At 38.4% G+C, this 62,332-nt stretch overlaps 2 protein-coding genes across 3 annotated transcripts; one reads left to right on the top strand and one right to left on the bottom strand.

Moving 5' to 3' along the window:
• Positions 1 to 48,260: 48,260 nt before the first annotated feature.
• On the bottom strand, positions 48,261 to 52,431 carry LOC135635112 (hydroxyproline O-galactosyltransferase GALT6-like). The gene is made up of 7 exons (XM_065145978.1): positions 51,374 to 52,431; positions 50,911 to 51,140; positions 50,538 to 50,825; positions 50,334 to 50,462; positions 50,054 to 50,227; positions 49,309 to 49,416; positions 48,261 to 48,711 (listed from the first exon to the last, which is right to left on the bottom strand). Exons 1-7 carry the CDS (start codon positions 52,245 to 52,247, stop codon positions 48,505 to 48,507), a joined length of 2,010 nt encoding a protein of 669 aa, XP_065002050.1. The 5' UTR covers positions 52,248 to 52,431; the 3' UTR covers positions 48,261 to 48,504.
• A 1,306-nt stretch (positions 52,432 to 53,737) lies between these two features.
• Positions 53,738 to 57,620, top strand: LOC135635955 (uncharacterized). 2 transcript variants are annotated; one of them, XM_065147438.1, is made up of 5 exons: positions 53,738 to 53,882; positions 53,955 to 54,093; positions 54,190 to 54,306; positions 54,374 to 54,458; positions 57,224 to 57,620. In XM_065147438.1, the coding sequence occupies exons 1-5, from the start codon at positions 53,797 to 53,799 to the stop codon at positions 57,391 to 57,393; spliced, it is 597 nt and encodes a 198-aa protein (XP_065003510.1). In that variant the 5' UTR covers positions 53,738 to 53,796; the 3' UTR covers positions 57,394 to 57,620. The 2 variants fall into 2 exon arrangements, with proteins under 2 accessions (XP_065003510.1, XP_065003511.1); XM_065147439.1 differs by lacking the exon at positions 57,224 to 57,620 and adding an exon at positions 56,454 to 57,216.
• The last annotated feature ends 4,712 nt before the right edge of the window (positions 57,621 to 62,332 follow it).

The raw sequence follows: 62,332 nt of genomic DNA, 5'->3' as shown, positions 1-62,332 counted from the left end.
GGCATGAAGCAAAATGAAGTCCCAAAGTCAAGAACATGATTTCGTTGGGAGTTCGAGAGTTTGTCGGAAGTCCAAACGTTCGTCGGAAGTTTTGCCGAAACCAACCAAGAAGTCCAAGAGTTTGCCAAAGAATCTTATTGGAACTCACCAAGAAGATAATTGTGAAGTCCAGGAGCTTGCCGAAAGTCCGCTAGAATATTGCCGAGAGATTGTCGGAAGTTTGCCAGAAGATCGTCGAAAGCTCACTGGAAGAAACTAGACTTACAAACTTGTTTAGCTTAGTAAATGTCTTAGATTTCGTAGTTAGCACATAATTGGGATTAGATTTAGGTCAACCCAATTATGGGCCAGTTAGGCCCATGTAAGGACTGTGTTGGGCCCAATGAAATGCTCAAATAGTGACCTAAGAAGTGGCATCATCATGGCATAGTCTTCGAGACTATGTCCGGTGGTGGTATCGCCTAGTGGCCCAGTGCCAAGCGGTGGTACCACCTAGTGCAGTGTCAGTGTCAGACTAACATTGGCGGTGGTACCGCCCGAACCCAGAAAACCCGAGATGAGATGTTTTTAGGCTCTAAGTTTGAATCAACTTGAGGCCTATAAATACTCCTCTCATCCTTGGTTAAGATACACAAGACTTGAGAGTAAAAATAGAAAGAAACACTGCTGTAATCTTGTGTGAACTCCTTTCAAAAGTTCTAAGTGTTAGAATAGTTTGAGAGAGGAGTAAATGGGGGTGTAAGGGTTATCTCCTAAACTCGGTAAAAGGAGAATCAAGTTATAAAAAATGGTTAGTCTTCGCCTATTGAAGGAAGGACGATAGTGGATGCTGGTGGCTTCGACGGAAGAGGAATCAGTGGAATAGATGTAGGTTACATCGACCGAACAACTATAAAAATATGGTTTGCCTTTACTTTGAGCAATTTACTTTAAAACTATAAACTACCTTCTTATTACTTGCTACGCTCTTCCATACACTTTCAATCTAAGCATATTTCCGAAATCGGTTTTCAACGTACGAAATGAAATTTTCAGGATCAATATTTTTACCGCTGTACTAATTCACCCCCCTCTTAGTGCCGACTTGTTTCTAACAAAAATAATTCACTAACTCAAAAAAAGTTCTAAGTCAAAAGGAGTTCTGGTAGGTGCAACTAATAGCCAGCTCGGTATTAGGTGCTAGTCATAGGTGCTCTATAAGCCAATCACGTGAGTGATGACACGTGTGACATGATACTCACTCTATTTTACTTATTATTTATTTAATATATTTTTTACTTTATATTATCTTTTATATATATTGTGATGTCTATGGATCTATGTAATAAGAATCAGATCATGGTGAGATTATGATAATGAGACTGATTAGTCTTTAAACATAAACCCTAAATAATCTCGAGAGGGACATTGAGATAATTGGATAGATTGGTGTGCTGTATACCCATCCATATGATGGAGACGACTAGTCTCATAGTTGCTCGTTTAGAGATATTAGGGATATAGTGTTGGAAATCTTGGGGGTGACATTATATACGTAGCGGAAGAGCAGAAAACAAAATCCCCAATTTCCTAAAGATATGTTCATCATCGTGTGAAGATTGGTACGTAAAAATCTACGAAACTTAAAATTATGTATATAAAAGATTGTGTTACCTAGAGAGATTGTATATCCCTGAATCCCTATAGATCTCTAAGAGAGAGTGAAGGAGGTCAAGCATCCTCTTATCTAGTGGTGATCCACACAATAGGGTTGCGATGATGCTCCTCGAAACTTCAAGTCTGCTCTGAGAAGGAGAAGGGGAGGAGAATAGGAGAAGGCAACCAAAAAGGCTCTAGCCTATAAACCATTTATTCCCTCCTATTTATAGAGGTCCCCTATCAACTTAACCAAAATGGATCCTACCCTATTTGGGTATTGAATTTTCATCCAACTACCCAAGTCTCTTAGATTAGTGGATCTCTATCCAATAATCTCTCATGAGCTCTTATTGTCAGGATTAAGTCGGTACTATGGGGGGGCATGAATTAGTGCAGTGGATAAAACACGTCGGTTCAAAATTTCTTCATACGATAAAAGCCGATCTCAGAAAAATAACTTGAAATCTCTTTCGTATATGAGATAACCTTTTGTAGTAAAGGTAAATTGCTCAAATATAGATGCAAACCATTTTATAGTGGTTCGGTCGTTGTGACCTATATCAACTCCATTGATTCCTCTTCCATCGAGGCCACCGACATCCACTAATGATCTTCTTTCAATAAGCAAAGATCAACTACCCTTTTACACCCCTCTTCTCCTTTTCACAAGTTTATGAGACAACCTTTTACAAGCACTCACTCCTCCCTAAATAGAATTCTAAACTTAGAATTAGAGGAGTGGATCTCTCAAGTGATTGCAATAGCGTTTTCCCACTTTTAAGCACTTTGTGCTTGTGTGTGTTAATCAGGGATGAGAGGGGTATTTATAGGCCTCAAGTGGATTCAAACTTGGAGCCTAAAAAGATCTCATCCTGGGTTTCCCGGGTCCTAGTGTTACCACTACCTAACAGTCTCTTGGAGCTTGTGTTTGGGCGGTACCACTACCTAGACTGGCGAGACCACCGCCTAACATAATCTCGAAGACTGTGCCATGACAGTTTCACTTGTTGGGTCATTGTTTCAGCCTTTTCACTTGGCCCAACACAGCCCAAACTTGGGCCCAATTGGCCCATAATTGAGTTGGCCTAATTCTAACCCAATTATGTACTAATTATGAATTTTAAGGCATACACTAAGCTAAATAAGTATGGTAAGTCTAGGTTTCTTCCGGTGAACTTCCGATGATCTCTCGACAATATTCCAACAGACTCCCATCAAGCTCTTGGACTTCATGACGATCTTCTTAGTGAGATTCAATGAGCTTCTTTGGCAAGCTCTTGGACTTCTCGGCCAATTCCGATAGAATTTCCGACGAACTCTCAAACCCCAACGAAGTCTCGTTATTGACTCTAGGACTTCATTTTGCTTTATGCCTTGATCGCTATCATAGTTAATCCTGCACACTTAAAATCTACTTCGATCTAGACAATTATTATAAAGCAAATCAAATATTTTTTGGTATATCATTGGTTCATCGACGCTTCGTTCGAATCTTTAGCGCATCATTCTCTCTTGCGGCATAGTGCCCAATCGGCCAGTTGGCCTCCACAACTCTGATATCCTTGGCGTAATTCCTACTATTCTTGGCTTGATATGTCGACCGATCCTCCGGCTTGACATCTAATCTTCTAACATATTCTACTCTGACCCAACATGATTCTTCCTACTTTAATTATCTCTCCCTGATAGAAGCTTCCTACGTCACTCAAAACGTAAATCAAATCATAAACACTATCAATTGGTTTCATCATCAAAATTTGAGATTAGACACTTATTGGATCTCATCCATAGGATCCAATAAGTTAGGGGCTTATTGGATATCCAATAAGATAGGGGCTCCTGCGGATATCTCATATTCGAACCTCTACTCATCGTATTGCCTACCATATGTGTGTGACCCTCTAGGCCCAATATCGAGCTGGCCGTGAGTCATACCTATTAGAACTCCTTTTGGCTCAATAAATTATTATCTCCATAATAATTCACTCGACTCATCGACTACGGACGTACTAGGCCACTACGTCGTAGTCTCATATGATACAGGAGAATCCAATCCATTGGACCTATCTGTCCTCAGTTACCGTGTACCTATAGTCTCTCATCTATCCAATATCTTAGAGATCATATATCGGGCATAGTGTTGTCAGACATATACGTTATCTACTCGAGAATTTCATGCTTGTGGGGCTTGTTTAAGCTCATAAAAAGCTCTATTTAACTTGTAGACTTTGTCTTCTTATTCATGAATAATAAAACTAGGGGGTTATTGAATATATACCTCTTTTTCAAGAACTCCATTAAGAAATATTGATTTGACATCCATTTGTAAAATTTTTCATTTTATTTGAGCTGCTAGAGAGATAAGTAATCTTACTTTCTACAATCGAGCAACTAGTGCAAATACTTCTTCATAGTCAATCTCATATTATTGTTTGTATCCCTTTGTAACTAATCAGACCATGTATTTCTCCACCTCTCTTTTTGTATTTCTTTTTATTTAGAAGATCCATTTAACACCGATAGCTTGGTAGTCTTCTAGAAGTGTAGAAAGCTCCCATGTATTATTTTTGTTAATGGTATAAATCTCTTCATTCATAGCTTGTTGTCATTTTTCTTCTCTACAAACTTCTTTGAAGGTTAATGAATCTTATTCTGTAATAAGATAAAATAAAAAAAATTATTATTGTTAGTATCAATCCTTCAAGTCACATCAAATAGCTCTAGAATAAGTCTTGTCCTTCTTATAATCGGACTTCTTGAATAATGTGACCTAGCTGATCTTGGTGATAATTTTGGCAAAACCACTTTGGTGTTTACTTGTATTATATCATCATCTTGTGAAGCCATAGCTTTCTTATGCTGCTCATCACTTTTCTAGTTCCAAATCTATTGTTCATCAAACTCAACATCTCTTGACATCATAACTTTATTTGTGATAGAATTGTAGTGTTTGTAACCACTAGAATTATCTAGATAACCTTGCAAAATGCATTTCTGACTTTTATCCTCTAATTTTATTCTTTTTTCTTCTAGTATCTTGTCAGATGCAATACTTCCAAAATTCTCAAATAATCAACTATTGGTTTTTGTAAGCTTCATGCTTCTTCTAGTGTAACATTACCAATTTGCTTTATCGGAACCCTGTTAAGCAAATAAATTGCACAAGCAACAACATCTCCCAAAATTCTTTAGGAATTTTTTTTTCTTTTAACATATATCGAACCATATTAAAGATAGTCCTATTTTTTCTTTCTGAGTCATCATTTTGTTGAGGTGTGTATGTCATGATAAATTAATATAGAATTCTATTATTTCTTAAAAACTTTTAAATTTATTTGATATATATTTACCACCTCTGTTCTTAACTATTTAATCTTACAATAACTTTGTCTTTTAACTAAATCCTTAAATTTTTTGAATTTGTTTAAAACTTTTTTCTTTTCTTTTAATATGTAAACCCAAGTTTTGCCACTATGATCATCAGTGAAGGTAAGAAAATACTTGCTTCCTCTAAGTGATACTGGACTGATAAGGCCACAAACATCTATATGCATCAGATCAAGTCGATATCATGCTTTTTTTGTTCTTTTAACATTGAAATGCTTTCTTTTTTGCCTGCCCATGACACATACTTCACATAATTTTGATGGGCGATCAATTTTTGACATTCCTGTCACCATATTATACTTCACTAGAAGTTTCAAAGCCTCAAAATTTAAGTGAGCATATCTAAGATGTCATTGCGTAGAAATATCCGTAATATCAGTTTTAAAATAATTTAATTGATTAAAAATACTTAAATGCAGAGGAAACATTCTATTCTTTGTTATTTTCATATGTGATATCAATGTTTTATTTTTGTTACAAATTGAGAGAGTTATATCTTTCATCTCAATATCATAACATTTTTCAAGTAATTTCTCCAAGTTTAGAATATTATTTTTCAAATCATAAACATAATAAACATCTAAAATGCATAATTCTTTACCATTATTTTTACTTTTGCCTCTTATTGGTCTTTGAGATAAATCACCAAATGTAATGTTTCTGGAATAACTTATATCCATTTATGAAAATAGCTCTTTGATGTCACATATGTGATTTAAGGCTCTTGTATCTAGATATCATATCATAGACTGGTCCTCTTTCAAATTATCATAACTCATTAGCAAAACTTGATTTTGGTTATTTTCTTCCTCAACAAAATTTACCTTATCACCTTGATTCTTAGGATTATAATAATATTCATAGAAGTAATATCTATACCTTTTACAAACATAGCATTGTATTTCAAATCTTTTATAATTTCTATCCCATCCACGGCCTCGGCCACATCCTTGGCTAAAACCTCGGCCTCTCAGGCTAGAATTTTCTCCACCATCTTCATTGTTTAGAGATTCTTAATTGATCTGATTTCTGCCTCATCTTTCTCTTTGTCCACATCCTATTCCCTTTTTAGAATTTGATTCACCTTTCTTTTTAAGGGTAAGCTTAGTTTGATCACTTATTAGTTTGATTCACCTTTCTTTTCAGTATTTTTTCTATTATTCTTTAATCACTTATTTGTTCACCATTTCGTCTTATTTGATGAACAATAGAAATGATTTTTGAGAAGTAATCAGAAATAGTTTCAAAAGTACCTTATTGTAATTTTTTAAACTCGACTCATAAAACTTATAGACGAAGTTTCTTTATCTAATCAACACCACCGAATGCTTTTTGAAGCATTTCCCAAGCCTCCTTTAAAGTATTTGCTGGATTGATGATCTCAAACATTGTATCATCAAGCTCTTGATAGATCATGAACAAAGTCTTTTTCTCTTTCCTTCTATCTTTGACTTGCTTTTTTACTTTTCTATTCATTGCTCCTTTTACTGGATTTTGTTCAACATATTTATCTTCTACAAACTCTTATTCATCTTGGGAGCCTAGAAGAACCTTCATTTGGATGCACTATATATCATAATTTTCTTTTATCAATCTGGGGATCTGAATTTGGATGGTACTTGGGGAAGAGACTATAGCTTAACCGGGCTTTGAGAACAAATGTTAAACTTGATAGGAAGAAGGGATCGAGTTATCAAACAAAGGAAGAGTAGAATAAGCTTCAATCTTCTATATTTCTCTCGAATGACTCTTTACAATTTCAGAAACTCTATCTATTTCATATCCCAAAATATGGGGTTTATATAGTCCCTAAAGATATATTACATTAATTATATTCAAAATAATTTTTTTTTTTTCAAGAAATCCTTTCAAGAATCAATAACCAATTTGATTTGTCCATAGATATTTAATCTATTTTTTTCTTTTTGATGTAAAAAATCTCCACTTGAACTGATTTAATTCCAGTAAAAGCAAATGAGGCATACTAAAAGTCAAATACCCTCTAATACCTCGTTGACAAAGCCATTGTTTATGACTAATTACCTCGGCATATATTAAAATCAATTTCATGAAGTATGCAAATATGAAATCAATTAGTAAGAACAAAGATGAATGAACTCCAAGGATGAAAGGATGCATATATTGCTTCTCTTCATATTCATAAAATCTTATCAATATGGGATATATAATTTTCTTTAGTTTCCTAATATTTCAATGATATGAGATTAATTTGGATATTTTTTTTGCTAGTGAACTATGTAAAAAATATTATTTTCTTAGTTGAATTAAGAATATTTAAATTTTTATTTATAATTTTTAATAAAAATAATTTTAGATACTCCTAATTTCTCATCAACATCTGCATGTCTCCGTAACATATGAATATGACATCTTAAACGATTTCATCATTTCATGAGACTATGTACATAATAGTTTATAAATAAAAATATTTTTTTAACTTTCATATTTGCTTCATACATTCAGCTTAATATTTTCATTTCATTTTAGGTATAAATTTTTTATATATTTTTATTTTCTAGATATAAACTTATATATATATATATATATTTATATATATATATATATATATATATATATATATATATATATATATATATATATATATATATATTGTTCAACACTCAATTCGTAAAGTATGGCTGGTTTATGGTACAATAAGAAGAGAGAGTTATCAAATAGAGGAAAAGTGGGATAAGCTTCAATCTTCTATATTTCTCTCAAAGAATTCTTTACAATTTCAAAAACTCTATTTATTTCATAACTCAATATATGGGATTTATATAGTCCCCAAAGATACATTATATTAATTGTATTCAAAATGAATCATTCCCTTCTTGGAAACCCTTTCAAGAATCAATAATTAATTTGACTTGTCCTTCTATATATATTTAATTTATTTTTTCTTCTTGATGTAATGAATCTCCCTCTTGATACAATAAACCTTTCTTTTGATGAAATTAATCTCGTTATGACACTTAAACATACTTAATTCCAATATTCTCCCCTCTTAAATTTGTTCCATCTAATATGCAAGTTTTTTTCGAAGTTGTTAAAATATTTCAAATTTGAAAGGTTTTGTAAGTATATCGGTCACTTATTCATTTGTTTTGACATGATGTAGCTCCACTTCTTTATTTTTGATATGATCAATGAAATCTTGTGTCGATATGCTTTAATCTTTCATTGTAGACCGGATTCTTAGCTAAGGAAATAGTTGATTTATTATCAACATAAATCTTGGTTGACTTCTCTTGTGGCTATGTGGATCACCGCTAGAGAGGAGGACGCTTGACCTCCTTCACCTTCTCCTAAGGATCTGTAAGGAAACAGGGATATATGATCTCCCTAGGTAACACAATCTACTCTATATGTAGTTTTAAGTTTCGCAGATTTTGCGCACCAATCTTCGCACGACGACGAACATCTCTTTGGGAATCAGGTATTTTGTTTTCTTGTTCTTCCGCAGCGCATATGATATCACCCCTAAGATTTTCCAACAATGGTATCAGAGCCAGGTTGTTCGTGCGAATGATTGGTTTTGAACTACGTGTGTTATGTTTAGGAAAAACTTTTGACGTCAAAATCGTTGACGCAAAAACGAGAAAGGGCAGCAACAGTTGTTGCCCTTGATCTGCATGCGTGCAGCGCAGCCGCAGGCGGGCAGCATAGGGGCTGCGTATGCAGCAGCCGACCAGTGGCCTGCTTGCAGCAAGCTTGCGTCCGGCGGGGCTGGCAGCCCGCGGGCAGAGGCGCATGCGACCGCTTCTCCCGCAGGGTGAGGCGCCGCAGGGCAGCGGCACTTGCCGTCGTTGCTCCCGCGGGCGAAACCCCCCCTATAGGGGCGGTCGCCCGGCAGGACAGCACCGCCTGCGAGCGTTGCCCCGCGGGCAGAACTGCCCGCGGAGGCGGCGGCGCCCGCGAAGGCGCCCACCTGCAGCGGCAGTGCCGCCTACAGGCGAGGGCAGCGTCGTCGCCCCACCGCACAAGCTGCCGCCAGTAGGGTGGCTGCGGCGGCGCTTGTGTGGCGGCAGCAGTAAGAGGGAATTAGGGTTTTGGGCAAAAAGATAGTTTCGCCCCTATGAATTTGAGAAATTTAAATTTCTGTTTTTTTATCTAAATTACGAAAATACCCTTAGGAATTGAGAAATTCTCGACATGTCCTTGATTTTAGAAAATATTAATTAATTAAAAAGTTTAGTTGATTATTATTTTTATTATTAACTAGTAGTCTTACATGATGATGATTATTTATACATGTGATGTATGATGTGTGGACGGATGATCATGGATCGTGTGATGTGTGTACTTGTGATTATTATTATTGAGATCTGCGAGCCTCCTTTATATTTCTCGTTTATTATCGGGCCTACGTGCCTATGATTAAGTTGTAATCACATGAGGAGGCTCAGCAGGAGCGTGGATGCGATAGCGGGACCCACGAGACGGACGATCGTGATGCATGAAGATGCATCAAGATGTCGACAGAACCGACGAGGACGAGATGGACGATCACAAGGCATGGAGATGCACCGTTGCACACATAGATCTTGATATGAGTGATTAGGCCTACTAGCTCGGGCCTAATCATATTAGGTTGTGGTCCATGATCATCTGGTGTGATTGCTTATATACATACTAGATATGTATATATATTAAATATGTATATGTGTGACATTTCATATTAGGAGACCAAATCATAGAAACATCTCTCGATAATATTAAGTCGGTAAACGTGAGGCAATTAGATTGACCCACGTGGCCTTCCATCATTATAAGTAGGAATCGATTCCCGGTGTAGGTTGAGTTGGTCAAGTCCCTCGAGACTCACCTATATCGCGATGCGCTATCTTGCTTATGACATAGAGATGTCACCGGTGACCTGAGGGCATGGTATGCTTGGTTGAGTCCCTCGAGTGTATATCATCAAATCAGACTCATCTTGTAACGAAGGTGTTGACTTAACCGAGCATCATGGTTGGTCAAGTCCCTCGAGGCCATGGTGATTCGGAGGCCGAACAGGACGGGAATCACGAGTTGTGATCGGCAAGAGTTGCCTACCTTTTAGGCTTAGTGTGATTGGTCGAGTCCCTCGAGGTTACACTAAGACGCTGATTGGATCCTGATCCCCACTAGAAGTCTGCCGAAGATTTTCGTTTCACGTGCTGAGGGTGTCGCGTGACTCGTTAGTAAAATAGTGGGAGCATATTAAGATAGAAGTCCATATCTTGATAGTTTATTTCTTGCAAAATCTGCATGTTATTCATTTCTGCTGCATCTTTATTTTCATAAAATGTCGCTTTCAAATCCCTTATGTGGCATACTTGATGTCAACCGCCTCACTGGTCCAAATTATATGGATTGGCTCTGTAACTTGAGAATTGTTCTCACAGTGGAGAAAATCGTGTACATCCTTGATACAGTGATGCCTATGCCCGAAGAAGGGGCAAGCGAGGATGAGATCGCTCGCTACGTGAAGTATATTGATGACTCCACTCTTGCTCAATGCTATATGTTGGGTTCTATGACTCCTGAGTTATAAAGACAACATGAAAAGATGGATGCCAGATCCATTCTCCTACATGTTCGTAAATTGTTTGAGAAACAGGGAAGGACTCAGCGATATGAGATATCCAAGAGCCTCTTCCATGCTAGGATGACTGAGGGGACACTGGTTCAGAACCATGTCCTAAAGATGATAGAGTAGATAGAGAAACTCACAGGTCTAGGAATGGTCCTAGAGGATAACTTATGTGTGGACATTGTGCTTCAGTCCCTACCAAATTCCTTTTCATAGTTCATAATTAATTTTAATATGAACATGCTTGAGGTGACTCTCCCAGAGCTCCTCAATATGTTGAGGGAGGTAGAGAGTACTATTAAGAAAGAGAAGCCAGTTCTCTACACTAGTGAGACCGGAAAGAAAAGGAAAGCAGAAAGGTCCCTTAAGAAGGGAAAGGGCAAGGGCAAACCAGGTAAAGCAAAGGTTGCTAAGAAAGACCCAGCAAAGGACAAAGACCAGTACTTCCACTATGGTAAAGATAGGCACTGGAAGAGGAACTGCAAAGAGTACCTTGGAGAAAGGGCGAAATAGAAGCTTGGAGAAGCTTCAGGTACATTCATGATCAATCTCCAATTGTTAGATTTTTGTGATAGTGCATTGGTATTGAATACCAGTATTATTTATCACATCTACAATTTATTGTAAATTCTAGCAAAGCCGAGGGGAGATTGACGAGAGGAATATTGCATAAAGGTTTGTTTATGCTAGACACTACTCCATATATCATGAATGTAAGTGTCTAAGAGGAAACGAGATGAGGTGAACAGTGCATACCTATGACATTGTAGGCTAGGTCACATCCATGAAAAAAGGATTCAAAAGTTGCTAAATAATGGATATATAGATCCATTCGACTATGTGTCATATGCAACTTGTGAGCCTTACCTTCGTGGAAAACTGACCAACTCTCTATTTAGTGGAACTGGAGAGAGAGCCACTGAGCTGTTGGAACTCATACATAGTGATGTATGTGGACCCTTGTCAACTTATGCCATTGGTGGTTACTCCTACTTCATTGCGAGAAGACAACATGCTGATTCGGCAATACGTCGAAGGAGAGGACGATACGCCGAAGGATCAGATGAAGCACTGGAAGAACCAATGACGTACTAGACAATATAGGATTCGCTTATAATCGATTATGTCTAGATCGAGTTAGTTTCGAGTCTAATTGAGTCGGTTTAGAATGTAATTAGGTCAACTCAATTAGGGGCCAACTGAGCCCAAGTTTGGGCTGTGTTGGGCCAAGTGAAAGGCCCAAACAATAACCCAAACTAGTGGAACCGTTGGTGGCATAGACTGTGTTAAGCGGTGGTAGGTACATGGTAACTGAGGTTACATCATGTCAAGACAAGTGTACAAGTGATCGATATACTTACAAATCCTCTCAAATTTAAAATATTTCAATAATTTCGAAAGAAACTTAGTATGTTAAATGAAACAAGTTTAAGAGGGGAGAATGTTAGAATTAAACCTGTTCAAGTATCATAAAAAGATTAATTTCATCAAAAGAAATATTCATTCCATTAATAGGGAGATTCATTACAAAGAAAAAATAAATTAAATGTGAACAAGTCAAATTGATTATTGGTTCTTAAAAGGATTTTTTAAAAAGAATTATTCATTTCGAATATAATTAATGTATTGTATCTTTAAGGACTATATAAATCTTGTTGGGTCATGAAACACATAAGAGTTTTTGAAATTGTAAAGAGTTTTCTTGAGAGCAATATAGAAGATCGAAGATTGTCTTACTCTTCCTCTATTTGATAACTTTATCCCTTCTTCCTATCAAGATCAATACTAGTTACTAGCAAAGTAAGTATTTCCAAAGATGATAGAATTTTCATTCTCATTCAAACTAATACTGTTTCAACTTTCAAGCATGAGAAAGTTTGAAGGTATTGCTTGTTGAAAAGTTTCTAGCAACCCTCGGATAACGCAACCTGCAATTGGGTTGAGTAGATTATCAGACTTCATAAATTACCTAGTAATCATATTCATAACTACCAAAATTTTATTCTGTTATAAGCATAAGGAATTCTAGTTTACAGTGCTGAAAGAAACTATCTTAAAATTAAGCTTATATTCACCCACTGTGCTTGCACAATATACAAGCTTTTCCATATATCCTTAAAGCAGAAAAACTCTATCAAAAGATTTCATCAACGTTCAGATTTTGTTTCTGTATAGATATCATCTTCCTGATAATCATAAATTGTGTGCTGCAAAAAATGTTTGTCTCCAAAGATATTGCTCATTCTTGTTCTGGTAAGAGCAATTCCAAGCAACTGTAGGTCTATTGAGCTCACTATCAGCATCAGATTAAATGCTTTAACCTTAGGCATATATGGCTAGATTATTATTCTTTTATTTTTAATTCTTGGTTTGACTTAAGTTCCCTTACCTGTGTCTTCTCCTTTTTTTTTAATACTTTTTTGTGCTTTAATCTACCATTGTTACCCACTTTGTTAGTTGCTTAAACTGGAAGAACTTCTACCATTGTTACCCACTTTGTAAATAGTGTCCACTGCTGCTTGTATTTTGTGTTTATATTCGCTTTTAAGAACTACTGATACTCTTTAAATGCTTCTTTAATCATTTAAGATTGCAAAATCAATAAAATGATTTATTTTTGTCTAGTTACAAATTTTGTAATATAATCATACCTGTAGATGAAGGGCAAGTAGCAATTATATATTGCTAACCACACTAAATTAAACTGGGACTAATGAGTAACTAATGAGTGTAAGCAAACCAACTATATAAATAAGTTTCAGTATCAGATATGTAATTTTCTTTCTTAAAAGGTGTACTTCCAAAGACAATGCTCTCATCCTTGTTTTTGAAAGAGGAATTTCAACTGTTGGTCTATGGAAGTTTACCAAAGACATTAAATTAACAACTACAATCTTTAAGATACTCATGACGCAAACATATAACTCTTTTCTTCTTCGTAATCCATGGTTTGACTGATGTTCCCTTACCTGGGCCTATTTTCTTTTTTTTCTCTCATCTAGTAAGTAAACCAATTTTAATTTCTTAATTGTAATATATATAGACATGTGGAAGAGGGTTGTTTGGATTCTCATCATAATACTATAAGAAATATTTATTGCTTCTTACATTTTAGAATGATATGCATTTCAGAAATTAATATCATCAAATATTATAAGAGACTATACTTGATTTATGATCTACTATACTATGTTCATTAGTGACTTTATATTATGATGAGTCCGTAGTTCCTTTCACATATTACACTTCCAATATTGAACACTAGCATAGTTATATATACTAAATACTAATAATCACATCAATATTATAAACTTAAGAAATATTTATTGCTTCTTACATTTCAGAATGATATGCATTTTTTAGAAATCTTAAAATCCCTACTTCTTGTACTTGCCCTACAATGTCGTGATGCACAAGCATTTAAGATTACAAATTGTAAAAATATTTTTCTTATCTTATTGTGAATTTTGCTATATAACCATAAATATATGCTATGATGCACAATACTGCTATGTAAATATCCATGATAATTCACTTATATTCATCTATTCATTCACGCATGCATCTAAGAAATTAATATGATCAAATATTATAAAAAACTATACTTGATTTATGATCTACTATACTATATTAATTAGTAACTTTACGTTATAATGAGCCCATAGCTCCTTTCACATATTACACTTCAAATATTGAACACTAGCATAGTTATATATACTAAACACTAATAATCATATCAATATTATAAACTTAAGAAATATTTATTGCTTCTTACATTTCAGAATGATATGCATTCTATAGAACTCTTAAAATCTTTACTTCTTATACTTGCTATATAATGTGGTGATGCACAAGCATTTAAGATTGCAAATTACAAAAATATTTTTAATTTTGCTATATAACCATAAATGCATGTTATGATGCAATATTACTGCTATATAAACATCCATGTAATTCACTTATATTCATTTATTTATTCACACATGTATCTAAGAAATTAATATGATTAAATATTATAAGAGACTATATTTGATTTATGATATACTATATTATGTTCATTAGTGACTTTACATTATGATAAGCTCATAGCTCCTTTCACATATTACACTTTCAATATTGAACACTAGCATAGTTATATATACTAAATACTAATAATCACATCAATATTATAAACTTAAGAAATGTTTTTACATTTCAGAATGATATGCATTTTGTAGAAATCTTAAAATCTCTACTTCTTGTACTTGCCATACAATGTATGTGATACACAAGCATTTAAGATTACAAATTGCAAAAATGTTTTTCTTATCTTATTGTGAATTTTGCTATATAACTATAAATATATGCTTTGATGCACAATACTGCTATATAAACATTCATGATAATTCACTTATATTCATTTATTCATTCATGTATCTAAGAAATTAATATAATCAAATATTATAAGAGACTATACTTGATTTATGATTTCCTATATGTTCATTAGTGACTTTAGCCCGAAGCTCATTTCACATATTACACTTCCAATATTGAACACTAGCAAAGTTATATATACTACGTACTAATAATCATATGAATATCATAAACTTAGGAAAAGTAAAAAATCATAATCATAATCATTTTCAAATGACATTTCATAAATCCTTCGAGTTTATCAAATTAAATATAAATCTCTCAATAGTTTTAACCAAAACTCTATCATTATTTTATTTTGCTTTTACACACAAAGTAGAAATATAATGTTTATTTCCTATAGTTCACAAATAAAAATGGAATTAATACTATTTACTTCCTAAAAATTATATTACTCACTAGGAAGTAAATTAATTAATAACTTAATTAATAAAAAAATATAACTTATCCTTATGATTAAGAAAAAAATTAATTTTTTAATTTTTTTTAATCATACTATATAAATAAAAAAAAGTTAATAATCTAAATAAAGTAATATAATTATTTAATATTTAGGAAGTACTTATAACACCCTCAATTAGTCCCATATTGAAAGTGAGAAAGACTAAGATTAACTTATAATGATCTAATAATAAAATATTATCGATTTCAAGTTATTTGATAGATGTTGTTAGTTGCTCTCTCATCAGTCTTAGTTGGATAATGTCATTCCATACACAATTACGGAATGACATCATCTAATTAAAGATGATATTATAGCAATTAATAACATCTATTTGATAACTTAAATATATCAAAATGTTATAATTACTTTTTAGAAGTCACATCACTAATCATGAAATAAATTGATTAATGATTTATTTGATTCACTAAATTTCTAACTTATCCACATGATTAAGAAAATTAATTTTAATTATTTATATAACTATACTACTAGTCATAAGTACCCAATAAGCCAATCACGTGAGTGATGACACGTGTGACATGATACATAATCTTTTTGCTTATTATATTTTGGCGTATATCGCTTTATATATATATATATATATATATATATGTTGTGATGTCCTTGGATTTGTACAATGGGAATCGGATCGTGATGAGATCACGATAATAAGATCGATTCACCTTTAAACACATATCCTAAATAATCCCGGTCATATGTTACTCGAGAGGGACATCGTGATAACCGGACAGACTGATGCGCTGTATACCCGTCCATATGATGGATTTAGCTAGTCTCATAGTTGCTCGTGTAGAGACACTAGGGATACAGTACAGGTGCTCATTGGAGAATGAGTTCACTAATTGATCTGTTTACGGAATGTTGGATGGTTGATGATGCCTTATTGTCAGACAGCGATTCCGTAGTCCTAGTGGTGTATTTGGTCCTTAGACTTGAGACACCAAGGATGTCCTATATGAGTGCTCCACTCTTTGATACCAGACTTATAGGTTTGGTTGTCCCAGATCTAGTACAGTTGGTCATTGGGAGTGGTAGTAGACCTTACGAGGGCTATTGAGTGTCGATAGAGGATCATCCACTCTCGGCGTCATGAGAGGAATATCCCATGTGTTATTGCTCAGACAAATCCCTAGCTAGGGTCATTCGGGTTGAGAGAGAAAGAGTTTTCCGGTAGAATCCGATTAGAGCGAGACTCGAGTAGAAACCATATGGGTCTGACAGCACCATGCTCGATATATGGTCTCTGGGATATTAGAGGGATGAGGGACTATAGGTACATGATAACTGAGGATAGATAGGTTTAATGGATTGGATTCCCCTGTATCGTCTAGGGACTACGGCGTAGTGGCCTAGTACATCCGTAGTCGATGAGTCGAGTGAATTATTACAGAGATAATAATTCACTGAGTTAGAAGGAGTTCTGATAGGTATGACTCACAGCCAGCTCGATATTGGGCCTAGAGGGTCACACACATATGGTAGGCATTGCGATGAGTAGAGGTTCGGATATGAGATATCCGACGGAGCCATTGTCTTATTGGATGCAGATCCAATACCCACTAGAGGAGGACCCATTAGGGGTTGACAGGGGACCTCTATAAATAGGAGGGATTCAGAGCCTCATAGGTTAGAGCCTTTGCTTGCTTTTCTTGTTCTCCTCTCCCTCTCCACCTCAGAGCAGGCTTGGAGTTTTGGGGAGCGTCGTCGCAACCCTACTATGTGGATCACCGCTAGAGAGGAGGACGCTTGACCTCCTTCACCCTCTCCTAAGGATCTGCAAGGAAACAGGGATATACGATCTCCCTAGGTAACACAATCTACTCTATATGCAATTTTAAGTTTCACAGATTTTGCACACCAATCTTCGCACGATGATGAACATCTCTTTGGGAATTGGGGATTTTGTTTTCTTGTTCTTCCGCTGCGCATATGATGTCGCTCCCAAGATTTCCCAACCGTGGTATCAGAGCTAGGTTGTTCGTGCGAATGATTGGTTTTGAACTGCGTGTGTTATGTTTAGGAAAAACTTTTGACGTCAAAATCGTCGACGCAAAAGCGAGAAAGGGCAGCAACAGTTGCTGCCCTTGATCTACATGCGTGCAGCGCAGCCGCAGGCGGGCAACACAGGGGCTGCGTTTGCAGCAGCCGATCGACGGCTTGCTTATAGTAGGCTTGCGTCCGACGGGGCTGGCAGCCCGCGGGCAGAGGCGCTTGCGGCCGCTTCTCCCGCAGGGTGAGGCGCCGTAGGGCAGCAGCGCTTGCCTTTGTTGCTCCCGCGGGCGAAACCCCCCCCCATAGGGGCGGTCGCCCGGCGAGACAGCACCACCTGCGGGCGTTGCCCCGCCGGCAGAACTGCCCGCGGAGGCGGCAGCGCCCGCGGGGGCGCCCACCTACAGTGGCAGCACCGCTAGTGGGCGTGCCGCCTACAGGCGAGGGCAGCGCCCTCGCCCCACCGCACAAGCCGTCGCCAGTAGGGTGGCTGCGGTGGTAGCAGTAAGAGGGAATTAGGGTTTTGGGCAAAAAGATAGTTTTGCCCCTGTGAATTTGAGAAATTCTAATTTCTGTTTTTTATCTAAATTATGAAAATACCCTTAGGAATTGAGAAATTCTCGACATGTCCTTGATTTTAGAAAATATTAATTAATTAAAAAGTTTAGTTGATTATTATTTTTATTATTATCTAGTAGTCTTACATGATGATGATTATTTATACATGTGATGTATGATGTGTGGACAGATGATCATGGATCGTGTGATGTGTGTACTTGTGATTATTATTATTGAGGTCTGCGAGCCCCCATTATATTTTTCGTTTATTATCGGGCCTGCGTGCCTATGATTAAGTTGTAATCACATGAGGAGGCGCAGTGGGAGCGTGGATGCGATAGCGGGACCCACGAGACGGACGATCGTGATGCATGAAGATGCATCAAGATGTCGATAGAACCGACAAGGACGAGATGGACGATCACAGGGCATGGAGATGCACCATTGCACACATAGATCTTGATGTGAGTGATTAGGCCTATTGGCTCGGGCCTAATCATATTAGGTTGTGGTCCATGATCATCTGGTGTGATTGCTTATATACATACTAGATATGTATATATATTTGTATGCGATGTAGATATATATTAAATATGTATATGTGTGACATGTCATATTAGGAGACCAAATCATAGAAACATCTCTCGATAATATTAAGTCGGTAAACATGAGGCAATTAGATTGACCCACGTGGCCTTCCATCGTTATAAGTAGGAACCGATTCCCGGTGTAGGTTGAGTTGGTCGAGTCCCTCGAGACTCACCTATATTGTGATTCGCTATCTTGCTTACGACATAGAGATGTCCCTAGTGACCTGAGGGCATGGTATGCTTGGTCGAGTCCCTCGAGGGTACATCATCAAATCAGACTCATCTTGTAATGAAGGTGTTGACTTAACCGAGCATCATGGTTGGTCGAGTCCCTCGAGGCCATGGTGATTCGGAGGCCGAACAGGACGGGAATCACAAGGAGTTGTGATCGGTAAGAGTTGCCTACCTTTTAGGCTTAGTGTGATTGGTCGAGTCCCTCGAGGTTACACTAAGACGCTGATTGGATCCTGATCCCCACTAGAAGTCTGCTGGAGACTTTTGTTTCACGTGCTGAGGGTGTCGCGTGACTCGTTAGTAAAATAGTGGGAGCATATTAAGATAGAAGTTCATATCTTGATACTTTATTTCTTACAAAATCTGCATGTTATTCATTTCTACTGCATCTTTATTTTCAAAAAATGTCGCTTTCAAATCCCTTATATGGCATACTTGATGTCAACCGCCTCACTGGTCCAAATTATATGGATTGGCTCCGTAACTTGAGAATTGTTCTCACAGCGGAGAAAATCATGTACGTCCTTGATACAGTGATGCCTACGCCCGATGAGATCGCTCGCTACGTGAAGTACATTGATGACTCCACTCTTGCTCAATGCTATATGTTGGGCTCTATGACTCTTGAGTTACAGAGACAACATGAAAAGATGGATGCCAGATCCATTCTCCTACATGTTCGTAAATTGTTTGAGAAACAGGGAATGACTCATGGATATGAGATATCCAAGAGCCTCTTCTACACTAGGATGACTGAGGAGACACCGGTTCAGAACCATGTCCTAAAGATGATAGAGTGCATAGAGAAACTCACAGGTCTAGGAATGGTCCTAGAGGATAACTTGTGTGTGGACATTGTGCTTCAGTCCCTACCAGATTCCTTTTCATAGTTCATAATGAATTTTAATATGAATAAGCTTGAGGTGACTCTCCCAAAGCTCCTCAATATGTTGAGGGAGGCAGATAGTACTATTAAGAAAGAGAAGCCAGTTCTCTACACTGGTGAGACCAGAAAGAAAAGGAAAGCAGAAAGGTCCCTTATGAAGGGAAAGGGCAAGGGCAAACCAGGTAAAGCAAATGTTGCTAAGAAAGACCCAGCAAAGGACAAAGATCAGTGCTTCCACTGTGGTAAAGATGGGCACTGGAAGAGGAACTGCAAAGAGTACCTTGCAGAAAGGGTGAAATAGAAGCTTGGAGAAGCTTCAAGTACATTCATGATCAATCTCCAATTGTCATATTTTTGTTATAGTGCATTGGTATTGGATACCAGTATTGTTTATCACATCTACAATTTATTATAAATTCTAGCAAAGCCGAGGGGAGATTGACGAGAGGAATATTGCATAAAGGTTTGTTTATGCTAGACACTACTCCACATATCATGAATGTAAGTGTCTAAGAGGAAACGAGATGAGGTGAACAGTGCATACCTATGGCATTGTAGGCTAGGTCATATCCATGAAAGAATGATTCAAAAGTTGCTAAATAATGGATATATAGATCTATTCAACTATGTGTCATATGCAACTTGTGAGCCTTGCCTTCATGGAAAACTGACCAACTCTCTATTTAGTGGAACTGGAGAGAAAGCCACTGAGCTGTTGGAACTCATACATAGTGATGTATGTGGACCCATGTCAATTTATGCCATTGGTGGTTACTCCTACTTCATTTCCTTTACTGATGATTTCTCATGGTATGGATATGTGTACTTAATGAAGTACATGTCCAAGGGTTTCAAGAAATTTGAAGAGTATAAGAATGAGGTGGAGAACCAAACTGGAAAGAGTATCAAAACTCTTCGATCAGATCGAGGAGGTGAGTACTTAAGTATATAGTTTACTCAGTTCCTCAAGGACCATGGGATATTATCCCAATGGACACCTCCTTATACACTTCAGCTCAATGGTGTCTTTAGAAGGAGGAATCGTATACTGTTAGACATGGTACGGTCCATGATGAGTTTTGCTGACCTACCCATCTCATTCTGGGGATATGCCCTAGAAATCGCAGCTTACCTTCTGAACAGAGTTCCAACTAAGTCGGTAGTGTCTACACCATATGAGATATGGAAAGGGAAGAAACCCGATCTTAAGGTTGTTAAGATTTGGGGTTGTCTTGCCCACGTTAAAAGACACAACCCTAATAAGTTAGAATCAAGGACAGAGCGATGCAAATTTGTGGGATACCCTAAGGAAACTTGTGGGTATTATTTCTATCATCTCGAGGACCAAAAGGACTTTGTAGATAAGAGAGCAGTGTTCCTTGAGAAGGAACACATTCTTGGCAGAGATAGTGGGTGAATGATAGAGTTGAGCGAGGTTGGAGAACCAAGCTCAAGCACTACTCTATAGCCCGAGTCTGTTCAGGTACCTAATACACAAGTTTCAACTTTACACAGGTCTGATAGAGAATCCCATCCTCCTAAGAGATATGTGGGACATATTAGAGGAGATGATGTTGAGGATATTGATCCTCATAGCTACGAGGAGTGCTAGTCATAGGTGCCCAGCAAGCCAATCACATGAGTGATGACACGTGTGACTTGATACAGAATCTTTTTGCTTATTATATTTTGGCGTATATCACTTTATAACTATTTCATAAATGCATACATATATTGTGATGTCCTTGGATTTGTGCAATGGGAATTGGATCGTGATGAGATCACGATAATGAGATCGATTTACCTTTAAACACATATCCTAAATAATCCCAGTCATAGGTTACTCGAGAGGGACATCGTGATAACCGGATAGACTGGTGTGCTGTATACCCGTCCATATGATGGATGCAGCTGGTCTCATAGCTGCTCGTGTAGGGACACTAGGGATACAGTACAGGTGCTCATTGGAGAATGAGTTCACTGATTGATCCGCTTACGGAATTTTGGATGGTTATTGATGCCTTATTGTCAGACAGCGATTCCGTAGTCCTAGTGGTGTATCTGGTCCTTAGACTTGAGATACCAAGGATGTCCTGTATGAGTGCTCCACTCTTTGATACCAGACTTATAGGTTTGGCTGTCCCAGATCTAGTACAGCTGGTCATTGGGAGTAGTAGTCGACCTTACGAGGGCTATTGAGTGTCGATAGAGGATCATCCACTCTCGGCATCATGAGAGGAATATCCCATGTGTTCTTGCTCAGACAAATCCCTGGCTAGGGTCATTCGAGTTGAGAGAGAAAGAGTTCTCCGGGAGAATCCGATTAGAGCGAGACTCGAGTATAAACCGTATGGGTCTGACAGCACCATGCTCAATATACGGTCTCTGGGATATTTGATGGATGAGGGATTATAGGTACACGGTAACTGAGGACAGATAGGTCCAATGGATTGGATTCCCCTGTATCGTCTGGGGACTACGGCGTAGTGGCCTAGTACTTCCGTAGTCGATGAGTCAAGTGAATTATTACAGAGATAATAATTCACTGAGTTAGAAGGAGTTCTGACAGGTATGACTCACGGCAGTTTCATGTTTCGCGGATTTTTGCGCACCAATCTTCGCACGACGACGAACATCTTTTTGGGAATCGGGGATTTTGTTTTCTTGTTCTTACGCTGCGCATGTGATGTCGCCCCCATGATTTCCCAACAAGGAGGCTATTATGATTATAGACTCCGGGATGTGGCAAGAAGCTATGAATTCTGAGATGGATTCTATATACTCCAATAAGGTTTGGAACCTAGTTGATGCGCCCGAAGATATTGTACCCATTGGTTGTAAGTGGATCTTTAAGAAAAAGATCGGAGTAGATGGAAAGGTAGAGACCTATAAAGTAAGACTAGTGGCTAAGGGGTATCGTCAAAGGCAAGGTATTGACTACGACGAAACCTTCTCACCCATAGCAATGCTAAAATCTATCAGAATTCTATTGGCTATTGCAGTACACTATGATTATGAGATCTAGCAGATGGATGTGAAAACTGCATTCCTCAATGGGATCCTCGAGGAGGAGGTGTATATAATGCAACCTAAGGGTTTCGTGTCCAAGAACTACCCAGATAAGGTGTGTAGGTTGCTTAGATCCATTTATGGACTAAAGTAAGCTTCCCGAAGTTGGAACATAAGATTTGATAAGGTAATCAGATCTTATGACTTCGTTAAGAACGAAGATGAGCCTTGTGTGTACAGGAAGGTAAGTGGGAGCGCTATCACCTTTTTGGTGTTATATGTGGATGACATCCTCATCATTGGGAACGACGTAGGAATGCTACCCACAGTAAAGGCTTGGTTATCTAGACACTTCTCCATGAAGGACTTAGGGGAAGCATCCTATATCTTGGGGATTGGAATCTATAGAGATAGATCCAAGAGGATGCTTGGCTTGTCCCAGTCCAAGTACATAGAAACCATTGTCAAAAGGTTTGGTATGAAAAATTCCAAGAGATGTCTCATACCGATGAGACATGGATATCGCTTTCTACGAGTATGTCCCCAAAGACTCCAGAAGAAAGGGCGAACATGAATATGATACCTTATGCCTTAGCAATAGGGTCTATCATGTATGCCATGCTATGTACTAGGCCTGATATAGTGCATGCTTTGAGTGTCACGAGCAGGTATCAGGCGGATCCAGGCTTGGAGCACTGAAAAGCAGTAAAGTGTATCCTTAAGTACTTGAGAAGGACTAAGGACCTTTTACTAGTATATGGAGGTAATAGCCTTAAGGTTGAAGGCTACACTGACTCAAGTTTTCAGTCTGATGTCGATGATAGCAAGTCGAATTCAAGGTATGTGTACACCTTGAATGGAGGAGCAGTATACTAGAAGAATTCCATGCAAGATACCACTGCTGACTCGACCACAGAGGCGGAGTACATTGCTGCATCAGATGCAGCAAAGGAGGGAGTCTGGTTAAAGAAGTTCATTACAGATTTAGGAGTCGTGCCGGGTAGCAAGGAGCCGATCTCCCTATATTGCGACAACAACGGGGCGATTGCTCAAGCAAAGGAACCTAGGTCTCATCAGAAATCTAAGCATGTTCTGAGGAGGTTCCACCTTATCAGAGAGATCGTAACCCGAGGAGATGTAGCAGTGGAAAGAGTTCCATCCGAAGGTAACATTGCAGATCCACTAACAAAGCCGTTGTCTCAGATTGTCATTGAGCGTCACAGGGGGCTGATGGGGATCAGACACATAGGTGATTGGCTTTAGGTCAAGTGGGAGATTGCCAGTCATAGGTGCCTAGCAAGCCAATCACATGAGTGATGGCACGTGTGACTTGATACAAAATCTTTTTGCTTATTATATTTTGGCGTATATCGCTTTATAACTATTGCATAAATGCATATATATATTGTGATGTCCTTGGATTTGTGCAATGGGAATCGGATCGTGATGAGATCATGATAATGAGATCGATTCACCTTTAAACACATATCCTAAATAATCACGGTCATGGGTTACTCGAGAGGGACATCGTGATAACTGGACAGACTAGTGTGTTGTATACCCGTCCATATGATGGATGCAGCTGGTCTCATAACTGCTCGTGTAGGGACACTAGGGATACAGTACAGGTACTCATTAGAGAATGAGTTCACTGATTGATCCGCTTACGGAATGCTGGATGGTTGATGATGCCTTATTGTCAGACAGCGATTCCGTAGTCCTAGTGGTGTATTTGGTTCTTAGACTTGAGACACCAAAGATGTCCTGTATGAGTGCTCCACTCTTTGATACCAGACTTATAGGTTTGGCTGTCCCAGATCTAGTACAGTTGGTCATTGGGAGTGGTAGTCGACCTTACAAGGGCTATTGAGTGTCGATAGAGGATCATCCACTATCGGCGTCATGAGAGGACTATCCCATGTATTTTTGCTCAGACAAATCCCTGGCCAGGGTCATTCGAGTTGAGAGAGAAAGAGTTCTCCGGGAGAATCCGATTAGAGCGAGACTCGAGTAGAAACTGTATGGGTCTGACAGCACCATGCTCGATATACGGTCTTTGGGATATTAGAGGGATAAGGGACTATAGGTACACGGTAACTGAGGACTGACAGGTCCAATGGATTGGATTCCCTTGTATCGTCTGGGGACTACGGCGTAGTGGCCTAGTACGTCCGTAGTCGATGAGTCGAGTGAATTATTACAGAGATAATAATTCACTGAGTTAGAAGGAGTTCTGACAAGTATGACTCACGGCCAGCTCGATATTGGGCCTAGAGGGTCACACACATATGGTAGACATTGCGATGAGTAGAGGTTCGGATATGAGATATCCGACGGAGCCCTTGTCTTATTGGATATAGATCCAATACCCACTAGGGGAGGACCCATTAGGGTTTGACAGGGGACCTCTATAAATAGGAGGGATTCAGAGCCTCATAGGCTAGAGACTTTGCTTGTCTTTCCTATTCTCCTCTCCCTCTCCACCTCAGAGTAGGCCTGGAGTTTTGAGGAGCGTCGTCGTAACCCTGCTGTGTGGATCACCGCTAGAGAGGAGGACGCTTGACCTCCTTCACCCTCTCCTAAGGATCTGCAAGGAAACAGGGATATACGATCTCCCTAGGTAACACAATCTACTCTATATGCAGTTTTAAATTTCACGGATTTTGCACACCAATCTTCACACGACGACGAACATCTCTTTGGGAATCGGAGATTTTGTTTTCTTGTTCTTCCGCTGCGCATATGATGTCGCCCCCAAGATTTCCCAACATATACTACATAAGTAGAAAGTTAATAATTCAAATAAAATAAAATATTATTTATGGTCATTTAATTTATGTTAAAAAAAATAATCTTCAATTATATATATATATATATATATATATATATATATATATATATATATATATACTTAAACATACTTAATTCCAATATTCTCCCCTCTTAAATTTGTTCCATCTAATATGCAAGTTTTTTTCGAAGTTGTTAAAATATTTCAAATTTGAAAGGTTTTGTAAGTATATTGGTCACTTATTCATTTGTTTTGACATGATGTAGCTCTACTTCTTTATTTTTGATATGATCAATGAAATCTTGTGTCGATATGCTTTAATCTTTCATGGTAGACTGGATTCTTAGCTAAGGCAATAGATGATTTATTATCAACATAAATCTTGGTTGACTTCTCTTGTGGCATATGAAATTCTTAGAGTAATCTTTTTAGCTAGATTGCATGACAAACACTAGAAGAAGTTGCTATATATTCTGATTTACAACTTAATAGAGCAATGATCTGTTGCTTTTTTTTTAAGACCAAGTGAATATAGCTTCACCAAAATAAAATACAAATCCAGTTGTACTTTTTCGATCATCGTAGCTTCCGGCCCAATCACTATAACTAATAAGCTCTAACATTTTAGATGATGAATATAATATTCCATACTCAATTGTTTCTTTAATATATCATAAAATTCTTTTAGCGATATTTAAATTAGATACCTTAGGAACTTCTATATATCTACTTATTAAACCAACTCCAAATAGTATATAGGTTGAGTGCATGTTAAATACCTTAAACATCTAACTAAACTTTTATAATAAGTTGGATTAATATATTTACTTTTACCTTTCTTGGTCCACTTAGTGCCATATTCAATAGGTGTATCTATAGGATGACAATCTTCCATAGAAACTTCCTTCGAACCTCCTTTATATAATTTTCTTATGAGATAAAAATTCTTCTATTATCTTATATAACTTCAATAGAAATAAATCATTAAACATAAGTCGATCATCTCAAACTCTTATTTCATAGAGTGCTTGAAGTCTTTAATCATGGAGCTACTATTGCCTATAAATATTAAATCATCTACATATAAGCATACAAACAAGACATCTCCATTAGAGTTAGATTTCGTATAGAAAGCATGTTCATATGGATAATTAGAAAAATTATTTTGAATAAAATAAGCATCTATTCGAGAATTCCATGCTTGTGGGGCTTGTTTAAGCCTATAAAGAGCTCTTTTTAACTTGTATACTTTGTCTTCTTGTTCATGAATAATAAAATCAAGGGGTTGTTTAATATATTGTTAAATCTTGAATTTTGATAATGAAATCAATTGATGTGTTTATCATCTAATATAAATTTAAATGATGTAGGACTAACTTCGATCAGAAAAGAAAAATCAATTAAAGTAGGAGGAATCAGATGTTGGGCTGAAGCAAATATGTCAAAAGATTAGAAGTCGGGCTGGAGGATCGATCGACGTGTCAACAGAAAGCTTCGGTCCATGAATTCGGGCATCGGGCCAAGAACATCGGACATTACGCCAAGGAGATCAGATATTGCGAGAAGACAACATGCTGATTGGGCAATACGTCGAAAGAGAGGACGATACGCCGAAGGATCAGATGAAGCATTAGAAGAACCAATCACGTACTGGACAATATAGGATTCGCTTGTAATCGATTATGTCTAGATCGAGTTAGTTTAGAGTCTAATTGAGTCGGTTTAGAATATAATTAGGTCAACTCAATTAGGGGCCAACTAAGCCCAAGTTTAGGCTGTGTTGGGCCAAGTGAAAAGCCCAAATAATAACCCAAACTAGTGGAACCGTTGGTGGCACAGACTGTGTTAGGCGATGGTAGGTACATGGTAACTGAGGTTACATCATGTCAAGACAAGTGTACAAGTGACCGATATACTTACAAATCCTCTCAAATTTAAAATATTTCAATAATTTCGAAAGAAACTTAGTATGTTAAATGAAACAAGTTTAAGAGGGGAGAATGTTAGAATTAAACCTATTCTAAGTATCATAAAAAGATTAATTTCATCAAAAGAAATATTCATTCCATTAATAGGGAGATTCATTACAAAGAAAAAATAAATTAAATGTGAACAAGTCAAATTGATTATTGGTTCTTAAAAGAATTTTTTTAAAAGAATTATTCATTTCGAATATAATTAATGTATTGTATCTTTAAGGACTATATAAATATTGTTGGGTCATGAAACACATAAGAGTTTTTGAAATTGTAAAGAGTTTTCTTGAGAGCAATATAGAACATCGAAGATTGTCTTACTCTTCCTCTATTTGATAACTTTATCCCTTCTTCCTATCAAGATCAACACTAGTTACTAGCAAAGTAAGTATTTCCAAAGATGATAGAATTTTCATTCTCATTCAAACTAATACTGTTTCAACTTTCAAGCATGAGAAAGTTTGAAGGTATTGCTTGTTGAAAAGTTTCTAGCAACCCTCGGATAACGCAACCTGCAATTGGGTTGAGTAGATTATCAGACTTCATAAATTACCTAGTAATCATATTCATAACTACCAAAATTTTATTCTGTTATAAGCATAAGGAATTCTAGTTTACAGTGCTGAAAGAAACTATCTTAAAATTAAGCTTATATTCACCCACTGTGCTTGCACAATATACAAGCTTTTCCATATATCCTTGAAGCAGAAAAACTCTATCAAAAGATTTCATCAACGTTCAGATTTTGTTTCTGTATAGATATCATCTTCCTGATAATCATAAATTGTGTGCTGCAAAAAATGATTGTCTCCAAAGATATTGCTCATTCTTGTTCTGGTAAGAGCAATTCCAAGCAACTGTAGGTCTATTGAGCTCACTATCAGCATCAGATTAAATGCTTTAACCTTAGGCATATATGGCTAGATTATTATTCTTTTATTTTTAATTCTTGGTTTGGCTTAAGTTCCCTTACCTGTGTCTTCTCCTTTTTTTTTAATACTTTTTTGTGCTTTAATCTACCATTGTTACCCACTTTGTTAGTTGCTTAAACTGGAAGAACTTCTACCATTCTTACCCACTTTGTAAATAGTGTCCACTGCTGCTTGTATTTTGTGTTCATATTCGCTTTTAAGAACTACTGATACTCTTTAAATGCTTCTTTAATCATTTAAGATTGCAAAATCAATAAAATGATTTATTTTTGTCTAGTTACAAATTTTGTAATATAATCATACCTGTAGATGAAGGGCAAGTAGCAATTATATATTGCTAACCACACTAAATTAAACTGGGACTAATGAGTAACTAATGAGTGTAAGCAAACCAACTATATAAATAAGTTTCAGTATCAGATATGTAATTTTCTTTCTTAAAAGGTGTACTTCCAAAGACAATGCTCTCATCCTTGTTTTTGAAAGAGGAATTTCAACTGTTGGTCTATGGAAGTCTACCAAAGACATTAAATTAACAACTCCAATCTTTAAGATACTCATGACCTTCTTCAGCAAACATATAACTCTTTTCTTCTTCGTAATCCTTGGTTTGACTGATGTTTCGTGCCTATTTTCTTTTTTTCCTCTCTCTAGTAAGTAAACCAATTTTAATTTCTTAATTGTAATCTGTATAGACATATGGAAGAGGGTTGTTTGGATTCTCATCATGATACTATAAGAAATGTTTATTGCTTCTTACATTTTAGAATGATATGCATTTCAGAAATTAATATGATCAAATATTATAAGAGACTATACTTGATTTATGGTCTACTATACTCTGTTCATTAGTGACTTTATATTATGATGAGTCTGTAGTTCCTTTCACATATTACACTTCCAATATTGAATACTAGCATAGTTATATATACTAAATACTAATAATCACATCAATATTATAAACTTAAGAAATGTTTATTGCTTCTTACATTTCAGAATGATATGCATTTTGTAGAAATCTTAAAATCCCTACTTCTTGTACTTGCCCTACAATGTCGTGATGCACAAGCATTTAAGATTGCAAATTGCAAAAATATTTTTCTTATCTTATTGTGAATTTTGCTATATAACCATAAATATATACTGTGATGCACAATACTGCTATATAAACATCCATGATAATTCACTTATATTCATCTATTAATTCATGCATGCATCTAAGAAATTAATATGATCAAATATTATAAGAAACTATACTTGATTTATGATCTACTATACTATATTAATTAGTAACTTTACGTTATAATGAGCCAATAGCTCCTTTCACATATTACACTTCAAATATTGAACACTAGCATAGTTATATATACTAAACACTAATAATCATATCAATATTATAAACTTAAGAAATATTTATTACTTCTTACATTTCAGAATGATATACATTCTATAGAAATCTTAAAATCCTTCTTATACTTGCCATATAATGTGGTGATGCACAAGCATTTAAGATTACAAATTGCAAAAATATTTTTAATTTTGCTATATAACCATAAATGCATGTTATAATGCAATATTAATGCTATATAAACATCCATGATAATTCACTTATATTCATTTATTTATTCACACATGTATCTAAGAAATTAATATGATTAAATATTATAAGAGACTATACTTGATTTATGATCTACTATATTATGTTCATTAGTGACTTTACATTATGATAAGCCCATAGCTCCTTTCACATATTACACTTTCAATATTGAACACTAGCATAGTTATATATACTAAATACTAATAATCACATCAATATTATAAACTTAAGAAATATTTATTCATTTCAGAATGATATGCATTTTATAGAAATCTTAAAATCTCTACTTCTGGTACTTGCCATACAATGCACGTGATACACAAGCATTTAAGATTACAAATTGCAAAAATATTTTTCTTATCTTATTGTGAATTTTGCTATATAACTATAAATATATGCTGTGATGCACAATACTGCTATATAAATATTTATAATAATTCACTTATATTCATTTATTCATTCATGTATCTAAGAAATTAATATGATCAAATATTATAAGAGACTATACTTTATTTATGATTTACTATATTATGTTCATTAGTGACTTTAGCCCGAAGCTCATTTCACATATTACACTTCCAATATTGAATACTAGCAAAGTTATATATACTTCATACTAATAATCATATAAATATCATAAACTTAAGAAAAATAAAAAATCATAATCATTTTCAAATGACATTTCATAAATCCTTCAAGTTTATCAAATTAAATATAAATCTCTCAATAGTTTTAACCAAAACTCTATCATTATTTTATTTTGCTTTTACACACAAAGTAGAAATATAATGTTTATTTCCTATAGTTCACAATTGAAAATGGAATTAATACTATTTACTTCCTAAAAATTATATTACTCACTAGGAAGTAAATTAATTAATAACTTAATTAATAAAAAAGCATAACTTATCCATATGATTAAGAAAAAAAATTAATTTTTTAATTTTTTTAATCATACTACATAAATAAAAAAAGTTAATAATCTAAATAAAGTAATATAATTATTTAATATTTAGGAAGTAATTATAACACCCTCAATTAGTCCCATATTGAAAGTGAAAAAGACTAAGATTAACTTATAATGATCTAATAATACAATATTATCAATTTCAAGTTATTTGATAGATGTTGTTAGTTGCTCTCTCATCAGTCTTAGTCAGATAATGTCATTCCATACACAATTATGCTCGTGTAGGGACACTAGGGCTGGATGGTTGATGATGCCTTATTGTCAGACAGCGATTCCGTAGTCCTAGTGGTGTATTTGGTCCGATTCGAACTACGGCGTAATGGCCTAGTACGTCGATGAGTCGAGTGAATTATTACAAAGATGGACCTCTATAAATAGGAGGGATTTAGAGCCTCATATGTTAGAGTTTTGAGGAGCGTCGTCGCAACCCTGCTATCTGGATCACCGCTAGAGAGGAGGACGAAGGATTTTATTTTCTTGTTCTTCCGCTACGCATATGATGTCGCCCCCAAGATTTCCCAACAGTGGTATCATAGCCAGGTTGTTCGTGCGAATGATTGGTTTTGAACTGCGTGTGTTATGTTTAGGAAAAACTTTTGACGTCAAAATCGTTGACGCAAAAGCGAGAAAGGGCAGCAACAGTTGCTGCCCTTGATCTGCATATGTGCAGCACAACCGCAGGCGGGCAGCACAGGGGCTATGTCTGCAGCAGCCGACCGACGGCCTACTTGCAACAGGCTTGCGTCCGGCGGGGCTGGCAGCCCGCGGGCAGAGGCGCCTGCGGCCGCTTCTTCCGCAGGGTGAGGCGCCGCAGGGCAGTGGAGCTTGCCGCCATTGCTATCGCGGGCGAAACCCACCCCCCCCCTCCCCCCCCATAGGGGCGGTCGCCCGGCGGGACAGCACCGCCTGCGGGCGTTGCCCCGCTGACAGAATTGCCCGTGGAGGCGGCGGCGCCCACGGGGGCTACCACCTGCAACGACAGCGCCGCCAGCGGGCGTGTCGCCTACAGGCGAGGGCAGTGCCCTCGCCCCACTGCACAAGCCGCTGCCAGCAGGGTGGCTACGGCGGCAGCAGTAAGAGGGAATTAGGGTTTGGGGCAAAAAGATAGTTTTGCCCCTGTGAATTTAAGAAATTCCAATTTCTGTTTTTTTATCTAAATTACAAAAATATCCTTAGGAATTGAGAAATTCTCTACATGTCCTTGATTTTAGAAAATATTAATTAATTAAAAAGTTTAGTTGATTATTATTTTTATTATTATCTAATAGTCTTACATGATGATGATTATTTATACATGTGATGTATGATGTGTGGATGAATGATCATGGATCATGTGATGTGTGTACTTGTGATTATTATTATTGAGGTCTGCGAGCCTCCATTATATTTCTCGTTTATTGTCGGGCCTGTGTGCCTATGATTATGTTGTAATCACATGAGGAGGTGCAGCGGGAGCATAGATGCGATAGTAGGACCCACGAGACGGACGATCATGATGCATGAAGAAGCATCAAGATGTCGATAGAATCGACGAGGACGAGATGGATGATCACAAGGTATGAAGATGCACCGTTGCACACATAGATCTTGATGTGAGTGATTAGGCCTATTGGCTCGGGCCTAATCATATTAGGTTGTGGTCCATGATCATCTGATGTGATTGCTTATACACATACTAGATATGTATATATATTTGCATGCGATGTAGATATATATTAAATATGTATATGTGTGACATGTCATATTAGGAGACCAAATCATAGAAACAACTCTCGATAATATTAAGTCGGTAAACGTGAGGCAATTAGATTGACCCACATGGCCTTCCATCGTTATAAGTAGGAACAGATTCCTAGTGTAGGTTGAGTTGGTCGAGTCCCTCGAGACTTACCTATATCATGATTCGCTATCTTACTTATGACATAGAGATGTCACCAGTGACCTGAGGGCATGGTATGCTTGGTCAAATCCCTCGAGGGTATATCATCAAATCAGACTCATCTTGTAACGAAGGTATTGACTTAACCAAGCATCATGGTTGGTCGAGTCCCTCGAGGCCTTGGTGATTCGGAGGCCGAATAGGACGGGAATCACAAGGAGTTATGATCGGCAAGAGTTGCCTACCTTTTAGGATTAGTGTGATTGGTCGAGTCCCTCGAAGTTACACTAAGACGCTGATTGGATCCTAATCCCCACTAGAAGTCTACCGGAGACTTCCGTTTCACGTGCTGAGGGTGTCGCGTGACTCGTTAGTAAAATAGTGGGAGCATATTAAGATAGAAGTCCATATCTTGATAGTTTATTTCTTGCAAAATCTACATGTTATTCATTTCTACTACATCTTTATTTTCAGAAAATGTCGCTTTCAAATCCCTTATGTGGCATACTTGATGTCAACCGCCTCACTGGTCCAAATTATACGGATTGGCTCCATAACTTGAGAATTATTCTCATAGCGGAGAAAATTATGTACGTCCTTCATATAGTGATGCCTACGCCCGAAGAAGGGGCAAGCGAGGATGAGATCGCTCGCTACGTGAAGTACATTGATGACTCCACTCTTGCTCAATGCTATATGTTGGGCTCTATGACTCCTGAGTTATAGAGACAACATGAAAAGATAGATGCCAGATCTATTCTCCTACATATCCGCAAATTGTTTGAGAAACAGGGAAGGACTCAGCGATATGAGATATCCAAGAGCCTCTTCCACGCTAGGATGACTGAGGGGACACCGGTTCAGAACCATGTCCTAAAGATGATAGAGTGGATAGAGAAACTCACAGGTCTAAGAATGATCCTAAAGGATAACTTGTGTATGGATATTTTGCTTCAGTCCCTACCAGATTCCTTTTCATAGTTCATAATGAATTTTAATATGAACAAGCTTGAGGTGACTCTCCCAGATCTCCTTAATATGTTGAGGGAGGCAGAGAGTACTATTAAGAAAGAGAAGCCGGTTCTCTACACTGGTGAGACCAGAAAGAAGAGGAAAGCAGAAATGTCCCTTAAGAAGGGAAAGGGCAAGGGCAAACCAGGTAAAGCAAAGGTTGCTAAGAAAGACCCAGCAAAGGACAAAGACCAGTGCTTCCACTATGGTAAAGATGGGCACTGGAAGAGGAACTGCAAAGAGTACCTTGCAGAAAGGGCGAAATAGAAGTTTGGAGAAGCTTCAGGTACATTCATGATCAATCTCCAATTGTTAGATTTTTGTGATAGTGCATTGGTATTGAATACCAGTATTGTTTATCACATCTATAATTTATTGTAAATTCTAGCAAACCCGAGGGGAGATTGACGAGAGGAATATTGCATAAAGGTTTGTTTATGCTAGACACTACTCCACATATCATGAATGTAAGTGTCTAAGAGGAAACGAGATGAGGTGAACAGTGCATACCTATGGCATTGTAGGCTAGGTCACATCCATGAAAGAAGGATTCAAAAGTTGCTAAATAATGGATATATAGATCCATTCGACTATGTGTCATATGCAACTTGTGAACCTTGCCTTCGTAGAAAACTGACCAACTCTCTATTTAGTGGAACTGGAGAGAGAGCCACTGAGCTGTTGGAACTCATACATAGTGATGTATGTGGACCCATGTCAACTTATGCCATTGGTGGTTACTCCTACTTCATTACCTTTACTGATGATTTCTCAAGGTATGGATGTGTACTTAATGAAGTACAAGTCCAAGGCTTTCGAGAAATTCGAAGAGTATAAGAATGAGGTGGAGAACCAAACTGGAAAGAGTATCAAAACTCTTCGATCAGATCGAGGAGGTGAGTACTTAAGTACATAGTTTACTCAGTTCCTCAAGGACCATGGGATATTATCCCAATGGACACCTCCTTATACACTTCAGCTCAATGGTGTCTCTAGAAGGAGGAATCGTACGCTGTTAGACATGGTACGGTCCATGATGAGTTTCGTTGACCTACCCATCTCATTCTGGGGATATGCCCTAGAAACCGCAGCTTACCTTCTGAACAGAGTTCCAACTAAGTCGGTAGTATCTACACCATATGAGATATGGAAAGGGAAGAAACCTGATCTTAAGAGTTTTTGAAATTGTAAAGAGTTTTCTTGAGAGCAATATAGAAGATCGAAGATTGTCTTACTCTTCCTCTATTTGATAACTTTATCCCTTCTTCCTATCAAGATCAACACTAGTTACTAGCAAAGTAAGTATTTCCAAAGATGATAGAATTTTCATTCTCATTCAAACTAATACTGTTTCAACTTTCAAGCATGAGAATGTTTGAAGGTATTGCTTGTTGAAAAGTTTCTAGCAACCCTCGGATAACGCAACCTGCAATTGGGTTGAGTAGATTATCAGACTTCATAAATTACCTAGTAATCATATTCATAACTACCAAAATTTTATTCTGTTATAAGCATAAGGAATTCTAGTTTACAGTGCTGAAAGAAACTATCTTAAAATTAAGCTTATATTCACCCACTGTGCTTGCACAATATACAAGCTTTTCCATATATCCTTAAAGCAGAAAAACTCTATCAAAAGATTTCATCAACGTTCAGATTTTGTTTCTGTATAGATATCATCTTCCTGATAATCATAAATTGTGTGCTGCAAAAAATGATTGTCTCCAAAGATATTGCTCATTCTTGTTCTGGTAAGAGCAATTCCAAGCAACTGTAGGTCTATTGAGCTCACTATCAGCATCAGATTAAATGCTTTAACCTTAGGCATATATGGCTAGATTATTATTCTTTTATTTTTAATTCTTGGTTTGGCTTAAGTTCCCTTACCTGTGTCTTCTCCTTTTTTTTTAATACTTTTTTGTGCTTTAATCTACCATTGTTACCCACTTTGTTAGTTGCTTAAACTGGAAGAACTTCTACCATTCTTACCCACTTTGTAAATAGTGTCCACTGCTGCTTGTATTTTGTGTTCATATTCGCTTTTAAGAACTACTGATACTCTTTAAATGCTTCTTTAATCATTTAAGATTGCAAAATCAATAAAATGATTTATTTTTGTCTAGTTACAAATTTTGTAATATAATCATACCTGTAGATGAAGGGCAAGTAGCAATTATAGTTCTTCTAGGCATTCTAACCCAGTTGCCGTTTCTATAGTGACATCTTAGTCGGTGAAGTAGATTTTTGTTTATTATGCTGTATCTATCTGATTTCATTACTTCTTCTTCTAGTGGTATTTGAATGTCGTAAGCTTTCATTATTCTAGTAATAATTCCACCATATGGGAGCATCATATCTTTCGTAGATAATTCCAACATGTTTTGTTGGATCAGATAGCCAAGACAAATGTCACGTTCTTTCATAATTAGGTACATAATTCCTAATTCCAATTGACTCACTTCATCATGATGGTATTGCTTAGGAAGAATTATACTAGTCATGATATGATGAAGTATCTTAGTGTTAAAGGGCATTAGATGTTCACAACTTTTAGGAATAGATTCTACGTTAGGATTGGCAAGGATTGTTCCTAAGGCTTCAACGTAGGATGTTTCAATAGTTTTTTCATCCCATGATCCTCTGAAGTAAAGTCCTATGCTTTTCATGGGAATACCTATCATATCACAAATGAATCTATCAGTGATTGAAATGTGTTGTCCTAAGAGATAGGTTGATATCCTTTCTTCATCATCTTTTTGCATGTTGTTATAAAACAATCTAACCAGTCTAGGATAAATGGGTTCGTTGATCTGCAAAATGGGAAGTAGATTAAGGTTTGCAAACCAATGGATAGTCTCTACATCTCTTAGTTCATTCAGATCTACATATTTTCCCTTATTAATGCTTCTTAGTTCGAAGGAGAGAAATTTTTCAGCATGGTTTTTGGAATCAAAAAGAGTGAGATCAAACTCTTCTACTACTCTCCTCTTTCCCTTGTCCCTTGAGGATCTTCTAGATCCCATTACTACTGCTGTTTTAGAGGGATGATGATGAGCTAAAGTAAATGAAGAACAAAACAGAATTTTAAGAGCTTCTTAGAGAGTACCTTTGTGAAATCTTCAAGAGAAGGAAGGATTCTTGATGTTTTGCTCCGAAATGGGAGGTATTTGGAAGGCTTAGAGGAGTGAAGTGGGAGTGGAGGAGTCTTGGAAGAGTAGAGGAGGGAATGGGGGTGAGTTGGGGTCGGTTCCTTAGCCGGCCCTAGCGTGATTTTAGAGGGCAGAGCTGCTGGCGGTTGCACCTCTGGCTGGAGCGGTGCAACCTCTGGCAACCCGTGATGGCTGGAGGTGCAACCGCCAGCTGGAGAGGTGCCACCGCCTGCAGCAGGTGAGCACTTAGGATGTTTTGATTTAGGGAGCCTTTGCCTTGAGGAGAGTTTCAGAGCAATTGATGTTTGTTACATGATTTCGTATGAGTTTTTATTTAAGAAAGAAGCTCTTTGTAAGATAGATCTTTTAACGTGCATACGAATGTTTGTTTGGTGTCCCTTTTATGACATATTTAGTTTCTACAAGAATTAATTCGTAGATGAACAGGTTTTGAAGATCAGGGGTATGTGAATTTGGATATCATATGTTTCTAATTGTATCGTATTTGTGATTTCATAGCTTCCACTCGTTACTTAAGCGTTGCGAGTTCCTTTTTGATTTTATGATCATTGAGAGTCAAGGAGCAGAACATTATTTCTTGCTCCGGCCTAGACTTTCAATGTTTTTATAGGAACGGATGATCTTTAGGAATCCATTTGCTTTTGGGTGCCTCATAAATAGATCTACATTTTCTATCATGTTGCATAGAGTTTATCATGGTTCCTTTAGGAACCCAAATTAATTTGTTTGGACTTATTTTCTTGAATGGACAACAATGTGTCTTGTGTCCAGATTTGCAACAAAAGTTGCACTTGGTTTGGTGTTGAACGTGTAAGATGGGACCTTTTACAAAGGTAGTTGGATTTCGGTGAGGACTCCTCACAAATCCAATCCCACTTCTTTTGGGAGCATGACCCTTGTTTGTAAGGATCATGTTTAATGACTTGCTACCAACCTCGAATTTCTTCAAGGTGTCCTTAAGCAGCAAGTTTTCTTTTTGTATAGTTTCTAAATCATGACATTTGATACATGAGTTTAAACTATCATGATGTTCGACTTTTAACTTATTAAACTCACAAGTAAGATTATCATGTACCCTTTTTAGCAACTTGTATTTTCTATTTATAACTTTGCATTCATCAAATAAATCATGGAAGGCATTTAATAATTCATCGAAAGATAAATCAGCATCTAATAAATCCGTTACCTCCTCTTCGATGGCCATAAAGGCGTAATGAGCAACTTGCTCGGTGTTGGATTCTTCTTCCTCGGATGCGCTCGAATCATCCCATGTTGCTTGGAGCGCCTTCTTCTTTGTTGTTCTTTTCTTGACTTGGGGACAATCACTTTTGTAATGTCCCGGCTTTTTACATTCATAGCAGATTACTTGGTCCTTCTTAGGTTCAAGTTTATTTTTCATATCGTTTTTAAACTTGTTTCTTTTGAAGAATTTTTTAAACTTTCTTGTCAAAAGTGCCAAGTCATCGTCACAATCCTCATCACTTGAGTTTTCTCTCAAGTGGCATTCAGAAGTTTTAAGTGCCATATCCTTCCTGTTCTTTGGAAGGATGTCTTCTTGCTCTTCATGAGCTTTGCAGGTCATTTCGTAGGTCATTAATGACCCGATTAGTTCTTCAAGAGGGAAATTTTGCAGATCTTTTGCCTCTTGAATGGCGGTGACTTTAGGATCCCAACTCTTAGGAAGGGATCTTAGTATCTTATTAACAAGCTCAAAATCCGAAAAGCTCTTTCCGAGACCTTTTAAACCGTTGACGACATCCGTGAAACGGGTAAACATGTCGCCAATGGTTTCACTCGGTTTCATTCGAAAAAGTTCAAAAGAATGCAGCAACAGATTGATTTTTGACTCTTTCACTCTACTTGTGCCCTCGTGGGTCACTTCAAGTGTGTGCCAAATATCAAAAGCAGTTTCGCAAGTTGAAACACGATTAAATTCGTTTTTATCTAGTGCGCAAAATAAGGCATTCATAGCCTTTGCATTAAGAGCGAAAGCCTTCTTCTCTAAATCGTTCCAATCGATCATTGGAAGAGAAGATTTTGAAAATCCATTTTCAACAAGGTTCCACAGTTCTAAATCCATAGAAATAAGAAAGATCCTCATTCGGGTCTTCCAGTAAGTGTAGTCCGTTCCACTGAACATGGGTGGACGTGTAATTGAATGCCCCTCTTGGTTTCCGGCGTATGCCATCTCTCTTGGGTTTTAATCCTTTAGAGAGTTAACCTTGCTCTGATACCAATTGTTAGGATCGAGAGCACTAAGAGGGGGGGGGGTGAATTAGTGCAGCGGAAATCTTATAATAAATTAAAAACCAAAAGCTGCGTTCGTTCAAAAACTATTATGATGCAAAAGCAAATTCTCAGTTTGTATCTAAGTGCAGTTTGCGTCTAAGCGCAGATTGCGTCTAAGCGCAGTTTTGCGTCTAAGCGCAGATTGCGTTTAAGCGCAGTTTTGCGTCTAAGCGCAGTTTTGCGTCTAAACTCAGATTTACGTCTAAATGCAGATTTACGTCTAAACGCAGATTTACGTCTTAACGCAGTTTTACGTCTAAACGTAGTTTTACGTCTAAACGCAGATTTACGCCTAAACGCAGTTTTACGTCTAAACGCAGTTTTACGTCTAAACGCAGTTTTACGTCTAAACGCAGATTTACGTCTAAACGCAGTTAGACGCAGATTTACGTCTAAACTTTGAAACTCGTTTGTATACTCGCAGAAGGCAGTATGCAGTTCAAACCAAGACGTAAACGTGAACTGAAATCTGATGATTGGTCGAAGAAAGCCGATTTACGTCTGAATGCAGTTTTACGTCTAAATGTTGAAACTCGTTCGTAAAATCGTAGAGGACAGATTGCAGTTATCAATAGGATTAAAATGTAAGCGTAAACTGCAAGGAAGCTCGTTCGTAAAAGCGCGGAAAACAGTTCTGCAGAATCAAACGTAAACGTAAACTGTAATGTATGAAAAAGTGCTCGAAATTGTTCGTGAAATCGCAGAGAGCAGTAGTGATGAGGGAGGTTTGCAGTAATGATAAAGTGCTCGAAATTAAACGCAAACCAGAGATTTAGAGTGGTTCGGTCAGACTTGACCTACTCCACTTTTGGCTTAAATTGTTCGTGAAATCGCAGAGAGCAGTAGTGATGAGGGAGGTTTTCCTTCAATGGGCGAAGGCCAAACTTCCCTCTTACAGTTTCTCTCCTTTTGGCAGGCTTAGGAGACAACCTTTACAGACCTTTCTCTCCTCACTTTACAATTGAAAACTTGAAGAACAGAAGGAGGAGACTTAAAGGCTTTACAACACTTTTGAGCTCTTTAGAATCACAGAAAAGATCACAATTTCGGTATGGGTCTGTGTCTTTTCAGTGCTGAATGGGTGGGGTATTTATAGGCCCCAACCCAATTCAAAATTCGAGCTCAAAACGATCAAATCGATCAAATCCCAGAATTCTGGGATCAGGCGGTTGCACCTCTCGACTGGAGAGGTGGCACCGCCTGGCAGAGCTCGAAGACTGAGCTCTGCCGATTGCTTCTCTCTGCCAGAGCTCGAAGACTGAGCTCGATGGTTGCATCACCTGGCAGAGCTCGAAGACTGAGCTTGGTGGTTGCATCACCTGGCAGAGCTCGAAATCTGAGCTCGGTGTTTGCATCACTTGGCAGAGCTCCAAACTGAGCTCAAGCTGATGCACCATTCTGCCAGAGCTCGAAAACTGAGCTTGGTGAATGCATCACCTGGCAAAGCTCGAGACTGAGCTCAGGCTGATGCACCACTCTGCCAAAGCTCGAAGACTGAGCTTGGTGGTTGCATCGCCTGGCAGAGCTCGGAACTTGAGCTCTGGCGGTGCAACCTCTTGGCTGGGGCGGTTGCACCACCCAGCCGTGCAGCCCTGGCGGTTGCACCTCCTGGCTGGGGCGGTTGCACCTCCCAGCCCCACAGCCCAGGCGGTTGCACCTCCTGGCTGGGGCGGTTGCACCTCTCAACCCCACAGCCCAGGCGGTTGCACCTCCTGGCTGGGGCGGTTGCACCTCCTGGTGCAATCAGGGTCCGAATGGTTCACTCCATTCGACCCACTTTGAATCTTTTCAGGGGCCCAATTGCCCCAAGATTAAGCTAATGGGATCACCTCCCATTTTCATGCTTAATCATCGTGCTAACTACGATTATCTCTAAGACAACTTCTGCAGCTTGCTCCGATGCGTCAATCGCTTCTTCCGGCGAGTTTCCTGCCAACTTCCGTCGATCAACCGATAACCCTCGGTGATCCTTCTGCGGACATCCGGCATACTCCTGGACTTTGCGACGATCCACTTGGCGAGTTCCGACGAGCTTCGCTTGGCAAGCTTCTGGACTTCTCGGATCTGTTCTCTCTGAACCTCCGACGACCGTCCGAACTTCCGTCGAACTCTCGAACTCCCAACGTGATCATGATCTTGACTCCGGCGCAACTCCTGCTGCTTGTCTTACTCTCATCGTAGTTAATCCTGCACACTTATCTCAACACATAGATTAGATAACAAATGACAATTGACTTCATCATCAAAATCCGAGATTCAACATGTTTAAGTTCATAAAGAGCTCTATTTAACTTGTATACTTTATCTTCTTATTCATGAATAATAAAACCAAGGGGTTATTGAATATATGCCTCTTTTTCAAGAACTCCATTAAGAAATATTGATTTGATATCTATTTATAAAATTTTTCATTTTATTTGAGCTGCTAGAGAGATAAGTAATCTTACTATCTCTAGTCGAGCAACTGGTGCAAATACTGTTAGGATCGAGAGCACTAAGAGGGGGGGGGTGAATTAGTGCAGCGGAAATCTTATAGCGATTAAAAACCAAAAGCTGCGTTCGTTCAAAAACTATTATGATGCAAAAGCAAATTCTCAGTTTGTATCTAAGTGCAGTTTGCGTCTAAGCGCAGATTGCGTCTAAGCGCAGTTTTGCGTCTAAGCGCAGTTTACGTCTAAACTCAGATTTACGTCTAAACGCAGTTTTACGTCTAAACGCAGATTTACGTCTAAACGCAGATTTACGTCTAAACGCAGATTTACGTCTAAACTCAGATTTACGTCTAAACACAGATTTACGTCTAAACGCAGATTTACGTCTAAACGCAGATTTACGTCTAAACTCAGATTTACGTCTTAAACTCAGATTTACGTCTAAACGCAGATTTACGTCTAAACGCAGTTTTACGTCTAGACGCATATTTACGTCTAAACTTTGAAACTTGTTTGTATACTCGCAGAAGGCAGTATGCAGTTGAAATCAAGACGTAAACGTGAACTGAAATCTGATGATTGAGCGAGGAAAGCCGATTTACGTCTGAATGCAGTTTTACGTCTAAATGTTGAAACTCGTTCGTAAAATCGTAGAGGAAAGTTTGCAGTTATCAATAGGATCAAAATGTAAGTGTAAACTGCAAAGAAGCTCGTTCGTAAAAGCACGGAAGACAGTTCTGCAGAATCAAACGTAAACGTAAACAGTAATGTATGAAAATACGAATTTACGTCTGAATGCAGATTCGGAAGAACAGCACTTAGAACTTGTTCGTGAAAGCGCAGAGAGCAGTAGCAATGGAGGAGGTTTGCAGTAATGATAAAGTGCTCGAAAATAAACGCAAACCAGAGATTTAGAGTGGTTCGGTCAGCCTTGACCTACTCCACTTTTGGCTCCCTCCACCGACGAGGTTGCCGACGTCAACTAGGTGCCTTCCTTCAATGGGCGAAGGCTAACTGCCCTTTTACAGTTTCTCTCCTTTTGACAGGCTTAGGAGACAACCTTTACAGACCTTTCTCTCCTCACTTTACAATTGAAAACTTGAAGAACAGAAGGAGGAGACTTAAAGGCTTTACAACACTTTTGAGCTCTTAGAATCACAGAAAAGATCAAGATTTCGGTGTAGGTCTGTATCTTTTCAGTGCTGAATGGGTGGGGTATTTATAGGCCCCAACCCAATTCAAAATTCGAGCTCAAAACGATCAAATCGATCAAATCCCAGAATTCTGGGATCAGGCGGTTGCACCTCTTGACTGGAGAGGTGGCACCGCCTGGCAGAGCTCGAAGACTGAGCTCAGGCGATTGCTTCTCTCTGCCAGAGCTCGAAGACTGAGCTCGATGGTTGCATCACCTGGCAGAGCTCGAAGACTGAGCTTGGTGATTGCATCACCTGGCAGAGCTCGAAACTGAGCTCGGTGGTTGCATCACCTGGCAGAGCTCCAAACTGAGCTCAGGCTGATGCACCTCTCTGCCAGAGCTCGAAGACTGAGCTCGGTGATTGCATCACCTGGCAGAGCTCGAGACTGAGCTCAGGCTGATGCACCTCTCTGCCAGAGCTTGAAGACTGAGCTCGGTGGTTGCATTGCCTGGCAGAGCTCGAAACTTGAGCTCTGGCGGTGCTACCTCTTGGCAGAGGAGGTTGCACCGCCCAGTCTAGCTCGAAGACTGAGCTCTGGGCGGTTGCACCTCTTGGCTGGGGCGGTTGCACCTCCCAGCCTCGCAGCCCTGGCGGTTGCACCTCCTGGCTGGGGCGGTTGCACCTCCCAACCTCGCAGGAAGACATAGCCTGGGCGGTGCTACCTCCAACCCTGGCGGTGGCACCTCTTCACTATTCCAGCTCACTTGGTTTGGCTCCAAACTTGGTCCAAACCAATCCGAACTTGGGCCTAATTGGCCCCTACTTGGGTTATAGGATTAACACCTAATCCTAACCCTAATTAACGTGCTAACTATGAATTTAAAGACATTTTCTAAGCTATTACAAAGTCCGCAAGTCAAGACTTCTTCTAGCGAGCTTCCGGCAAGCTTCCGGCGGTCTTCCGATGAACTCTCGGAAACCATTCTGCGGACTCCCGGCAAGCTCCTAGACTTCACGATTTGTTCTTAGCGAGTTCCAACGAGCTTCTTCGGCAAGCTCCGATCTTTCTCGGCGAGCTCCGCGAACTCCCAACGAATCTTCGGACTTCCGTCGAACTCTCGAACTCGCAACAAATCCTTCGCGCTTGACTCCGACACTTTGTTTCGCTTTATGTCTTCATCGTTATCATAGTTAATCCTGCACAATTAAAACAAAACTTCGATCGAGACAATTAATCCTAAGTAATTAACCAAGTTGTCCGGCATGTCATTGGTCCCTCGACGCTTCGTCTGATTCTTCGGCGCATCGTCCTCTCCTGCGGCCTATTGCCCAATCGGCCAGTTGACTCCGCAACTCCGATATCCTTGGCACAATACCCGCTCTTCTTGGCCCGATGCCCGAGTCCACGGCCCGAAGCCTTCTGTCGATACGTCGACCGATCCACTGGCCCGACGTCCAATCTTCTGACATGTTCCTTCGGCACAATATGATTTTCCTGCTTTAATTGTCTCATCCTGATCGAAGCATCCTGCGTCACTCAAAACGCAGATTAAATCATAAACATATATCAAGTAGTTTCATCATCAAAATACGATATTCAACAAATACTTCTTCATAGTTAATCTCATATTGTTGTTTGTATTCCTTTGCAATTAATCTGAGTCATGTATTTCTCCACCTCTCCTTTTGCATTTCTTTTTGTTTTGAAGATCTACTTAACACTGATAGCTTGGTGGTCTTCTGGAAGTGTAGTATGCTCCCATGTTTTATTTTTGTTAGTGGCATGAATCTCTTCATTCATAGCTTGTCGTCATTTTTCTTCTCTATAAGCTTCTTCGAAGGTTAATGAATCATATCCTACAAAAAGATAAAATAAAGAATGTTTATCATTATTAGTATCAATCCTTCGAGTCACATCATATAGCTCCTGAATTAGTCTTGTCCTTCTTATAATCGGACTTCTTGAATCATGTGACCTAGTTGATCTAGGTGATGATTCTGGCAAAGCTACTTCGGTGTTTGCTTGTATTATATCATCCTCTTATGAAGCCATAGCTTTCTTATGCTGCTCATTACTTTTCTAATTCCAAATCTATTGTTCATCAAACTCAACATCTTTTGATATCATAACTTTATTTGTGATAGGATTGTAGAGTTTGTAACCACTGGAATTCTCTAGATAACCTAGCAAAATACATTTCTGACTTTTATCCTTCAATTTTGTTCTCTTTTCTTATGGTATCTTATCAAATGTAACACTTCCAAAAATTCTCAAATAATCAACTCTTGGTTTTTGTAAGCTCCATGCTTCTTCTAGTGTAACATTACCGATTTGCTTTATCGGAAACCTGTTAAGCAAATAAATTGCACAAGCAACAACATCTCCCTAAAATTCTTTAGGAATTTTTTTTTCCTTTAACATGCAGAAGACCATATTAAAGATAATCTTATTTTTTCTTTTTGAGACACCATTTTGTTGAGGTGTGTATGGCATGATGAATTAATGTAGAATTTTATTATTTCTATAAAAACTTTCAAATTTATTTGATATATATTCACCCCCCTGTTCTTAAATATTTAATCTCATAATAACTTTGTCTTTCAACTAAATTCTTAAATTCTTTGAATTTATTTAAAACTTTTTTTCTTTTCTTTTAGTATGTATACCCAAGTTTTTGCCACTATGATCATGAAGGTAAGAAAATACCTGCTTCCTCTAAGTGATATTGGATTGATAGTGCCACAAACATCTATGTGCACTAGATCAAGTCGATGTCATGCTTTTTTTTATTCTTTTAACTTTGAAATGTTTTCTTTCTTGCCTACCCATGATACATACTTCACATAATTTTAATAGGTGATCAATTTTTGACATTCCTATCACTATATTATACTTCTCTAGAAGTTTCAAAACCTCAAAATTTAAGTGAGCATATCTAAGATGTCATAGTGTAGAAATATCCTCAATATCTATTTTAAAATAATTTAATTGATCAAAAATATTTAAATGTAGATGAAACATTCTATTCTTTGTTATTTTCACATGTGATATCAATGTTTTATTCTTGTCACGAATTGAGAGAGTCATATCTTTCATCTCAATATCATAATATTTTTCAAGTAATTTTCCCAAGCTTAAAATATTATTTTCATATCATAAATATAATAGACATCTGAAATGCATAATTCTTTACCATTATTTTTACCTTTGTCTCTTACTGGTATTTAAGATAAATCACCTAGACGAAGTTTCTTTACCTAATCAATACCACCGAATACTTTTTGAAGCATTTCCCAAGCCTCCTTTGAAGTATTTGCTTGAGCGATGATCTCGAATATTGTATCATCAAGCTCTTGATAGATCATGAACAAAGTTTTTTTCTCTTTTCTTCTATCTTTAAATTGCTTTTTTGCTTTTGCATTCATTGCTCGTTGGACTTGGTTCAACATATCCATCTTCTATAAACTCTCATACATCTTGAGAGCCTAGAAGAACCTTCATTTGGATGCACTATATATCTTTTTTTTTTTTTTTTTTTCAATCTGAGGATCTAAATTTGGATGGTACTTGGGGAAAAGACCATAGCTTAACCTGGCTCTGATAACAAATGTTAAACTTGATAGAAAAAAGGGATATAGTTATCAAACAAAGGAAGAGTATGATAAGCTTCAATCTTCTATATTTCTCTAGAAGGACTCTTTATATTTTCAGAAACTTTATTTATTTCATAACCCAACGGGATTTATATAGTCCCTAAGATACATTACGTTAATTATATTCAAAATGAATCATTCTCTTTCAAGGAACACTTTCAAAAATCATTAACCAATTTGATTTATCTTTCCATAGATATTTTTTTTTTTTTTTTTTTTGATATAACGAATATCCCTCTTGAACTATTGCAATTTGGTACAATGACACTTGAACTGATTTAATTCCAACAAAAGCAAACAAATGAGGCACACTAAAAGTCAAATAGCCTCTAATACCTTGACGATAAAGCCATTGTTTATGACTAATTACCTTGGCATATATTAAAATCAATTTCATGAAGTATTCAAAGATGAAATCAATTAGTAAGAACAACGATGCATGAACTGCCAGGATGAAAGGATGCATATATTGCTTCTCTTCATATTCATAAAATCTCTTTAGTTTCCTAATATTTCAATGATATGAGATTAACTATCTGGATTTTTTTTTTTTGCTAGTGAACTATATAAAAAATATTATTTTCTTAGTTGAATTAAGAATATTTAAATTTTTATTAAAAATAATTTTAGATACTCCTAATTTCTCATCAACATCTGCATGTCTCCTTAACATATGAATATAACATCTTATACGGCTTAACATTTTTATTTCATTTCAGGTATAAATTGTTTATATATTTTTATTTTTCAGATATAAACATTTATATATATTTTTTTTATTGTTCAACACTCAATTCGATAAAGCATGGCTGGTTTATGATGTACTTAAGCCTCCAGCAGCTAGTTTACCAATTATTTAATTGCAGATATTATTGGAAAAACATGTACTACTAAAAAAATGTCAATTTTGGGTCATAAGCTAATGATAACTAAAGCAATCTAACCAGCCAAGATGAAGACATAAAGAGGGGTCACAATGTGCTGGTGCATGCATGCAAGTCCTCTTCTTTCCTACCAAAGAAGAGAATATTCCTTTTCCATGGCCCCTTCCAGCTAATTCCCCACAAGTTTTGGGTTGTACAAATAGATTATTCTCTCAACTTCAATCAAGAAAGGTTGCTAAAATAATCTTTGCCATCTAGCTCAGAAATCATGACCACAATTTGCCAACTGTTGTCAATGAAGAAATAGCTAAATGGACAGTTCTTCTAGAGTTCTTGTAATGAGCACATGTTGGGGTCAATGGTGGTGAACAACCTAACTTTCAGCAACAAATAAACAAATGGCTTGTACTGTTGGGCAAATCCGTGTTGTAGATGCAGAAGTTGACATAAAGAGTCACTTGGTACCAAAAACAGCCAAGCAGTTGGTACATGGCCTCGAAAGGAACAGGAGAAAAGCCCTTGTGTTCACATAGGAAGAACTAAGTGAGTCTTTGACTTGAATACATGGGGAAAAGAGCAGACGGCAAACCAGACTTTGGAGACTAGATGAGGAGCAAAGATAACTTTTGCCACAAGCCTCGTTGTTCATAACTGGCAGGGAGCACTTGCACAGATAATGGATCTTATAAACTTTGCCAAAGATATGGTAGAAAAATGAGAATGGGAAAGAAAGTGATTTATGGATCCACAACATGAAACATCAGCATACATATATTATCTCGCTCTAGAGAGATAGATTTGGACAATGTAGCTTAAGAATCTTTCCATCTTTTTCTTTTCTTTTACATGTACAAGGAAGTAGCTGAATAGCACTTCCCCACAACACAAAGAGAATAAAATAATGAACAAATCTGGAAGGGGCGTTTGAATCAGATGAAACCCTCTTTTATGGCCCTCGAGAAGGGGCCTGTTATAGCTACAAAATTGGATTCTGAGCTGCCACTTGCACCAGTATCATCTCATGTTGCAACAGTGAGGTTTTCCTGCCTGTAACTTCTCCCACATGCACATCATCTGCCTCGGAGACTGGTAATGAGCCGTGTAATAATCATTAATGCAGCCGAACTGGCAAAACTTGAGGTTGTGGACATACTCCACAGGCTTCCTATTGTTGAAACTCTCAGTCCACATGCCCATGCTCACATCTTCCATCTTGAATAACTGCACAAAAGAAAACTTTTTAGAGCGTCTCAGAAAGTCCTAAAAGCCCAAAAACCTAAACCAATCTTTGTATGTATCTGACAAAGAATTATGTTTTCCATCTCCAGTTATACAAAATGGTATACATCATCCACTTCAACATTTATAACATTTTAAAGGCTTGCAATTTTATGGATCTTACAGCCGCGCATTAGAAAGTACCATCTGTTCTCTTTTGCTTCTTTCAAGAGAAAACTTTTTGTAATGTATGCTATAAAGGCCTGAAGATCATTAGAAAAATTATGCTATTTAAAGAATTGAAATTTTTGTACTATTCCCAGAAAAAGAAGAAATATTATCACTTCCAAGAAATATGAGAGCCAGTGAAGGACAAAAGGCCATTAACTAGTTAGGTTGATAAGCATGCATGTGTTCGTGAACTTTTTTCTTGTTCTTCCATGTCAAACAAACCAGTGCTACATCAAATCTTTTTAAAATAACACAAGGAGAATCTAGTTTAATTATGTGAATTATTAGTCAGACAGAAGTGGTCCTATAATTTTGAAGCAACAAAACTCTAAGAAATGATGCATTAAGATACAAGTTAATGGATCTTACTCTTAGTGTATGCTTCTCAAACTCCGAAATCACAAAATGTGCAATGTCAGCTGATACAACATAGCCTGGACCATTAGCATAAGGCGGATAATCCTCCTCTGGCCATTCCTGAAGCACAAAGTTGATATTACTTCACAACCTTAAAATAAAACAATAAGCATACTGCTTCATAGCCACATAGCCAGAAAGTAAAAACATATTGGTAGTTACAAGGAAGAAAAGCACCACAAAAATCAGAAGATTATTGGGTAAGAATTGCACCATTGCTACAAGATAAACAATATATTCTGTTTTGTCGTCCATTGAAACAAGGAGTAGCACAATAACGTAAAATAAGACATGCTGATAACTGATAACTACGCAATCAATTGATGTCCATAGGAAACTATGGTTCACAATTCACAAGAGTTTAAAGGTATGCAGTAATAATATGGATAATTGTATTCTACAACGTTTTTCCTTTTTTAAAGGGACATACAGCCAGATGGAACAATATTTATCGGCATACTTATGGTAGATATGTTTAAAGCGAAAAGTCTTGTAACCCAAAAAGAAAGTTTCCAGACTTGTTAAAAAGATTACTTGAGGAAAATAAACTATAAGATGCTAAAATTAATTGAAACAGAGATGCAACCAAGTAAAAACATACATATACTCTTGTCGCAGATATGCGGAGGCTTGCTTAAATAATAATTTAAACATATCTACAAATTAGTAAAAACTGTATACAGTAGACAGCACATACCTCATATGTGACTGCCCACTTTCCAGAACGCAAGGGCTTGTGGTAGTAATTAATATTCCCTATATAAAGGCTTTTATCAGCTGGAACTTTCTTTACTTCCTTTAGAACTGAGTCGAGTCTTACAAATGTGTCATCATCACACTTCATTATATACTTGGCAGATACTGTTCGAACCTATTTTGCAGAAGACAAAAGCAGAAAATGATTAACAACTACTGAGATAATACAGTACCAGCTTAAGCAGCTTAATCTCAACATTCATTAGACAAGATTCACTTACCCCATATTCGCATATTGCAATTGTCTTCAGCACAACTAGATCATAATTATCCATGAAAGGCACTATAACAATGTCCCCAAAGAACTCTGCCTCCTTCTTTAGCTCCATATTCACCTCCTTTCGACCATGCTGCCAATATTAGAACTATCAGATTCTGAACCAAAAACATAGAAACTCAAAGCAACTTGCAGCTGCAACAATTACCAGAGCAACAAAGAACCGAGCTACCACATTTGACGATCTCCTGACTGCAGACATCCATGATTTTCTCACAGCCATGCGTTCCGCAAAATGGTTTCCTGCAGAAAGTATGCCGATAAAGAGTTCGACAGGCTCATCAGTAAATGGAGGAGCCTGCCACTGAGCAGACAATTCTAGATGCCGTTGTGGGGCAAAACTAGGATGTGTGGAGGGCAATGAAGCAGCATATATTGAATCAATATCAAGGTCACCATTCAATGACAGTCCAGTGGCATCCTCCAGAACAAAACCCTGTAGGCAGGATACGGTCTTAGATCAGAATGTAAGATATTGTTCAGAGGCCAACCTAAGAGAGAACTTTTCAAGCTTAACTTACAGTGCGATAAGGGAAGGATGTTATATGCTTCCCATCAATATTCACATGAAAACCTTCTAAACCGGCACTAAGCGTTAGAACAAACAACTTGTCTTCTACAAATGGATATCGCCAATCAAGTGAGACCTTTGTTTGACGAATCAAACGGCTGAACCACCATGACATCTTAGATTCCTCCACTTGGTTATCATCATCACGAATCCATTTTTCACACTTCACCAGCCCATCAACTGCATTAGAACCTCCATATTAGATTCAATAATAAAAGAACGACTGAATTAAAAGTAAAAAAGGCATTCACAACGCTAATTCACATGCTCTCAAAATGGACTTTCTAAAGTTCAAATTAAATAGTCAATACAAAACAAGCCACAAGAAAATTAAAAAAAAAAATTGCAATAATATTCAGAAGCTCAAAAAGGGAATTAGATATTTTTGCCTACGAGTACGCTAGAAAATATACCAGTCTCCTCATCCGCCTTGGACTTCCAGCCCTCACACCGCTGAGGTGATCCCCACTGCATGCGATAGCAAGTATTCTGCTCAATCACCGGCTTCCCGCTCCAATCACCCTTCAATCGGGGGTTGAAGTGGAGGATCCTAGGCGGATCTTCACCATCCACCGTCTTGAGCCCCTGCAGCTCCATCATGAACTGCGACACCATAATAGCCTGTTCACCTTCCTTCAAAGACGAAATCTTTGGGTCATATTCGGCGTGCGCCCGGCGCGGCCTTGCCACCAGAGTAATATGGGAACCCAACGTGAGCCCACAGGGGAGCACCAACACTCTCCCTCGCTCCTGGAACTCTGCGCCCGACAGCATGATCGAGTTTGGGCATCTCTCCTCTGCCCGGCTCTCTTGCAGTGGTGCCGCTGCAGATGGCGCCGGTGAAGCTTGCAGCTCCTCAAAATACCTCTTTCCCACCTCCCACGCGTCCCTCGCCGACTTGTGGAGCTCCGAGAAGGCTCCAATTCCGCTGGCGTTGAGCTCCATCAGCGCCAACCCAGACAAGGCCGGCAAGCGACGGCCCCGCCGATCGGGTGGCGGCCGTCGCTGGAAGGGAGCGGGGGAGGACTGCGCCTGCCGATAAGGGAATATGAAGGGGCGAACCGGTGCATACTTCCCCTGGCTCTCCTCCTCGCTGTCGAGTGCGACCCGGCGGGCGACGACGTCGCTTCCGATAAGCCCGCCGGCTCCAGGCGCGAAGCGGCGGGATACGAAAGGGAGCTCGCAGAGGAGTAGGAAGGAAAGGTAAAGTAGCCCTACAACGAGCAGGAACTGCACAAACCTCTTCCGACTCACAAGAATCGACGATTCCAGCTTCGATCTCCTCATCGCTCCACCTCCGGCGCCTGCTCCCCGCTCCAACCAAGGATCGAGCCCGTGATCGATCGGAAACAACAGCGCACCCCTCGCGAAACCAAACTCGCAACCCCGAAAGGACCAGATTGGCTTCGGGCGGAAAGAGAAGAACCCCAGCTCTCGTCGCTATCCCTAACCCTAGAGAATTCGGACCAACATGGACGACGAGAAGAGAAGATATAGCCGTTTGAACCTTCGAGGTCCGTTATTTTCTTTTTTCTTGACCAGCCTAAAAATTCGAACATTTAGCTTTTCTATCCACTGAATGCCTCAAAAACAGCAAAATCCATAGTAACCAAGTAACAACACTACACGTCATCAACACCGCGTGAGTGCCAGTCTCGTCTTTGCTGCGCCCTGATGTTCCCTGTCGGTGCTAACTTTTTGTTCGAAAAGAAATGGTCAAAAAAACAAAAAAAATAAAACACCGTGTCAGACTTGTTCTTTGAATGACAAACATGTGTGTCGTTGCAACGGCGCGGGCTTTAATGCTACTAATTAGTCTCCGAGGCCGAACACGACACGACTGACGGCAGTTTAGTCGCTGCTCGACGCGTTCGTCACGCTTAAGCCGTAAGCAACAAAAAATATAAGCACTTCATGTATGACATTAATTACAATTTTAGGTCAACCAATAGTCAATTAGAGAGCCTAATCAACAACTCATTGGAAGGAATGTTTGTTAGCAGGGAGGAGCGGGACCGACTGCCACCTGGCAACAGCGAAACGCGGAGGGGGGCGGCGGTGGCAGGGCGTCGGCATTGATTGGTTTTGGGCCCACCAGGAATTGTCATTGAAGTGCCCCGTCATACGTGTTGTTACCGTTGCATGCAAAACAGAAAACAGAAAACAGAAAACGAAAACATTTTTGGATCGTTTTCCAACGGGCTCCGAACGTCGCGTGCGGTGTGTGCAGAGGGTGTGATGACAGATGGAGAAGGATGGGGCATCTTTTGATTCTTTCTCTTCTTCTTTTGGATTTGAATTAAGTAATTACATTAAATCGAAGTTTGCAACAATAACAAAAAATATATATAATGTCTCAACCAAATCGCTGTGTTAAGTTTCATATGAGATAATATATCTAACTAAATTAAGGAATATTAATAATTAAGGTAAATTTAAACATGGTTGTAGTATTTTTAAATAGACTTAAAATATGTGACGCAAGACACTATAACCGATTTGGCGAACTAAAACGATAGAGTTCTATACAAAAACATGATTCCATCAGACAGATTTAATTAGAATCGGTGTCGATTAACTCGGAACACTAATAGTTCTATTGACAACCCTGAATGCGGATCCAATATTTGGGTCGGACTCAAATTCCCATGACGGCCTGCTTAGGCCCGCCTTCCCAGGCCACATAACGGTCCGTGTGGCACGTAACAGCCTGACGGCCCGTTTTTGCAGCTATAGAAGGGTCCGTGTGGTACATGACGGCCTGACTCGGCCCGTAATCTCAGGCCTTTCCTCGTCTCCGTCTCTCTCTCTGTCTCTCTCGCGACGGGGGAATCCAATGCCTTCACCATCGTCATGGAGTTGCATTCTGATGTCCCTGATCCGGTGCTTCTTCGTTGCCTCCTCCCTCCCCCTCACACACAGGTTTGTCTCGCTCCTCCGATTGCGCCCCATATCCGCTTCTCGTAGCCGTCATCACTTCCTTCGTCACTGCAGCTCGGATGTGAAGGCGCTGAAGGTCGGTGAAGAAATTAAGGGCGAGACAATGCCATTGAACTCCGGACAACGCACCTACGAGCTGCTCGGCCTTAGAAGATCCGCGTCCTACGAAGTCAAGATATCATATCCGGCCTCTGTTTGTTCTTTTGCCCCAATGAGCTCTTGCTTTGCCTTTTTCTTTTAGTTTCTTATGAAGATCATCTTGATCTCATTGAACTTAACATTGCAATAGATACCTGCTAGCTTCTCCATTCAACTGCAGACGACCTTGCCGGAACTTTGGTCGAGAAAGAATAGGAGATTGCTTAATACGGAGAAACTAATTTTTAAGGCTGATAATGACGAATCAGTAAGCAATGTTGGCTTGTTCTGTTCGTTGATTTTGTTTCTGATTTGATATGATGCTTTGCACGTAGGCTTTTGTTATTTTGACGGTCGACGCTGCCGGGGTTGTTGCCAAGCCAAATGTGCCGGAGAGAGAACTGGTCATCTATAACATCGGTATGTGATGAATAAATTGACATTTTTGTCTTATGGTTTCGGGGAGTTATGATCATTATAAACAATAATCTTCTGTGTCCTTGTGCCATCAAAAGTACATAAGAAAACGTGTTAGAGATTGGAAGAGAAATTCAAATTTTCTTCATCCTAGCATGACACTTTTATTGATTTATATTGTTTAATTTGTGTAAATAATTTAGCCTTTATAATTGTTGCTTTTGTTTAATGACAAATTGAATGCAATGATTGTTTTAACTGTTTTGCTTTTCTTATTATGGTTTTTCATTTCATATCTCCACTGTTGTTACAAAACAAGAAACCTATATACTGAAGCTATGATCTTTGCTTTGAGTTTAAGATCGAAAAAAAGAAACTGATCTTTGTTAAGCCACATAATATTATGGTTTTCTTCTATTGTTTTGTTGTTTTGATCTGAAAGAGACTTAAGTCTCTCCATGAAGATTTCTTTTAAATTCTCTCTTCATTTTCATTTAAATTCTTGTGTTATTATGATCACATCTAATCTTATCCGAGCTCATAACACAATCAACTTCAACTATAGAGACCACTAATAGAGTTATCATATGGTAAATAACCGAGACACACTCTAAGTTCCTTTTGGACCTTGTTTAGGCTTTCAAAGAGTAAAATTCTTAGTCGTTTCTGACCTGAGGAGCATGTATGTAGAGAAAATGGTCCACCGAATGTATACTACTAACTATGGTCACATCTATGATGGGTCTTTCTTGCATGATCTCTCAACTTTGGGACACTATTCACCTTTCTGTTCCTGAACATAGAACATGACATCTTCATCAACATTCATGAGATTTTTTCCCATGAATGTGGTTCAGCTATAAAGCCAGGAAGAGTTGATAGAGTTCTCTTTTTGATCTTCAACTAGTGGCCAGACTCATCCAGAGTATTTTCCTAGCAAGTCTAATAAATTTTTCCTCACCTAGTGTACTCATTGAGGTTCCTTTTTACCATATTTTTTCATCTTTCTTCAGTTCTTCATTTTTACCATATTTTTTATCATCAGCGTTCTTTTGTCTTGTGCAAATACTTATCATTTCAGTTTCAGATCTGTCCTACATGGATCCACTCATATTGTCTTCCATGTTTTATAACCTCTAGTTCTATTGGTCTGTGAAATTTTGCAATGTCTGCAATAGACCTGAACATGCCTTCTGATTCTTCTATGTGGCACATGTGCACTCAGTAACATTTTCAACAAAGTATGTACTTCAGCTTGCCATTATCTTGAGAAAATTTTAATTAACAGTATCATTTTTTACTTTTTTTCAACAATAATTTGTTTAAAATATTTTTTTTTGTGCCTTACCCACATGAAAAATATCGATTGTAGTTTGAAGTTTAGACGTGAAATCCTTGAAAAGAAGAAAATGTTGCCCACTTCTATCTTGACTAAATTTCGTTGTTGCCTCTCTGTGATATTTATGTCAAGTAGCTCATGGATTGTCAGAATGAACACCCATTTTAGTAAGTCTTCCAAGTATGATATGGAAAAACAAACAAACTAGGGGAACAAAATAAATGGAAGCATTCAATTCATACCGCTTCAGTATACCTTGTTCTACATACTGCCCATCATGTTACATACTAATTTTTTCACAGTTGGTATATGACGAAATCATCTTCCTTGGTGGTCACTTCTTTATGCCAGTTAAGTTAGGGATGCCAAGCTCTAGATACATTTTAAAGTGTGTTCATTTTATAGCATTCTTGTTCCTTCATACTTGAGACGGCTCCATCAAGCGAACCCAATTGTGGCCCTGTTGTCATTGATCAAAATGCCTTGTATACCTGTTGCTTAGCAATATCTTGAGTTTTAGGAAGAAAAAGAGAGATGCATTGCCTTTCATTAAGATTAATAGTCAAATAATTGATATTGGGCTGTAGTCTTTTCTTATGGAAGTATAATATTTGGAACATGGAGAGTAAGCATGACAATATTTTGAAATGAATGTCCAGGGCCTTCAAAACTGAAACCTTATTCACAACCCTTCAAGTAAGGTTATAAGCTTTCCAATGTAGCAGTTGTTTTCAAGATTGCTGGAGCCATGAGTCTTTCAGTTGCTTCATGGATTCAAGACAAGCTGCTTTTCAGTGTGAGCTAAAAGAACCTTATTAGCTGTAGAAGATATAAAAATGAAAAATAATATGGTAGGGAAGAAAAAAGAGATTATGGTAGCACTAGTTCCAACATAGTGAAGGGAAAGACCTAATTTCTGAGGTATGTGGACTTAACAACCTAGCTTATCAGGTGAAATTTTTTTTTTTTTTTGGTTCTTGATAGTAATAGTGGATCTGTGGATGTTGTTTGTCTTAATGTTATGACATTTATTTTAATCTAAATTACCAGTGACATGGAACAAAATGGAGTGCCAACTGACACGTAGATAAAACAAAATTCTACAATTTATTGATTAAATTGATATCACAGAATAATAGGTGACTTGCAAACTTTTATGTTTGAGCACATATTAATATAATTGTTCAGCTGCAGAAATTAAGTAAAATGCTGTGTTTGTGGATATTTCCTTGTTAACATTTTGCCATTTATTGATTTTCCATATTTAGTTGCATTTAAGACTGGAGACAGTTTGATGGCCATCTGCATCTTGGATGGTAAATTAGAACATCTTTATGCTTAGAACAGACATTCTAAATACGTTCTCAACGCAGACTAGTATCCTTTTGGGCTTTTATTTTAGTTGCACATTGTGTTCTCGTTTTTGCAGTTTGTGATGAACTAATGTTAGGGATTCCACATGGTGCTTGGTGGGTTGGAGTTGCAGCTCTTCTCTGTTTGTTGCTGGGCATCCTTATTCCCAGTTTCTTCCCGCTTCATCTATTGCTCAAAGATGAAGACCTAGAATCAGAAAATATAGCTTTGACTAAGGTTTCATGATTCGGATATGGCAGTTTTTAGACATTCAAATTTGAAAGTTGCAACTTGTATATAGATGGCACTTTGGCCTGATCTGTGATTATGTTTCTCCCTTTTTGTTGCTTGCTTTATGTAGGCAAATAGTTCTTTGAGGCACTTTCCCTTTCATTGGTGGGACTTGTAATCAAATTCTGTTGGTATGTCATGGCACTAACCTTGGCTATATCAGATCATAGTTTTGAATGATATGCATCTGCACACTCAAAAACATTCAAGGAATGTGAGACAAAGGAGCTCAGAGGCATGATCATAATCATCTGTATTGATCTGATGTTTCTTTTTGTCATTCATCTACAGTTGATTGAATCAATCTTCTCATGTGGGGTCGAACATGATCAGGTCAGATCTTTGATCAAAATCTTGGGTTTGAATCAGCTTTAAATACATATTTAGTTCAACAGTATTGAGTTATTTCTAGGATATATATCAAAAAAGTTTGTCTATGAATTACTCCAAATATCTTTTTTTTTCTATATTTTATGTTTGGAGTTATTAGGAAATATAAAAAAATATTTACAATTAATTTGATGTTGCTTCAATAAAGAAAGGATAAAATGAGGAAGGATCGTTTAATTTGATATAAATATATGTTGAAGAGACCTAAATGATTATTACCTATATTTGATTATGATTATAAAAAAAGATAAATAATCATAATCAAATATATAACTTTTTATGGATTTTAAATATTTTCTAACTCTCCAAAAAATTAAACTATGACATAAGTTTCTTACATCTATATTCGTTTATAATAATCATCAGAGGAGTCTTGTCGACTCCAAAGTGTAGTTTTTCTATAAAAATAGATTGAAATGAGATATATGCTATGAGATACGAGTACTTTTTACCTATGATATGTGATTTGCAGTAATCTCATTCCCTACTCTCCCTTCGTGTGTCGTGTCACAAAAATATAATCAATCCACTTTGAGATTCTCCCCTTTTATTAAGTTAAAAACCAAAATAACAAAATCATATAACTAATATAAATTTAAAATATACATAATGTAATATCCTAAGGAAAAAATTAAACAATATAATATAAACACCATAAACTTAGAAAACATAATTATAAAATGTATAAGATTAAATAATATTAAAATAATAAAATAAATATAAAGTAGTATATACAAAGTATGATATTAATAATATTGATAAAAGATACAAGATATATTCCGATGTTCTCCTCATTTATACATGTTAGAAGGGAAGATTTTCCTCAATAGAACAGCGAGATTGCTAGTCATAGGTGCCAAGCAAGCCAATCACGTGAGTGATGGCACGTGTGACTTAATACAGAATCTTTTTGCTTATTATATTTTGGCGTATATCACTTTATAACTATTGCATAAATGCATATATATATATATTGTGATGTCCTTGGATTTGTGCAATGGGAATTGGATCGTGATGAGATCACGATAATGAGATCGATTCACCTTTAAACACATATCCTAAATAATCCCGGTCATAGGTTACTCGAGAGGGATATCGTGATAACCGGATAGACTGGTGTGCTGTATACCCGTTCATATGATGGATGTAGCTGGTCTCATAGCTGCTCGTGTAGGGACACTAGGGATACAGTACAAGTGCTCATTAGAGAATGAGTTCACTGATTGATCCGCTTACGGAATGCTGGATGGTTGATGATGCCTTATTGTCAGACAGCGATTCCGTAGTCCTAGTGGTGTATCTGGTCCTTAGACTTGAGACACCAAGGATGTCCTGTATCAGTGCTCCACTCTTTGATACCAGACTTATAGGTTTGGCTGTCCCAGATCTAGTACAGCTGGTCATTGGGAGTGGTAGTCGATCTTACGAGGGCTATTGAGTGTCGACAGAAGATCATCCACTCTCGGCGTCATGAGAGGAATATCCCATGTGTTCATGCTCAGACAAATCCCTGGCCAAGGTCATTCGGGTTGAGAGAGAAAGAGTTCTCCAGGAGAATCCGATTAGAGCGAGACTTGAGTAGAAACCGTATGGGTCTAATAGCACCATGCTCGATATACGGTCTCTGGGATATTAGATGGATGAGGGACTATAGGTACATGGTAACTGAGGATAGACAAGTCCAATGGATTGGATTCCCTTGTATCGTCTGGGGACTACGGCGTAGTGGCCTAGTACGTCTGTAGTCGATGAGTCGAGTGAATTATTACAGAGATAATAATTCACTGAGTTAGAAGGAGTTCTGACAGGTATGACTCACGGCCAGCTCGATATTGGGCCTAGAGGGTCACACACATATGGTAGGCATTGCGATGAGTAGAGGTTCGGATATCAGATATCCGACGGAGCCCTTGTCTTATTGGATGCAGATCCAATACCCACTAGGGAAGGACCCATTAGGGTTTGACACGGGATCTCTATAAATATGAGGGATTCACAGCCTTATAAGCTAGAGCCTTTGCTTGCCTTTCCTATTCTCCTCTTCCTCTCCACCTCAGATCAGGCCTGGAGTTTTGAGGAGCGTCGTCGCAACCCTGCTGTGTGGATCACCGCTAGAGAGGAGGACGCTTGACCTCCTTCACCCTCTCCTAAGGATCTGCAAGGAAACAAGGATATACGATCTCCCTAGGTAACACAATCTCTATACGCAGTTTTATATTTTGCGGATTTTGCACACCAATCTTCGCACGACGACGAACATCTTTTTGGGAATCGGGGATTTTTGTTTTCTTGTTCTTCCGCTGCGCATATGACGTCGCCCCCCATGATTTCCCAACAGTGGTATCAGAGCCAGGTTGTTCGTGCGAATGATTAGTTTTGAACTGCGTGTGTTGTGTTTAGGAAGAATTTTGACGTCAAAATCGTTGACGCAAAAGCGAGAAAGGGCAGCAACAGTTGCTGCCCTCGATCTGCGTGCGTGAAGAGCAGCCGAAGGCGGGCAGCACAGGGGCTGCGTCTGCAGTAGCCGGCCGACGGCCTGCTTGCAGCAGGCTTGCTGCCGGCGGGGCTGGAAGCCCACTGGCAGAGGCGCCGCAGGGCAACGGCGCTTGCCGCCGCAGCTCCCACGGGCGAAACCCCCCCCCCCCACAGGGGCGGCCGCCCGGCGGGACAGCACCGCCTGCGGAGGCAACGGCGCCCGAAGGGGGCGCCCACCCGCAGCGGCATCGCCGCCAGCGGGTGTGCCGCCTGCAGGAGAGGGCAGTGCCCTCGCCCCGCCGCACAGGCCGCCGCCGGTAGTGTGGCGGCGGCGGCAGCAGCGAAAGGGGGAAAGGGCATTAGGGTTTTCTGGCCAAAAGATAGTTTTGCCCCTCGGAATTTGAGAAATTCCAGTTTCTGTCTTTTGTCCAAATTACGAAAATACCCCTATAAATTTAGAAATTCCCTACATGTCTCTGATTTCAGAAAATATTAATTAATTAAAAGGTTTAGTTGATTATTATTTTTATTATTATCTAGTAGTCCTATATGATGATGATTATTTATACATGTGATGTATGATGCGTGGACGGATGATCATGGACCGTGTGATGTGTGTACTTGTGATTATTATTATTGAGGTCTGCGAGCCTCCATTATATTTCTCATTTATTGTCGGGCCTGTGTGTCTATGATTAAGTTGTAATCACATGAGGAGGCGCAGCGGGAGCGTGGATGTGATAGCGGGACCCACGAGACGGATGATCGTGATGCATGGAGATGCATCAAGATGTCGACGGAACCGACGAGGACGAGATGGACGATCACAGGGCATGGAGATGCACCGTTGCACACATAGATCTTGATGTAAGTGATTAGGCCTACTGGCTCGGGCCTAATCATATTAGGTTGTGGTCCATGATCATCCGGTGTGATTGCTTATACACATACTAGATATGTATATATATTTGCATGCGATGTAGATATATATTAAATATGTATATGTGTGACATGTCATATTAGGAGACCAAAGCATAGAAACATCTCTCGATAATATTAAGTCGGTAAACGTGAGGCAATTAGATTGACCAACGTGGCCTTCCATCGTTATAAGTAGGAACCGATTCCCGGTGTAGGTTGAGTTGGTCGAGTCCCTCGAGACTCACCTATATCGCGATCCGCTATCTTGCTTACGACATAGAGATGTCACCGGTGACCTAAGGGCATGGTATACTTGGTCGAGTCCCTCGAGGGTATATCATCAAATCAGACTCATCTTGTAATGAAGGTGTTGACTTAATCGAGAATCATGGTTGATCGAGTCCCTCGAGGCCATGGTGATTCGGAGGCCGAACAGGACGGGAATCACAAGGAGTTGTGATCGGCAAGAGTTGCCTACCTTTTAAGCTTAGTGTGATTGGTCGAGTCCCTCGAGGTTACACTAAGACGCTGATTGGATCCTGATCCCCACTAGAAGTTTGCCGGAGACTTCCGTTTCACGTGCTGAGGGTGTCGCGTGACTCGTTAGTAAAATAGTGGGAGCATATTAAGATAGAAGTTCATATCTTGATAGTTTATTTCTTGCAAAATCTGCATGTTATTCATTTCTGCTACATCTTTATTTTCAGAAAATGTTGCTTTCAAATCCCTTACGTGGCATACTTGACGTCAACTGCCTCACTGGTCCAAATTATATGGATTGGCTCCGTAACTTGAGAATTGTTCTCACAGCAGAGAAAATCGTGTACGTCCTTGATACAGTGATGCCTACGCCCGAAGAAGGGGCAAGCGAGGATGAGATCGCTCGCTACGTGAAGTACATTGATGACTCCACTCTTGCTCAGTGCTATATGTTGGGCTCTATGACTCCAGAGTTACAGAGACAACATGAAAAGATGGATGCCAGATCCATTCTCCTACATGTCCGCAAATTGTTTGAGGAACAGGGAAGGACTCAACGATATGAGATATCCAAGAGCCTTTTCCGCGCTAGGATGACTGAGGGGACACCGGTTCAGAACCATGTCCT

The sequence above is a fragment of the Musa acuminata genome, chromosome BXJ3-4, assembly GCF_036884655.1.
Source record: "Musa acuminata AAA Group cultivar baxijiao chromosome BXJ3-4, Cavendish_Baxijiao_AAA, whole genome shotgun sequence".
Taxonomy (NCBI): Eukaryota; Viridiplantae; Streptophyta; class Magnoliopsida; order Zingiberales; family Musaceae; genus Musa; species Musa acuminata.
The sequence above is the reverse complement of the archived record's forward strand: the minus strand, read 5'-3'. Positions and strand labels throughout refer to the sequence as shown.

Coding starts and splice junctions, on each gene's coding strand:
- LOC135635112 (XM_065145978.1), bottom strand. CDS start 52,247: ATGAGGAGATCGAAGCTGGAATCGTCGATTCTTGTGAGTCGGAAGAGG. Junction 50,463..50,537: donor CTCGGTTCTTTGTTGCTCTG/GTAATTGTTGCA, acceptor TAATATTGGCAG/CATGGTCGAAAGGAGGTGAA. Junction 48,712..49,308: donor TTGAGAAGCATACACTAAGA/GTAAGATCCATT, acceptor TCTTTTGTGCAG/TTATTCAAGATGGAAGATGT.
- LOC135635955 (XM_065147438.1), top strand. CDS start 53,797: ATGCCTTCACCATCGTCATGGAGTTGCATTCTGATGTCCCTGATCCGG. Junction 53,883..53,954: donor TCCCTCCCCCTCACACACAG/GTTTGTCTCGCT, acceptor TCGTCACTGCAG/CTCGGATGTGAAGGCGCTGA. Junction 54,459..57,223: donor ACTGGTCATCTATAACATCG/GTATGTGATGAA, acceptor TCGTTTTTGCAG/TTTGTGATGAACTAATGTTA.